The sequence below is a fragment of the Chiloscyllium punctatum genome, chromosome 39 (assembly GCF_047496795.1).
Source record: "Chiloscyllium punctatum isolate Juve2018m chromosome 39, sChiPun1.3, whole genome shotgun sequence".
Classification (NCBI taxonomy): Eukaryota; Metazoa; Chordata; class Chondrichthyes; order Orectolobiformes; family Hemiscylliidae; genus Chiloscyllium; species Chiloscyllium punctatum.
Window position 1 is genome coordinate 35,286,137 of NC_092777.1, and position 72,089 is coordinate 35,358,225.

At 41.7% G+C, this 72,089-nt stretch overlaps 3 protein-coding genes across 9 annotated transcripts in view; all 3 read left to right on the forward strand.

Annotated features, from left to right (window-relative positions):
* LOC140463950 (uncharacterized) overlaps positions 1-4,730 on the forward strand; it is a 17,127-nt gene extending 12,397 nt beyond the window's left edge. The window contains exons 5-7 of one of the 6 annotated variants that reach the window (XR_011954824.1): positions 820-971; positions 3,389-3,521; positions 4,105-4,730. Coding sequence is in view for 4 of the 6 variants with exons in the window: in XM_072558440.1 (XP_072414541.1) it covers positions 820-971; positions 4,102-4,173 (224 nt within the window). In the remaining 2 variants the exon portion in view is untranslated. Of the gene's footprint in view, positions 1-819; positions 972-3,388; positions 3,732-4,101 lie in introns of those variants that run through there. The other 5 variants (XR_011954825.1, XM_072558440.1, XM_072558441.1 and 2 more) reach the window with 5 other exon arrangements.
* An 8,925-nt stretch (positions 4,731-13,655) lies between these two features.
* Positions 13,656-25,569, forward strand: LOC140463951 (CD276 antigen homolog). 2 transcript variants are annotated; one of them, XM_072558444.1, is made up of 7 exons: positions 13,656-13,907; positions 15,365-15,453; positions 15,546-15,872; positions 18,945-19,241; positions 19,510-19,656; positions 24,472-24,500; positions 24,584-25,569. In XM_072558444.1, exons 2-7 carry the CDS (start codon positions 15,390-15,392, stop codon positions 24,596-24,598), a joined length of 879 nt encoding a protein of 292 aa, XP_072414545.1. In that variant the 5' UTR covers positions 13,656-13,907; positions 15,365-15,389; the 3' UTR covers positions 24,599-25,569. The 2 variants fall into 2 exon arrangements, with proteins under 2 accessions (XP_072414545.1, XP_072414546.1); XM_072558445.1 differs by having other exon boundaries at positions 24,475-24,500.
* A 29,815-nt stretch (positions 25,570-55,384) lies between these two features.
* On the forward strand, positions 55,385-67,051 carry LOC140463952 (programmed cell death 1 ligand 1-like). Its single transcript, XM_072558446.1, has 7 exons — positions 55,385-55,851; positions 57,385-57,471; positions 57,562-57,885; positions 59,121-59,408; positions 59,917-60,054; positions 65,659-65,687; positions 65,770-67,051. Exons 1-7 carry the CDS (start codon positions 55,845-55,847, stop codon positions 65,797-65,799), a joined length of 903 nt encoding a protein of 300 aa, XP_072414547.1. The 5' UTR covers positions 55,385-55,844; the 3' UTR covers positions 65,800-67,051.
* The last annotated feature ends 5,038 nt before the right edge of the window (positions 67,052-72,089 follow it).

A 72,089-nucleotide genomic window follows, 5' to 3' on the forward strand; every position in this document is an offset into this window, starting at 1 on the left:
TATAGAGCAGGCTGTTCAGAGTGGACATTAACGGCTAGTGATGTCAATGGAGAAAAGAATAGGGTCCCAGCTTGGAGCTAGAGCTATTTTAAAGAGGTGTCTATTACAATGCAGAGCTCTCAGCTGCCAAGATGGAGTTTGAGATCAGTTAACGTCATTATTAACTTAAAACTGCATGTGATTGCCACGTGACATGCAGGTTACAGCAAATTACACAGTCAGTTTTTAAAATTATATTTGCAATCTATCAGCAATAGTGAACCCAGCATCTAATGGGATACTAATCAGGGTCCCCTGACAAAGCACAACATGAATCAAACTGAACCAATACCAACATCAAAATGTCTTTATCCTCTGCTTATTAAAATATAGAGTATCTGTTGCATAAGTTAGACTACAAGAATTTTTCTATATTTAAGACCTTAGTAAATTAGTAAATAATTTCTGCTTCTTATTAGCAGATTCAGACAACAAGCTCTTGTCCTGACCCAGCATGTTTGCCTGCCAGATGGACATGCTGCTAACATTCAATAACTTCCTGTCATTTGTTTTCCTGTTTCCTGTGTCTGAATACTTCTTGTGGATTAAATGCCACTTATGACAATGTGGCCAACTGCAACATCTAGTCATATGACAGAAATTCCAAAATGGAATTAGTTGTAGTCAGCACATAATTCAATTAACTCAGGGCATTTAAACTCAGAATTTAATATAATTTGCTCCATTCTGATCTCAATGACTGGTGTTTGAATTAAAGCTTTAGGAGGGCATGATATAAATTGGAATCAAAAGATCTCAATCATGCATGTCTGATTTCAGGATTGGAGTGTCCCAGCAATGAAACATTCTCTCAGTCAAAGGAAGAAAAGATCAGAACAATTTTTGGCATTCATTTATCTCTGGGATTAATCATAGTCCTTTTAATACTTTTGGCACTTCTGGTGGCGTTTTCATCAAGCAAATTCTTCAAGGTATTATATCCATTTTGTTCATGGTAAAAGCAGAATGGTTGTTGCTTAAGATTCCATTTTCCTTCACCAATTTTAATTCAACATTTAAATACGTTACGCTAATGTTTGAAATCTGGGGTCGGAATAAGTTACTCTACTGGCCATTCCAAATTCCCACTTGCCCCCAATCAGCCGGTAATTTTTGGGTGGGTTGGGTGTCTCAGTGGGAGGGTGGTTGGTTTGGTGGCAGGCAAAACCTAGACCACATCAGGGTTGTTGCTAGCCTGACCATAGGGGAGGTTATGATTCGATTAGATTACTTACATTGTGGAAACAGACCCTTTGGCCTAACAAGTCCACACCAACCCTCCAAAAAGCAACCCACTCAGACCCATTCCTCTACATTTACCCCTTCACCTAACACTATGGGCAATTTAGCATGGCCAATTCACCTAACCTGCACATTTTTGGATTGTGGGAGGAAACCGGAGCACCCGGAGTAAACCCACGCAGACATGGGGAGAATGTGCAAACTCCACACAGACATTTGCCTGAGGTGGGAATTGAACCTGGGTCTCTGGCACTGTAAGGCAGCAGTGCTAACTACTGTGCCACCGTGCAACAGGTAAGCCAGCTTGGCTCTCAGTGGCAAAAATGGGGTGGAGGATGTAGTTTCCTCACTGGGTCTCATCTCACATTGAGCACCCACCATCTCCAACACCACTCAAATTCTGTCATACACATGTGCAGCTGGCCTAAGCAGGAAGGCTGTCTGTCTCTGGATGGTGTGGCTGGGGGGGAGGAATTGGGAAAGCCTACCATTACATTCTGCCAACTGTATAAAATTGCACTATCCTCCATACCTGTCAAAGTGGCCTCTCCTCAATGTACGGGTCAATACAGTAAGTCAGGTCAGCCAATATGAACATGAAGATGATCATTGCTGACTCCAGCAGACCCTTCTGTCAGTGACAACGTATTATTTCCTTTGCCCAGCACCAAAAGCAACTCGCATTTAATTTGTGCCTTCTGGTGTGAAATATCCCAAATCAATTGAAAGGAACATAATCAGATTAAACTCAATATCCAGCTAAAGAGGGAGAAAAGGTCAAGAAGAAATGAAGATTTAGGAGTGACATTCAAAGCTCAATGCTGAAGGCTCAACCATCATTGATAGTGAAAATTGGAAATGCACAAGAAACTAGAACTGGTGCATTGTAGCATTCCAGAGGCTTTAAGGATGGAAGGGATCACTTGGATATGAAGGCTTGAAGATAGGAAAGGATTTGAACATGAACTTAAAAATTTTAACTGAGAATTGTGAGCCAGTGTAAATCAAGGAACATATGGGTGATGGGTGGGCAGTATTTGATTTTAGTTGATTCACAGAGGCCGAAATGACTGGACATTTATGGAGGATGGAAGACATGTGGCCAGCTGAGAAAGCACTGGGATAGTCGAGATTGCAGAAAACTAAAGTGGGTATGAGAATTACTGCAGCAATTGGATTGAGGCAGGGACAGAGACAGGGAGCACTGCACAGTGAATGAAAAGGATATTCCAACTGAAGTCAATGGTAATAATCAACAAATGGAACCGTGTTTGAATTTCATTTACTTTAGCTGAAAAAGCACTACATTGTAACTGCAGTGTCCCCAGTAGCTGGCTGAGATTAATTGATCTAATTTTAACCATTACATTTGATCTTAACTCCTCTCTATTTGACATTGGAATTGTTCACCAGAGATGTTCACTCATCTTATTAAAGCTTTCAGGAGCTAAAGGGGACTAATTTTAATTGACAATGTGTTATTTTCCAAGCCATGTTTGGCACAGTGGTTAGCACTGCTGCCTCACAGCAGGTTTGATTCCAATGTTAGGTCATTGACTGTGTGGAGTTTGCACTCCCCTGTGCCTCTGTGGGGTTCTGTCGAGTGCTTCGGTTTTCTCCCACAGTCAAAAACTGTGCAGGTTAGGTGGATTGGCCATGCCAGAAGAATTGCCCCATAGGCTCCAGGGTTGTGCAGGTCAGGTGAATTAAGCCATGGGAGATGCACGGGGTAATGGGAACAGAGTGAGGGGATGGCTCTGGTTGGGATGCTGTCTGGAGGTTTGGTGAGGACTTGGTGAGCTGAATGGTCTTTTCCCGCACTGTAGATGATTCCACCACATAAAACTAAAAAAAGTTTTGATAAACGCTAATAGAACAGCTAGAGTTTATCTGTTGTAGGCTGTTATTTGATACATAATGTTGTACATGATTGCATAACTATTGCTAACATATGTTACTTGAATCCTTCATTTTCTTTAAATCATTCATACGAGAGCAAAAAGAATCAGCAGCACCTAATTTAGTAGATAAGCAACTCTTTCTGGATATCTAAGCTGAAAGAAGAAGGACGGCCTTACCTTTTACTATCAAACTTTATTTCCAACAGATAATGCAGACTGAAGATGGCCTGGAATGACATTGATCTTATTAATCAATTTTCTACTAAATGTAATTTCTGCGAAAACATTGTATCAAATGATGTTAAAAACACTTTGTAGGAATTTACCTGTTTCTAAAAGGTATGCAAGAATAATCATGAAAAATATGAAAATAATTTTCCATATGACCACTGAGAAAAATTGTTATAATCACAATACAGTTATAACTACATTGAATGAAAACCACTGTCCTTGGTATTTGCATGGTTAGATTTCTTGGAATTGTAGTTGACTTTTCATGACAAAAATAGTTGTGATGATTCATAAAATAAAACGTTTTGCAAAATCCGACACCATGTTCAGCAGTTTTTAGTTACAAATTCAGATTCAGTACTTTTCATTCCCAGCAAATTGGAGTGGAAGTTTTTCTGTTAGTGTTTCATTGCAAATGTCAGTTTCCAACGGATATTTTGGAATCTTGGAATTTAATGGTTCTAAACTTCTGATCTGTGTAGGAATCCCTATTTCTGACCCAGATCAGACAAAATGTTGCCTCATTATAAAAACTATATCTTTCTACTTTTCTGCATTTTTGATTGTGAACTGAAGTGATAAAATGGCTGTTTTAAAAACCAAGGATGTGGAAGGGATCATGGCAATTTTTGAAAGGAAGTTACTGAAACACATTCTCAGTGGTATTTACATTGCTGCTTTGTTTCAGCAGTGGAGGAGGCAGAGAGGCTGGCACCAGGGAATGTGTACACCTAAGATTCAGTCAGCAACAAGTAGCTGATTGGTTCGAGAAGTTCTGACCAGCTCTGGATGACAAAGGCCTTCTGCCAGCCAATGACTCTACTCGTTAAATCTCAAACCCCCTTATAAAAGTTATCATTGGCTTCTGGGTAGCTGAACAAGTTTTGGGTATGAACAATATTGCCAGAGATCTTCAGGTCATCTGGAAGAGGAGGTGGTTTGTCTGTCTGCAGGAGAACATATTTGAAACCTGAAGAAAGAGAGTTTATTTTCCCTCACCAGTTGCTGTAAACTGTTGCTTTTAACCAGTAAACTTTGTAATTTGTGAACAGGTCTCTCCATTCCGTTCACAAAGAAGTAAATAATATCTGATGAAGAAAAATTGAAGAACAGCAAATCCTGCCCAGCAATTGGATCATCTTAATACATCCTGTGGATGCAGGCCATTGAACACCCCACACCCATGACACCAATTTTTTTTGACTGTCTGTATGTGAATGTCGAGATACTTTTGTAAGGGGGTTCAAGTTTTAACTATTAGAGTTATATGTCAGCAGTTCATTGTTGCATACCTGTGTCTAGTCTTTTTTTTAATAAACAGTCATTCATATTAAATACAGAATCCTGGTCCATATTTTCTGTTTGCCTGGTTCCAGAGAGACAGATAAATGGGAATTTTGCATACTGACTTTGATGAATTTTTTAATTTTTGCAATATTTCTGGGAATAATGAGGCTGTATTTCCAGTGTGTTACCCCAGTATGTCATGACATACCAACATCCAGAAGAGTTTTCAGGACAGAATTTGAGACAAGAGCCTTCTCAGCTGAAGCGATGCAGACCAGTCCAGTTCAGCAAATCCACACAGGCAGCAGCACAGTGGATCAGCGCTGGATCAGCGCTGAATCAGCGCCTTTTTTTACAGCAGTAATTGCTATATTCTGTGGTTTGAAGTGCCTAAAGCCAGTTTGACTACTGAGGGAAGGTAAATATTTACAATAAGCAAGGGGTTTGGGTGTTGGTGTGTAACTGTGAGTGGTGCAGCTGGCATGTGGTTAGAGGAATAATATTATAGGTTGTGGGTACTACCAGTACCAGATGGGTAGGAGTAGGGTCTGAGATGGCTGAGGCATGCAGTGCAGTGGTGGGTGGTTTTATTTTAGATTAGATTCCCTACAGTATGGAAACAGGCCCTTTGGCCCAACAAGTCCCCACTGACCCTCCAAAGCGTAATGTACCCAGATCCATTCCCTTATATTTACCTCTGACTAATGCACCTAACACTATGGGCAATATAGCATGTCCAATTGACCTGACCTGCACATCTCTGGATTGTGGAAGGAAACCAGAGCATCCAGCGGAAACCCACGCAGACACGGGGAGAACATGCAAACTCCACACAACCAGTCACCCGAGGCAGGTATCGAATCCAGAGTCCCTGGCGTTATGAGGCAGCAGTGCTGACCACTGAGCCACCCTGCCACCCATGTTGGGTGGTTGTGATCTGAGACGTGGATGTTGGAGGGATCTATTGGGTTTTGGGGGGAAGTCAGGGTTCAAGTTAGGATTGGGGGTTTCAGTATCCATGTGAGTCATCAGGAATTGGAATTGTATTGAGGTGTCGAGTTCAGATCCAGGTGGTGTCAGGTGTTAGTTTGTGGGTGTTGATGGACCCAGGAGGATGGTTCAGGTATCTGGGGACAGTTGGTGGAGAGACAATCTGGCAGTGTCAGTGGTGAGCTAGATGTGTCAGTTTTAACATTAGCTGGGAGTGAGAGCCACACTTTTCCTGGCTAACAATTAGCCCTCCAAAGTCACTGATTCTAACTCTGATTCCAGAAGATGGGTAATTAATATCTGAAATTTCAACTCCTGGGTAATTTCCACAAATTCAACTACACCTATTGGAAGATTTGGGCCACAATGACAATTTTGGAGTGAGCAATGACTGAAATTTTATCCCGTCATCATGCATACAATTGGAAGCTTCACTGGAACAGGTTTGGCATTTTGTCCAGGTTATTGATATAAATATTGAGAAGCTGAAGCTTTGCTTCATATTCCTGAAGTAAATGACTAGTTATGTCTCACCAAACATAAAGTATCCTGCAACTATAGTTTATCAACAATCCCCTGACTATTATTAAAATGTTGCATCTAAGTTTTCACTCTTTCAACTTTGCTGATACTTCTGCAGAAGAGAAAGTGAGGACTGTAGTGAGATGCTGTAGATCTGAGTCGAGAGTGTGGTGCTGGAAAAGCACAGCAGGTCCAGCAGCATCTGAGGAGCAGGAGAATCGACATTTCGGGTATAAGTTCTTCATCAGGAATGAGGCTCATTCCCAATGAAGGGCTCATATCCAAAACATTGATTCTCCTGCTCCTTGGATGCTGCCTGACCTGCTGTGCTTTTCCAGCACCATACTCCCGGATCTGATACTTCTGCATGCAACCATCAACTATTTTCTGGAAGTCCATGTAGACAATATTAATAGAAACTTCTCTATCTGTCATGGCAATGACTTCCTTGAAATGTTTGACTAGATTAGTCAGATATAATCTATCCTCCATTATCCATAATGACTCAAGGGATACATCTTGAACTGTTCAGCCACTGTCACTATTGACAATGACAAGCTTGCAATGTTTCCTCTTAAACTGATAGCTTCCAAATTTTCTTTACTTGAACGTCAATTGCTTCTAAAACAATGGGATAAAACAACATCCTGAAACTCTTGAACATAGACAGCTTGGGAAAATTATAATGGAGACTTTTGATTTTCTTCCTTGCCCACTTAATTTACGTTATTCATAGGTAGGCTAGCCCAGATTTCTGTTTGGTCCCTATAAAACCGAAGGCACTCTCCAGACTTTATAATATGCAACTTGAACTAAACCATTGTGAGTTTACTTACCCCTCAGCCCTCCCCACTGCCATGGTGAGCTTGAATATAGTGCGATCAGTGGTAAGTTCCATGTCAAGAGCTTGCATGAGGGCAGCTCCTCAGCCTAATGGACATGGCCATGCCTGTGAGGTAGTGTGCAAGTTGGGGGTGGAGAGGTGCATGTATGTGTGCAGAATGATGCTAATGTGAAACGGCTTACTCGTGTGTTCAGGATGCAATGTGTGTATAGGGTGCAGATCAGTATGAGATGTGTGTGTGTGTGTATGTGTGTGTGTGTGTTCCATGTGTGTCTGTGTTATATATGTCTGTGTGTTGTGGATTTGTTTGGGTTGCACATAGTTGTGGGCCGAAGGACTGGGGTGTAGGTGCGATTCGAATGGGTGGGTGGGTGGATGTGAGGTGAAGGATAATTTTGCCTTGTTCACCTGTAACAGGGACATTACCCAATGCACTGACAGAATATCCCAGAGAAGGTAAAGATATCCAGGCTTTAAGCTTGCTGCAGAGGACAGAAGCATGTGAATAAGGGTTACCTGATTGAGAGCAGGTAACAGTGGAGCGATGCAGGGGCTATCAGAATGGACACAGTAGACAGTGGAGTGTGAGAATGGGCCAGCGGAGAGTAGGAAGCCCATGCATTTTCTCTGCATTTGTGTCAACCTTTCCTTTTAGCTGAACTTATGCTATTTTATTTATTAAATTAACACTGATATGGTTATTGCTTTGCATGACTGTACACAAGCTCAATCATAAATATACAAATGCTTTATTTATTGATGATTGTTGATTGACTCAAGCAGGGGAGCTTTTACTCACATGAAGGTCTTTTAGAGATGTTAAGTTGTCTGCAAGTTCAACTACAATACTTCAGGCATGGTTTCTCTGCTCAATTTGCTCTCTCTCCCCCTAAGTTTGCCTTCTTTCAATCTAGCTTGTGAACTGTACTTTTTCCCCTTGCAACTTAGATAAATTTTGACCTTGCTTTTATCTACAAGATGCATTCTTTCTGTCAAATTAGCAGTTAACTCTAGCTTGTTACTCATCATTAAACTTAGTATTTTGGTTTTGAAATGTATTAAACCTGAACTTCCGAACAGAGATTTGCATGCTGTGCAGCTCCTTAATTCTATCCATACTGTTTCACTGCTTTATCGTAATGGCTAAAATTTCTTCTTTCTATTTGCTGACTTTATCTTTTGGTAGTGTTGCTGAGGAATTTATTCACTTTGTTATCACAGTAAAATGTGACAGGGTCATTCAAGTTTATTGGCCTACTCATATTGCAGAGAAAGTGAGGACTGCAGATGCTGGAGATCAGAGCTGAAAATGTGTTGCTGGAAAAGCGCAGCAGGTCAGGCAGCATCCAAGGAGCAGGAGAATCGATGTTTCGGGCATGGCTCATGCCCGAAATGTCGATTCTCCTGCTCTTTGGATGCTGCCTGACCTGCTGCACTTTTCCAGCAACACATTTTCAGCTCATATTGCAGAGAACCAACTACTAAATTTATTTTATCCCTTTCTAACCAACTTGTTCAGGGATTTTGGTACACACATCTGGAACAGGTAGGATTTGAGCCTTATCTCCTAAAGGAAGGAACCATTGGTATTGGAACTCAGGATCTCCTGTTTACTAAACAGGTGCATTAACCTACTAAGTTATGACATCTAACAACTGAATATCCAGATTCATTGTACCAATGTGCATGTCAATGCTAGGTTTGCTGTCAGTCACTCAATATATAAATCCTTTGTAAGATAGCCCACCTTGATCCCCTCAAGACACAAAGTCATGTCAATGTATGAGTTGTGGATGGAAGGGGTCAATGTCTACCTATGAATAATGAACCGACTAAGCTGTGCAAAAAGACTACAGAGACACACTGCAATAAAGGTATCAGCTTTGTCTGTCTGCTCACTGACAAAGGAAGTTTTGAGAAGTTTTTTATTCATGATAATTCAAAATATCAATTCAGATAATGCACTTCCCTCAAAAGTCATAGTCATGGAGTCATAGAGATGTACAGCATGGTAACAAACCCTTCGGTCCAACTCGTCCATGCTGACCAGATATCTGAAATTAATCTAGTCCCATTTGCCAGTATCTGGCCCATTTATATAAACCGCTATAAAGTAGCCCCTCAGCCTCCGACGCTCCAGGGAAAACAGCCCCCGCCTATTCAGCCTCACCCTTTAGCTCAAACTCTCCAACCCTGGCATCATCTTTGTAAATCCTTTTTGAAGCCTTTCAAGTTTCACAACATTCTTCCTAAATGAAGGAGGGAGACCAGCATTGCACACAACATTCCAGTTGGAGATAGTGAGGACTGCAGATGCCGGAAAGTCAGCATTGACAAAACGTGGTGCTGGAAAAAGCACAGCAAGTCAAGCAGCATCAGAGGACAGGGAGAGTCAATGTTTCAGGCAGGACCCTTCATCAGGACAGAACGAAGGGTCCTACCTAAAACGCCAACTCCCCTACTCTTCTGATGCTGCTTGACTTGTTGTTCTTTTTCCAGCACCACATTTTATCAACTCCCTCAAAAGTGTTGTTTGTTGTAAAGTATTGTTTGTTGTAAAGTGTTGTTTGTTGTAAAGTGTTGTTTGTTGTGTGTACTCCAACTCTGTCAATCATCAAATTAAATAGCCTGAACAAGTGAAAGCAGTTCCTTAATTCCACAGCAGTTGGCCTGTTCCTGCTCAATGGCATGTTTCTATGATGAAAACCCGGAGCTTGGAAACTGACCTACTCACTCAAAAGATATTGAATGTTATGCTATTATTATAATACCAACTTTTATTACAGTTGTCATGCCCATAGGTTACAACATTGAAGTATTTTTCACATTTTTCACTTGTAATTCTGAAGTGTGTATTTTAAAAAAGGGCTGTTGGATGGAAAGTACCTTATTGGAGAGAGGAATCCATGGAATGTCACACCTATAGATGTGAAAGGAATTTCGAACAACAACCCTTCAAAGAAGTGGGGAGAGGCAAGTCAGGGCAGACAGGTCTGTGCTACAAAGATAATAAGGAGCTGACAATCCCCTGCTCAAACACAAGCCAGCCTCTGCAGTTTGTGTCCCAAACTGCGGACACATTTTGTGTTTCTCCTTCAAGGAATGCAGAAAGATAAGGTAAAACAGAAGGCTTAGTCATTGAGTCATAGAGATGTACAGCATGGAAACGGATCCTTTGGACAACTCGTCCATGCTGACCAGATATCCTAAATAAATCTAGCCCTATTTGCCAGTACTTGGCCCAGCTCCCTCTAAACCCTTCCTATACATAGACCCATCCAGATGTCTTTTAAATGTTGCAATTGTACTAGCCTCCAACACTTCCCCAATGGCTCATTCCATACATGAACCATGTTCTGAGTGAAAACGTCGCCCCTTATGTCCCTTTTATATCTTTTCCCTCTCACCCTAAACCTATGCCCTCTAGTTCTGGAGTCCCTAAACCCAAGGGAAAATACTTTGTCTATTTATTCTATCAATGTCCCTTGTGATTTTATAAACCTTTATAAGGTCACCCCTCAGCCTCTGACGTTCCAGCCTATTCAGCCTCTCTCTATAGCTCAAATCCTCCAACCCTGGAAACATCCTTGTAAATCTTTTCTGAACCCTTTCAAGTTTCACAACATCCTTCCGATAGGAAGGAGACCAGAATTGCATGCAATATTCCAAAAGTGGCTTAGTCAATGTCCTGTACAGCTGTAACATGACCTCCCAACTCCTATTCTCAATACTCTGACCATTAAAGGAAAGCTTACCAAATGCCTTCTTCACTATCCTATCTACCTGCAACTCTACTTTCAACAATGAACCTGCACTCTAAGGTCTCTTTGTTATCAACACTCCCCAGGATCTTACTATTAAGTGTATAAATCCTGCTCTGATTTGCTTTACCAAAATGCAGCACCTCGCATTTATCTGAATTAAACTCCATCTGCCACTTCTCAGCCCATTGGCCCATCTGGTCAAGATCCCGTTGTACTCTGAGGTAACCTTCTTCACTGTCCACCACACCTCCAATTTTGGTGCCATCTGCAAACTTACTAACTATTCCTTCTGTGCTCACATCCAAATTATTTATATAAGTGACGAAAAGCAGTGGACCCAGCACCGATCCTTGTGGTACTCCACCAGCCACAGGCCTCCAGTCTGAAAAGCAACCCTCCAACACCACCCTCTGTCTTCTACCTTTGCACCAGTTCTATATCCAAGTGGCTAGTTCTCCCTGAATTCCATGAGATATAACCTTGCTAACCAATCTCCCATGGGGAACCTTGTCATACGCCTTACTGAAGTCCATATAATCACATCTACCGCCCTGCCCATATCAATCCTCTTTGTTACTTCTTGAAAAAACTCAATCAAATTCATGAGGCATGATTTCCCACTCACAAACCCATGTTGACTCTCCCTAATTATTCCTTGCCTGTCCAAATACACGACAATCCTGTCCATTAGGATTCCCTCCAACAACTTGCCCATCACTGATGTCAGGCTCAGCAGTCTATAGTTCCCTGGCTTTTCCTTACCACGTTTCTTAAGTAGTGGCACCACGCCAACCTCCAGTCTTCTGGCACCTCACCTGTGACTATTGATGATACAAATATCTCAGCAAGAGGGCCAGCAATCACTTCCCCAGCTTCCTACAGAGTTCTATGGTACACCTGATCGAGTCCTGGGGAATTATCCACACTTACGCATTTCAAGACATCCAGCACACCTCCTCTGTAATCTGGACATTTTTCAAGATGTTGCCACCTATTTCCCCACATTCTATATCTTCCATGGCCTTTTCCACAGTAAACACTGATGCAAAATACTCACTTAGTATCTCTCCCATCTCCTGCAGCTCCATACATAGGCTGCCTTGCTGATCTTTGAGGGGCCCTATTCTCTCCCTAGTTACCCTTTTGCCTTTATTTATTCACAAAAAACCTTTTGGATTCTTATTAACCCTATTTGCCAAAACTGGTTTCAGCTCAACTGGAATGTGGTAGTCAAACTGAATGGTTTTGCATCTATAAGTCTGAGTTTGAGGGTTAACATATTCTGAAAGTCACAATCAGAGAATGATTAACTGGTTACCCCTGCATTGCAGGTGAAGATCTTTTCTGATTCCGAGTGCTGCAATCCAATTATAAAGGAAATGAGAACATCAAAAGGACTCATTCTCACTCGGAATGCTGAAATTCTATTATGATTAAAAGAAATCAGAACTACAGAATCTCAACGAATCGACAAATTAAAGATCACAAAACCAAACTTTACTACTCGTAACCTCTACTGCAACAGCTGCAATGTCTAACTACTTGCTCTTTATGCATAATTCAGAAACTGACCCTATTCTTAAACTTCTATCTTTTGAACCAACCTCTTATTTCTTGGCTGTATATATGCGTTGACTTACTATTTCTTCACAGACTATTCGATAATTAATAAACTCACTCCTTGCTAATTCAATAAAGCCTGGTTAAATTGGCTCATTTTAAAACATAAATGTATTTTAAGTCTAAAAGAAAGATATTCACAAGGGAAAGAATCCTTTTTAAATTAATCTTTGTGCAACAAGGTGGTGTGTGAAGAAAGAAGGGGGGAACAGTTGCTTCCTCCTTATTGGGAAGCTTACAGTTTAGGGTATTCCCTTCTGGAACTCTAGGTCATTGGGGAATTTCACCGAGGGTCTGGTTGGAACACAATGCAGAGGAAACCGGTCTGTGGTTCGACTTATTTTTCAATATAGAAAGTTGAATAATTTCATAAAAGCATGCTAATTTAAGGAATCTGAAACTAACAGAGAATGCTGGAGAAACTCAGCCGTCTGTGGAGAGAGAAACCGAGTTAATAGTTTTGAGTCCCGTGGCCCCTTCTTCAGAACTGAGAAGTTAAATTTTGAACAGTTTACCAACCACCTTATAAAATTCGGGTTTCTTAAATCCAAGGCCATCTAATCCAATGAAGACTGATGTTCCACTTTCACGCTGAAATTGTATTAAGCATTAAGCAATTCGCAGATTAGAATCAATGTTATAAATGAAACCATATACACCACAAGATTACTGAACGGCATTTTCAAGAAATCAGCTTTCATTTGTCTGGAAAATGTGAGGCGGGTGCTGTGGGTGCAACTGTGGATCTGCTGCTGACTTGAATCAGCAAAAGCACGGAGTTTAGGGTAGATCCCCAAAACGTAAGATCAACCCAGAAGATTCGTTTGTGGAAGAGTAAAAGAACAGGAGTGGTCCTTTAGCACATTTCGGAACTAATCTCTAGAGATGGGGAAAGCACGGATGGACAGAATACAGCACAAACTTCCCCAACAGGAACAAGTCGCCCGAAGTTAACACAGCCGGGTATTTCCCAGCGACAGTTGCTCCCAGTTTCGTCTCCTGGAATAGTTCAAGACTGGATCTTTCAATCCTGATATTTTGTGGAAAATTAAGGGCCAAAGAGTTTATCGATAGCCCGATGAACAATATTGCTGGCGGGAGCTTCAGCGATATTTTCTGTTCACCCGGAATACTTTTCTTTGGAGAGGGATTAGTCATTTCGAAACTAAAAGTTACAAAGAAAACAAGGAAGAGAAAACGGGGGGGGGGGGGGGGGGGAGAACCGGCTGCTTACAGAGTTCATTTTGAACGAAGCAGTGAACAGAAAAATGGTGAACAGAAATATGACCGTTGCTCCTTGTGTGCTGTAACACTGGACACCAGGAGCCGGGATCTTTCCCAGACTGGGCAGTGGACCGAGCTCTGAGCTGCACTCGCTCCCCACAGATCCCCAGGTTCGGCCCGGCCCGGGTTCAGCTGAGCTGCTTTTTGACCGAGATCCCTGTGACAATCTCAGCAGTTCTCCAGGTATCGGATTTTGAATGATGACTTGGATGAGTTTGAGCCTGGGTTTGATGCGTTTTTTATTTGGGACAAAGAACAGTTTGACTTTTAGAAACATCTTTAACATGTACGATGTGGAGGTGCCGGTGTTGGACTGGGGTGGACAAAGTTAAAAATCACACAACACCAGGTTATAGTCCACCAGATTTATTTGAAGGTACAAGTTTGCGGAGCACTGCTCCTTTGTCATGTAGCTAGTGGGGTAGGATTATAGGACACAGAAGTTATAGCAAAAGGTCACAGTGCCATACACCGATGTGACATAACGAACAAACTGCTGTTAAGTCTTTCATCTTTTAGAATGGGTTACAGGTTTCAATTCATTAATATGTAAATCCCTGAACTTCTGTCAAGTCACATTCTTGAGATCATTTAAGGTGACATCACAGCTGAGACAATGCATTAAAGGTGTACTGTTAGAGTCTGTCTATATTCCAATCTTGAGTCAAACTGGTTCTATTTCCAAAGTAGGAATTTATAAAATGTCACATGGACTGCCTATAGATTGTGTGCTTTTTGAACAAAATAGAATATCTCTGCAAATACAATTTTGCAAATGCAAATTCACCCCATATTCCTATATATGTATGTGCATGCATGTGGAGGAGTGAGGGAGTGTGTGTATGAGAGAGAGTGTATATGTGCATGCTTAATAGAGTGTGTACATTAGAAGGTACAGGAGGATGTATCTGCCTGTGAGATGGTGTGTGCATGGGTGTGTGTGTGTTTGAGAGAAAGCATGTGTATGTGATAGTCTGCGTGAGTGTGAGCATGTAAGAGTGTGTGTGTGTATATGTGTGAGAGAATGTATAGTGTAGTGGGATGTATAGTGTAATGGGATCACCTGTAGTGTGACATGAAACCATGCCATCCTCATGGGTACTGAACTAGGCTATCAGCCTCTGCTCGGCGATTCTGCGCTATTGCATATCCCAAAGTCCACCTTGGAGGATGGTCACCCAAAGATCAAAGATTGAATGTCCCCAACTGCTGATGTGTTCCCTGACTAGGAATGTGACTTGAAAGAAGTTTTGGGATTTACATATTAATGAATTCAAACCTGCAACCCATTCTAAAAGATTAAAGACTTAACTGCAATCTAAGTTTGTTGAACATATCACATCACTGTATGGCACTATGATCTTTTGCTATAAATTCTGTGTCCTATAATCCTGCCCCACTAGCTGACAGAGGAGCAGTGCTCTGTAAGCTTGTACTTCGAAATAAACCTGGTGGACTATAACCTGGTGTCGTGCGATTTTTAACTTCAGCATTTACATAAAGATCAAATGTTTAAGCAATACAAACATATCTGATGTGATTTTTAATTTTAACAATTTTGTATACCTAACTCTTTACACAAAGGATAGTAAAGCGTAGAGTGAATTAGAGTGTTACTGATTTGTTTGGATTGTCCTTAGGTTAACTGGAACTCAATCTGGGGAAATGGTTTTATACTCTACAATAAGACTCCTTCCTGTCATCTTATGCAACATACCATTTGCATTTGGTAAGGACCGAGATGCTTCTCAATATGTAGCTCCATTGAACATTGATTCTCACTGACGTATGATGAGTGAATAAAATTATTCTTTTTTTCAGATTTTGTGATATTAAATTGTCAGTCTTCAGTGACAGGAATATTTAATGAAGATACCAAACTACCATGCACATTGAGTTCAGATTCAAGTATCAATTCAGCACACATTGAACTTTGGAAAAAGGAAAAAGATGGAAAAGAAAAAATTGTGTTTAACTTCACAAAAAGTGTCAGTGGAGTTCAGGGTCGGATTAAATTACTTCACCCAGGATCTCAAGACATCTCACTGGTGATCCAGAACACACAGGTGTCAGATAATGGGACATATCAATATTTTTTGGAGACAGCTATTGGTCACAGATTCCATGAGATTAAATTGAATGTCAAAGGTAGGTGACTGCATTCATTGTAGAGTATTTGTTGCAAGTAATTAATAACAAATTCTAGTTTTATTCTCACCCTTAAAAGTTAGCGTGTGAGATGGACAAACAGCAAGTTATAGTGAGAATCAAGTTAAGACAGGAAAGCAAGGCCATGCATTTCTGTAGCATTGTTTCTATCCCAAGCAGTATCTTACAATGTATTTCTACATTAGAAGGTACAGGAGGATGTATTGATAACTTGATTATCCTAATAGGACATGGTAATAATGAGTAGAGGTGCAGACAATGTTTTTATGTAATGAACCTCAATAACCAACTCACAGTTAGAGTAGTTTGATGAAAGACAAATGTCTGGATTAATTCTCTTTTTGCTGGCGTCAGTTGAACAACAAATCCTAATGTGAAACTTTCTATTGATCTCTGAAAAGTGGCCAAAATATTTCTTATCCACCTGCGAAAGTAGTTTCTGGTTTCAATCTAATATTCCATATGATTATAAGGTGTAGAAGCAGAATTAGGCCATTTGGCCCATCAAATCTGCTCCATGAAATCCAGCATGGCTGATATGTTCCTCAACCCCATTCTCCTGCCTTCTTCCCATAATCTTTGATTCTGTTACTAACTAAAAATCTATCTTTATCTTAAATACATTTAGTGACTTGCCTCCTCAGCCTTCTGCAGCAGACGTTCACAGATTCACCACTCTCTGGCGAAAGATGTTTCTCCCTATCTCAGTTCATCCCTTCACTCTGAGGCTGTGCCCTCAGGTCCTAATCTCTCATTCAAGTCGAAACATCTTGTCCACATCCACTCTAAGTAGTCCTCTTCAGTAGTCGGTAGGTGTCACGGAATAAACGCAACACAGAACATACACAGAGTCCTCACCTGCTCCTCATATGACAAGCTCTTCATCCCCAAGATCATTCTTGTTAACCTCCTCTGGGCTACTACCAATGCCAGCACATCCTTCCTTAGATACAAGGTCCAACACCGCTGAGAATATTTCAAATGCAGTTTATTATGGACCAGACCAGAACCCCCAAAATGTTTCAAGAAGGTAACCTAGAGCCTAAATTTTTTTAATTTTAAAGGCAATTGTGAAGTGAGTGTTCCACGTGTGATGCAACTAGCCAAACCACTCAGCTTTAAGCAAAACAATTTATTTAAACACTACAGGTAAAACACGAACTTTCTCCTACAGTCCAAGGACATGCAGGCTCGGTAGATTGGCCATGGGAAATTCAGGGTTATAGGGATTGAGTTGTTGTGGACTTGTTGGGCTGAACGGCCTGTTTTCACATTTCAAATTCTTAAAAGAAATCCTAACAATTTTGTCAGGCATAATCTCTCTTGACAAAGCTGATCTGACTTAGCTTTATTTTACTGTGCATTTCCAAGATTACTCTGTAATCCCATCCTTCATAATGAACTCTTACTAACAATGGTGCTCAGACTATCTGGCATTTGGTTTTCCGTCTTCAGTCTCCTTCCCTTCCTAAACAGGGGTGTTACCATTTTCCAGTCCTCAGGGACACTCCCTGACTCCACTGATTCCTGAAAAATCTCTACCAATACCTCCACAATCTCTCCTAGTATCTCCATCAGTACTCTGGGGTGTAGTTCATCTGGTCTGAGTGATTTATCCACCTTCAGATCTTTTAGCTTCCCCAGCACCTTCTCCTTTGTCATGGCCTCATATCTGTCGCCTGGTGTGCTATAATGTCTTCCATCTCAAAGACAACATTTTTGATGCTGAACATTCCTGCACAGCAGCATTGAAATGCCAGCTGCATTGTCGAAGGAAGCAACTGCCTCCAGTTCAAAACTGACTCCTATTGAGACAAGCTAGTTGTCAGTTAGCAGAGTGACAACCAGTCTTTCAGTAAAATGATGTTGTAATACAGCGAAATAGTCACGTGGAAATTAATGCTTTTTACTCTAATAATTATGGCTTGAATGAATAATTGATTTGTCTCTTTTTAAAAATATTCCAAATTTTGTGCATGCATGCATTGCCCGTTAATTGATTGTAAATTTTCTGATTATTAAAAATCGTGTAAGTAAGCTACATTATCAGTGCAAATCTGTCATGATTTACAGCAATATAAGATTCAGATGTGCTGTAGCAAAATATGCAAATTATATAGACCAACTACATCTAAATCAGATGGAAATGATAAAAAGAAAAGGACAGCAGAACCTAAAGCTTCCTCAAAGGTTTCAATGAACTTAGTTAGAAATGAGTTCAAAACAGCAAATTGGCAACATTAACTATTTTCCTTAGTTCTACATATCTTAACCTAAGATAACCTAAATCTATCAAGATCTTTGTCTTAGGTGGCACAGTGGTTAGCACTATTTCCTCACAGTTCAAGGAACCTGGGTTTGTTTCCAGCCTCTGGCAATTGTGTGGAGTTTACACACTTTTCCTGTATCTCTGTGGATTTCCTCCGGGTTCTCCAGTTTCCTCCCAGAGTCCAAAGATGTGCAGGTTAGGTAGATTGGCTATGGAAAATACGGGGTTACAGGGACAGGGTAGCAGGGTAGGTCTGGATGGGTTGGTATGGACTTGATAGGCCAAATGGCCTGCTTCCACAGTGTAAGGATTCTATGGTTCTGTAATACCCCTAGAAGTGATCGTTTCTACCAAGTACAATTGAGTTTAGATTAGATTAGATTAGATTAGATTACTTACAGTGTGGAAACAGGCCCTTCAGCCCAACAAGTCCACACCGCCCCGCCGAAGCGTAACTCACCCATATCCCTACATCTACATCTACCCCTTACCTAACACTACGGGCAATTTAGCATGGCCAATTCACCTGACCTGCACATCTTTGGACTGTGGGAGGAAACCGGAGCACCCGGAGGAAACCCACGCAGACACGGGGGGAACGTGCAAACTCCACACAGTCAGTCGCCTGAGGCGGGAAATGAACCCGGGTCTCTGACGCTGTGAGGCAGCAGTGCTAACCACTGTGCCACCGAGTTTTTCTTGCTTAAAGGGGAAAGAGGAGCAAAATTGCTCATTATGCTACACCTCCCGATCGTTATATTAACAATTGTGTTTTTACTTAGCTCCATATAGTTTGCCAAAAATGGCCTTACTCCAAAATATCACAAGAAGAATAAGAAGTGCCGATCTTATTTGTGAAACAACTGGATATCCACTCGCTCAGATTCACTGGTTTGTTTATGAGAAAAGGAATCTCACAGCCAGAGCTAAAACTCAGAGTGTTCTGACTCCAGAAGGGCTGTTCAGTGTCACCAGTACACTTCACATCGAAGCCATGGAAAATGCCTTGGAAGGCAATTATACGTGTGTTGTGTTCAATTTGGAAAAAAATGATATTGAGGTGCGGAACCAATTTCCAAGTAAGTTAATAGCATTTACTTAAAACAATTATGAGTAAATGTATGTTCTAAAGCATTGATTTTGTCCCTCCCTTTCCTGAAAACATAGGCAATGCTACAGGATCATGTTTACTACACATGAACACTTATTTTAGTTTAAGACTGCTGCAATACCTTTCCTCAACACTGTTCACTCTTGAAACCTGTTGATAAAAAGTATGATTATTATGTGTTTAAGGACTGAGGCTGGAATTTAGAATTGAATTACAATTTTCCCCTAAATTTTCAGTTCCAATTATAGACATACCTACTACAAATCGGCAAAGTGAAAGGAAAAAATCTAAAATTCTCACAGCTGTCTTTGTCATTGTTGGAGCACTGGCAACTGGAATAATAATTTTGGCAATTCATCGATTCAGGAAGACCATCTATTCAGGTATGACGGTAATATAAATGTTTCCAGTATCTGCAGAAACTCTTCAGGCTTTACAAATGAACAGAAGAGGTTGATTATCAAGCCTCCTTTGTCATTCAATTAACTTGAGCCTTTACTCCATTTTCCAAACCACTGCCCACATCCAATGAAGAGACCAAAACTCCAACCCTCCCAGTCTTGAATACAGGAACATAAAACATAGAAAATTGGTGCAGGAGTAGGCCATTCAGCCCTGCAAGCCTGCTCGACCATTCAATATGAGCAGGGTTGATCATGCAATCTCAGTATCCTCTTCCCAATTTCTGACCATATTCCTTGGTCCTTTTAGCTGCAAGGGCCAAGTCCAGCTCCCTCTTGAATATATCGAAAGTATGGGCCCAACAGCTTCATGTGGGAATGAATTCAGCAGGCCCACAACTCCCTGAGTGAAGAAATTTTTCCTGATCTCAGTCCTGAATGGTTTATCCCTTATTTTTAGACTGTAACCCCTAGTTCTGGACTTCCCTGTAATGGAGAACTGTCTTCCCACATCTAGCATTTCCAGTCCCTTCAGGATTTTATATGTTCCGATGAGATCCCCCCTCATTCTGCTAAATTGCAACAATTACAAGCCCAGTCAATCTAGTCTTTCCTCATATGTCAGTCCTGCCATCCCAAGAATCAGTCTGGTAAACCGTAATCCACTATGGAACATTCAGAATACTCGGGGCTAAGAGCTCCTAATGTTTGCAACACTTTGGGTGAAGACATTTATCCTTCATCTCACTCCTAATCCCCTGTAACTGTAACTCCCTGTTCTAGACTCCCCAGCTATCAGAAGCAATCTTGTCAAGCCCCTTCTCAATCATGCTTTTATTAATGAGATCACCTCTCATTCTTCTACACTTCAGAGAATGTGAACACAATTTACTCAGCTTCTCACTCTTGGCAGCCATCTCATCCTAGGTACCAATCTAATAAGTCTTCATGATAATGCTAGCAATGTAAGTGTATCCTACAATAGATTTGGAGAACTAATTGCACATGGTATTCCAGTTGTGGTCGAACCTAAACCCACGTCGAATGGCGTCAAGTGCTGGGTGTCTTTCCAAATCCATTATATGACATGGATAAATTCTTAGTTAAATCACTGCTAGTGATGTCGTAGAGTCATAGAGATGTACAGCATGGAAACAAACCCTTCAGTCCAACCCGTCCATGTCGACCAGATATCCCAACCCAATCTAGTCCCACCGCCAGCACCCGGCCTATATCCCTCCAAACCCTTCCTATTCATATACACATCCAAATGCCTCTTAAATGTTGCAATTGTACCAGCCTCCACCTCATCCTCTGGCAGCTCATTCCATAAATGTACTACCCTCTGTGTGAAAAAGTTGCCCCTTAGGTCTCTTTTATATCTTTCCCCTCTCACCCTAAACCTATGCCCTCTAATTCTGGACTGTCCGACTCCAGGGAAAAGATTTTGTCTATTTATCCTATTCATGCCCCTCATAATTTTGTAAACCTCTATAAGGTCACCCCTCAGCCTCCGACGGTCCAGGGAAAACAGCCCCAGCCTGTTCAGCCTCTCCCTGTAGTTCAGATCCTCCAACCCTGGCAACATCCTTATAAATCTTTTCTGAACCCTTTCAAGTTTCACAACATCTTTCTGATAGGAAGGAGACAAGAATTGTATGCAATATTCCAACAGTGGCCTAACCAATGTCCTGTATAGCCGCAACATGACTTCCCAACTCCTGTACTCAATACTCTGACCAATAAAGGAAAGCATACCAAATGCCTTCTTCACTATCCTATCTACCTGTGACTCCACTTTCAAGGAGCTATGAACCTGCACTCCAAGGTCTCTTTGTTCAGCAACACTCCCCAGGACCTTACCATTTACAAGAATCCAGTGAAGATATATTCCTGTCAGGGTGAAAGGGAAGGCTGGTAGGTATAGAGAATGCTGGATTACTAAAGAAATTGAGGGTTTGGTTAAGAAAAAGAAGGAAGCATATGTCAGGAATAGACAGGATAGATCGAGTGAATCCTTAAAAGAGTATAAAGAAAGTAAGAGTATACTTAAGAGGGAAATAACGAGAGCAAAATGGGGACATGAGATAGCTTTGGCAAATAGAATTAAGGAGAATTCAAAGGGTTTTTACAAATATATTAAGGACAAAAGGGTAACTAGGGAGAGAATAGGGCCCCTCAAAGTTCAGCAAGGCGGCCTTTGTGTGGAGCTATAGAAAATGAGGGAGATACTAAATGAATATTTTGCATCAGTATTTACCGTGGAAAAGGATCTGGAAGGTATAGACTGTAGGAAAATAGATGGTGACATCTTGCAAAATGTCCAGATTACAGAGGAGGAAGTGCTGGATGTCTTGAAACTGTTAAAAGTGGATAAGTCCCCAGGACCTGATCAGGTGTACCTGAGAGTTCTGCGGGAAGCTAGTTAAGTGATTGCTGGGCCTCTTGCTGAGATATTTGTATCATCGATAGTCACAGGTGAGGTACCGAAAGACTGGAGGTTGGCAAACGTGGTGCCACTGTTTCAGAAGGGCGGTAAAGACAGGCCAGGGAACTATAGACCAGTGAGCCTGACCTTGGTGGTGGGCAAGTTGTTGGAGGGAATCCTGAGGGACAGAATATACATGTATTTGGAAAGTCAAGGACTGATTCAGGATAGTCAACATGGCTTTGTGCGTGGGAAATCATGTCTCACAAACTTGATTGAGTTTTTTGAAGAAGTAACAAAGAAGATTGATGAGGGCAGAGCAGTAGATGTGATCTATATGGACTTCAGTAAGGCGTTCGACAAGGTTCCCCATGGGAGACTGATTAGCAAGGTTAGATCTCATGGAATACAGGGAGAACTAGCCATTTGTATACAGAACTGGCTCAAAGGTAGAAGACAGAGGGTAGTGGTGGAGGGTTGCTTTTCAGACTGGAGGCCTGTGACCAGTGGAGTGCCAAAAGGATCAGTGCTGGGTCCTCTACTTTTTGTCATTTATATGAATGATTTGGACGTGAGCATAAGAGGTACAGTTAGTAAGTTTGCAGATGACATCAAAATTGGAGGTGTAGTGGACAGCAAAGAGGGTTACTTCAGGTTACAACAGGATCTTGACCAGATTTGCCAATGGGCTGAGAAGTGGCAGATGGAGTTTAATTCAGATAAATGCGAGGTGCTGCATTTTGGGAAAGCAAATCTTAACAGGACTTATACACTTAATGGTCATTCAGGTATGACAACAATAACATGACATTTGCACATGTGAAACAGATAGAAGACTGAAGCTGTGAATTTTACCAATTTTGTTACAAACTTCAAATGTGGTTGCGTTGTAGTAAAAGCAGAAGTTCAGAGAAAACCAGAAGATCTGACACAATTTGTGGAAGAGAAGCAGAGTTAATATTTTTAAATCCAAAATGACTTATTCAGAACAAAAACTAGCTGGAAAATGATAATTTTTATGCTGCTGACAGAGGGGAAGAAGGAGCTAATGGAACACATGGTCAGCTTGTCCAGAGCAAAAACAAAGCAACCTCTAATAGTCATAAAGAAGAGATAGAGATGTAAAATGGGTATAAATGGAGAAAATAGGTCTGCTGTGTTGAAAGATAAGTCAGTAAGAAGCAAGTAAGGTGTGCCTAGAGGAAAATGGAGGACAGAGAATATCAATATTGAGTTGGAGAAGCTGAAAAGTACCTCGGTGGAAAATAAGGGATATTCCCCCAGCTCCTTTGGAACATTGTAACAAAGACAGGCCAGAAATATTAGCATGGAATGATGGGAGAATATGAGCACCTGTCTCCAGAGATGCTGCCAGACCCACTGAGTTTCTCCAATATGTTCTGTTTGTTTTTTATTTCAGATTTACAGCATCTTGATACAGTATTTTGCTTTTATTACTTACACTGTAGATGGTTAAAGTTGCTAGGTGAAAATTGATTGCTAATGTGCCTGTATGAATCAATCTTCACTTGCCACCCTGTCCCACCCAGAAAGTACAGGAAAGCTCCAGGTAAATCAGATAGAACTTCTCTGAAAACATATGCAGCCAAATAAGCCTGAAAGTCAGCAGCGAAAATCCACACTACATTCTCTTAACTTGAATGTTTTGTTCAGGGGAAAGCAGATCAGGAAGGATGGAAACATTATTTATATAAAATCTGGAGCATTAAAGTAATTCATCCTCTTGCTCTGATTGCCACTGGCTAAATTGACACTTATTATCCACCCTTGGCTGCCCTGGGAAGATGTTGAAGGGCCCTCTTTGCATTCTGACATGACTGACTGGCCTACTGGACTAATTCAGAGTTCAGTTGAGAATCAGCCACATGTTGAGCAGGTAAGTTAAGGACTGTAGGTTGACCGTCCTAAAAGAGGATTGCTGAACTGATTAGGTTCCTTAGCTATGGCCTAAAATTGACCAAAACCCTTACTGATGCCAACCATTTTTAATGTTGAATTCAATCTCACGCTATTAAAGTGGGAATTGAACTCATGTCCTCAGGGTTACTATTTCAGCAATTTGAGTGAATAATTTATTATAATCGCTACCACATCATACACAGCTAGGTCAAGTTCCAGAACTAAAAATATATGTGGCAGATGGGTGAAAATACTTGTTTTGAATACCTTGGCTACCTTATTTTTAATTTTGAACAATGTATTAGGATTACATGTTCATTGTGGAAGGTATGTGCATCGATTATAACTGTCAATAATATCATGAATCAAGTGGAAATTTCCACACAATTCTTATCATATTTAGTATTACAGAAATAAAAAAATGACTTTGCTTTTTAATTTTGTTTCAGCAGTGAGAAGAGAATCTGAAATGCCAATGGTAGGTGTGATTTCAAACATTAGTTTAGGTTTGAAGGTTTTCTTTTACTGGTTTCATGATTTTCTTTTTCTTTCTTTTATCAGATACCACATAAATAAGGAATTGCTGCTTAGCACTTGGCTGCAGTGAATATTTCCTACTTCTACCTTTGACAACTGCACTGATATCATAGGCTCATTTAAAAAATATTTTTATAACATTATAATTTGAAATTAGATTATCTGAACAATAGAAGGCTGTTTACAAGCATTATTTAAAGCACTGTCACTTTCCAATGATTATGCTTACAAAGCAATTGTTCAGCATAGTAATTCTGATTTACCATTGTCACTGTTCTATGCTTTTTGCTTAATTTTCTGCTAACACTAGTAATCGTTGGGCCTTTAAAACAGCAAAGTGCTAGAAACTAGAGAATTTGACCCTCAATTCTGGCTGGTGTCCTCTGAAGGCGTTTCACTATTTTACAACTGTGACAGTTTATGGATCACTGCGTGACATCACAGTGTTGTGTCCGAGAAGAAGGAAATTCTTGGTCCTGTGTACTTTGAGAAATCACATCCTACTGATTAATGATTACAGAATTATTGTGAACGGTTTGTGCCCTGGACTCTACTTTTCACTTTATAAAAAGGGAAAGACGTGAATGTCGGAAACCTGAAACAAAGGAAAGATTTCCCTTCTTTACAAAGTTGGAAATGGATGATTATGTTAACACATGACTTGCTGTTAGTGACATAAACACATTTAGAGAGATAAGGGCCAAATACTGGCAAATGGGACTAGATTTATCTTGGATGGGTCAGCATGGACGATTTGGACTGAGGGGCCTTTTTGTGTGCTGTACATCTCTTTGACTCTAAATCAGATCGACATGTTGATTTGATATTCTGTTCTAATTGTTTTTGGGTATCGCAACAAGGGAGGTAAATGTAACTATACTTGTTAAGTCAGATACATGTAAAATTCTTGTCATTTTAGTACGTGTACTAAATGTAAATAAACTTAATATTTTGTAAATAAAGATTCATGAGTTACATAAATATCTTTTAGTTGGATATTAAACTACTCATATGGTGTTGCTTTACTTTTGTGAAGGAGTTTTAAAGTTAACTTGCTCAGTCTTTCAGCGACCCTGCGTTGAACCTTATCAGAAATAATCAAAGTGTTTTTTCTCTGAGACCCCAACAGGTTGCTCACGCAAATTTCTTGAACTCATGGGGAGGTGAGAGCCTAAAGGTATTATCACTACATTTTTAATCCATAAATGTAGCTAATATCTCATGGACTTGGATTTGAACCCAACTATGGCAGATGGTGGTGTTTGAAATCAATTATTTTAAAAAATCTGGAATCAAGAATCTGCTGATGACCATGAAATGATTCCCATCAGTCCCACTAATGCCCTTCATTGAAACATTGGAAACAGAGAACAGATTTCACATCTTTACAAGATTGTGCAAATGGATGATTAATACATTACTGACTGTTAATTACTTAAAAGTAAATCAGATTGAACAGTTAGTTCTTTGACATGTTGGTTTCCTCTCATGCCATCCTCACCTGGTCTGGCTTACATGTGACTCCAGACCCACAGTCATTGGGTTGACTTTTAATTCCCCTCAGAAGTGGCTGTGCAAGCTTCTCAGTTGTATCAATCGACACAAAGTCTCTACAAAGCAAAGAAACTGGACAGTCAACCTGGCATTGACCTAGGTATCAGAAAAGATAATGGCAGAAACAGCCCTATCAACCTTGCAAAGTCCTCCTCACGAACATCTTGGGCTAATGCCAAAATTGGGAGATCCATCTCAGAGACTAGTCAAACTGACATAGTCACACTTACGGAATCATACCTTACAGACAATGTCCAGACACCACCATTACCATCCCTGCATATGTTCTGTCCATCAGCAGGACAGACCCAGCAGAGGTGGTAACACAGTGTTGTACATTTGGAATGGATTTTCTGTGGGAGTCCTCAAATTGACTCTGGACCCCATGACGTCTCATGGCTTTAGGTTAAATATGGGTAAGGAAACCTTCTGATGATTACCAAGTACTGTCCTCCCTCAGCTGATGATGTTGAACTACACTTGGAGGAAGTACTGAGTGTGGGAAGGGGACAAAATGTACTCTGGGTGGGGGATTTCAATGTCCAACACCAAGAGTGGCTCGGCAGCAACATTACTGATTGAGCTGGTTGAGTCCTAAAGGACATGGCTGCTAGACTGGGTTGCAGCAGGTAGTGAGGGAACCAACAAGAGGAAAAAACCTTAGCCTTACCATCTGCCAGCTGCAGATGCATCTGTCCATGACAGTATCAATAAGAGCAACCACTGCACAGTCCTTGTGGAGACAAAGCCCTGACTTCACATTGAGAATACCCTCCATTGTGTTGTGTGGCACTATCACTGTGCAAAATGCTCAGACTTCAAACATATCTAGCAACTCATGACTGGGCATCCATGAGGCAGTGTGGATCATCAACAGCAGCAGAATTGTACTCCAGCACAATCTGCAACTTCTTGTCCCCCAATCAAGCCAGGAAATCAAACCTGGTTCAAAGGAGACTGCAGGAAGGTATGTCAGGAACAGCACCAGACATACTTAAAAGTGAGGTGACAGCCTGGTGAAGCTACCAATTAACATTGTGAGCCAAACAGCATAAGTAGCAAAATGATAGACAGAACTAAGTGATCCCACAACCAACAGGTCAGATCCAATTTCTGCTGTCCTACCACATCCACTGTTGAATGGTGGATAATTAAATAATTTACTGGTGGAGGAGGCTCTACAAAGGTGGAAGTAGCCATACGTTAAGGGTGAAGAATTTGTAACAATCTTCAATCAAATGGATGATGAATCTCAGTCTCCTCCAAGGGGTCCCCAGCATTACAAATACTAGTCGTCAGCTAGTTTGATTCAATTGATATGATATCAAGAAACAAATGGAAGCAATAGATATTGCAAAGGCTATGGATCCTGACAATATTTCAGCAATATATTGAAGACGTGTACTCCAGAACCTGCCCATCCCCTAACCAAGCTCTTTCAATACAGTTACAACATCTACCTGACAAAGTGGAAAATTGTCATGGTATGTCCTGTACACAAAAAGCAGGACAAAACCAGCTTGGCCAATTACAGCCCCATCAGTCTACTCTTGATCATCAGCGAAGTGATGGAAGGTGGCATCAAGAGTGGTATATCGAGCAGTTCTTGCTCAGCAATAACCTGCTCGTTGACACCCAGATAAGGTTTGCCATGGTCATTCAGCTCCTGTTCTCAGTACCACCATAGTTAAAATATAGAGTAATGGAATCATACATCATTATAACAGACCCTTCAGTCCAACCAGTCCATGTCAAACATAATCCCAAACTAAACTAGCTCTACTTGCCTGCCCCTGGCCCATATGCCTCCAAACCTTTCTTATATATGTACTTATCCAAATGTCTTTTAAATGTTGCAATCCACCACTTCCTCAGAAAGTTCATTCCACATGAGAACCATTCTCTGTGTAAAACAAATTGCCCCAATGTCTTTTATAAATCTCTGTTCTCTCACCTTAAAATTATGCACCCCATTCTTAACTTCAGAGATGAGGTGAGTGTGACAGTCCTTCACATCAAGTAGGAGGTTGGAAGAACACAGCAAGCCAGGCAGCATCAGGAGGTGGAGAAGTCAATGTTTTGGGTCTACCCCTGAAGAAGGGTTATACCTGAAATGTTGACTTCTCCACCTCCTGATGCTGCCTGGTTTGCTGGGTTCTTCTAGCCTCCTGCCTTTCTACCTTGGATTTCAGCATCTGCAGATTTTTTTTTTGTTTCTAGCCCTTGATATCAAAGCCTTGATACAATTTGATTGAGTGGGGCATCAAGGTGCCCTAGAAAAACAGGAATCATTGAGTATTGGGGGAAAAGTCTCCACTGGTTGGAGTGTACCTGACACATAGGAAGATGGTTATGATTGTTGGAGGTCAGTCATCACAGCTCTAGGGCATTTGCAGCTGTTCCTCAGTGGGGTGTCCCAGGCCTAACTATCTTCAACTGTTTCATCAATGACTTTGTGCCCATCATTAGGTTAGAAGTGAGGATATTCACCAATGATTGCACAATGTTCAGTACCATTCTTAACTCCTGAGATACTGTAGGAATTCATGTTTAAAGGCAACAAGATCTGGGCAATATCCAGTCTTGGGCTGACAAATGCCAAGTAACATTTATGCCACATAATCTCTTTTTTTACACAGACAATGGTCATCTCCAATAAGAGACAATCTAACCACTGCCCTTGACATTCAACATCCTTCAGATATCATTGACTGGAAACTCAACTGGAATTGCCACATAAAGGTCATGACAAGAGCAGGTCAGAGGCTGAGAATACTGTGGTGAATAATATACCTCCTTACTCCCCAAGCTCATCCACCACCTGCACAGCATGAGTCAGAAGTAATAAAATGCTTTTCACTTGCCTGGATAAGAGCAGCTTAAACATTGAAGAAGCTTGACACCATCTCAGTCAAAGCAGCCTGTTTGATTGGCACCACATCCACAAGTATCCCCTTCTCCTATCACTGACACTCAAAACAGCAACTTTTACTATCTACAAGATGCACTGCACAAATTGAACAAAGATCCTTCAATAGCACCTTCCAAATCAATGACAATTTCAATCTCGAAGTTCATGGGTGGCAGATACACGGGAGCACCATGTTCCCTCACTGTCGCTGGGTCAAGATCCTGGAAGTCTCTCCCTAAGGGCTTTGTGGGACAACATATAGCATATGGACTCCAATGGTTCAAGGAGGTAGCCCACCTCCTCAAGGGCAACGTGAGGTGGACAATAATTGTTGGCTAGCAGCAATTCCCAACTCCCATAAGGGAATAAATAAATGAAAAAATAAAAACACATCTCATTATATATGCATCACACCCCTATTGTGTCCCACTCATCGCCTTCTACCCCTCATCACAGGCAGAAATATGGCCCCTGCCAGGAACTCACAGGAGTTGGCACCTACTGTAAAACCCAATCTTACACATATCCAAACACTGTCAATCCAGAACCACCAGACACAGTTGATTTAATTGCCCTGGGCATGTTGGACACAGGGTAGGTAAGACAGCACTTTGCCAATGGGGACAGAGAGGGGGCATGCTGTTGCTACCCAAGGCGCAAGCTCTGAGTTGCTGCCAACTCCTGGAGGTGTGGAACAAAAATTGATGCCCTGGACTTACTTGGTAACTGCTTTGATTTTCATGTTGGGAATATTGTCTGCATTTCTATCCAGCGTGTGGAGAATATGAAACTGTGTATCGGTGAGATGATGTAACAACAAGTATGCATATAAACAAATTCTCGCTATTGACTGTTGAGAATCTCATTTCACCATTCAATATGTGGTTGGAAAATGGAACTTTTTCTGTCAATGACAGGTAACTCCGCACAGCCAATTTCATGCAATTTTCCCAGCTTTCTCAAGAATGCCACATCATTCAGTACTTGGGATGATCCCCAAGATTTTAAACCAATACATGTCCCCGGAATGTTAATATACTGAGGGGTTTATGACTGGAGAGAGAAAACATTAAGCCATAAGCTTAATAGTTAGATAGTATGAACAAGTTGTTTTTAAGTTTAGTTCAAACACTTAAGAATGAACTGATGGGTCAGATGTAAGCATAGTCCTTCCAAGGAAAGGAAATTGTTCTGAACATTTCTCAAAATACAGTGTCTCAGTGAAAGAATGAAGCTTGTGAAGTTTCTAAACCAAATGTGTTTGGTTAAAATGGTGCAAATCATTAAAAGACTGAGGAAGTTTAAGCTTTCAGTCATGTCAGAGGACAAGAATAAAGGTCTAACAGTTCACAGGGCTGGAACAGAGAAAAAACAGTTGCTTTAAACCTACAGGTTTGATCGGGAAGGAATTTCTCTACATGTTGAGGAAATGTAAGGTGATGGTGCTGGGGTATAAATGGAAGTTGTTTTGCTGTGTATTTTAAAATCTTTCAAATGGTGATATACGGAGATCTTTTGGATCATGTATTGTCAAAATTAAATCTGAAACCCGCATGCTTTGATTCAGTGAAAGTCCACTGTATTTAAAAAAAACAAAATATGATTTATCATGCCAAATTTCAATCTAGAATCTGATTTGTCCATCAGCAACATGATCTCTGATCTTAACAAGAACATTTTAATTAGTTCCATTTTGGAGAAATTTATTATGTGCAAAGATTAAGTTTAATGAATATGTTCTCTTGTTTTATCTGCATTTATACAATTACAGGCTTAAAAAAAAAGTCCAAAGCATTGGTGCCTTCCAGGTGTTCCTGAAGAGGCAATTTGCTATTCAAAACCTGTCAAATAATAATTGCATAAACTAAGTTCTTGGCCATCCAAATCAAAAAGAATGTAAATGCACTGGAGGCAGGTCAGAGAAGGTTAACCAGATTAACTCCAGAGGTGAAATGTTTGTCTTAAGAGGAGAGATAGAGGAATTTAGAAGAATTACATCTAATTGAGGCATGAAAGGTCCTGAAGGAGATGGATAACGTAGACACAGAGTGGATGTTTCCCTGTGGGGCAGCCTAGAACAAGAGGTCATAATTTTAGGATAAGAAGTGGCAGATTAAAATCAGAGATGAGGAGAAATTGTTTCTCTCAAAATTCCCTGAGTCTGCAGAATCCACTACCTCACAGTGTGATAGATACCAGGACACTGAATGCATATAAGGAGGAGACAGACAGAGTTTTAAATACAAATGGGTTAAAGGATTACAGGAAGAGGGCAAAAATGTGGAATTGAAACTGAGAAGAGATCAGTCATGGTTGTATTGAAAAGCAAAGCAGGTTCAAGGAGCTGAATTACCTACTCCTACTCAAACTTCTTACGTTCTTATGTTCAAATGGCACATTGTGACTTTAAACAGTGTGTCTTTTGAAGCTCATACTCTTAATAGGAACACTAATTTCATAAAGAATACCAAAGCCAATATTGGTTTTTACATTCCAACTTTCCCCTTCAGAAAGCTTGTTTCATGGGTGAAATAACTCCACAGAGGCCAATATCCCATCCCCAGGTCCCCCTTTATTTACACATGGAATGTCCTTCAGAGCTAGTCTCCTTCAGAGCTAGTTCTCAGACTGAACAGGTTGTCTGACACTCCTGTTTTTCTGTCAGCCAGGTTCACTGATGGGACCAGATTAACAAGTGAAAAATGCGTTGCTGGAAAAGCGCAGCAGGTCAGGCAGCATCCAAGGAGCAGGAGAATCGACGTTTCAGTGATAAGGTGAGGGGAGGGGAAATGAGGAAGCTGGAGAAATCTGCATTCATCCCTTGTGGTTGGAGGGTTCCTAGGTGGAAGATGAGGTGCTTTTCCTCCAGGCGTCATGTTGCCATGGTCTGGCGATGGAGGAGGCCAAGGACCTGCATGTCCTTGGCAGAGTGGGAGGGGGAGTTAAAGTGTTCAGCCATGGGGCGGTTGGGCTTGTTGGTGCAGATGGTGCAGATTTCTCCAGCTTCCTCATTTCCCCTCCCCCCACCTTATCTCAGTCTCAACCCTCAGACTCAGCACCACCTTCTTGACCTGCAATCTTCTTTACGACCTCTCCGCCCCCACCCCCTCTCCGGCCAATCACCCTCACCTTAACCTCCTTCTACCTATCGAATTCCCAACGCCCTTCCCCAAGTCCCTCCTCCCTATTTTTTATCTTAGCCTGCTTGGCACACCTTCTTCATTCCTGAAGAAGGGCTTATGCCCGAAACGTCGATTCCCCTGCTCCTTGGATGCTGCCTGATCTGCTGCGCTTTTCCAGCAACACATTTTTCAGCTCTCATCTCCAGCATCTGCAGTCCTCACTTTCTCCCTGATTAACAACCCTAATCAGGGTTGTGGGCGGCACGGTGGCACAGTGGCACAGTGGTTAGCACTGCTGCCTCACAGCGCCAGAGACCCGGGTTCATTTCCCGCCTCAGGCGACTCTCTGTGTGGAGTTTGCACATTCTCCCCGTGTCTGTGTGGGTTTCCTCCGGGTGCTCCGGTTTTCTCCCACACTCCAAAGATGTGCAGGTCAGGTGAATTGGCCATGCTAAATTGCCCGTAGTGTTAGGTAAGGGGTAGATGTAGGGGTATGGGTGGGTTGCGCTTCGGCGGGTCAGTGTGGACTTGTTGGGCCGAAGGGCCTGTTTCCACACTGTAAGTAATCTAATCTAATCTCATATTCTCTGAGGTCCACCTGGCTGAACTCATTGCAATCACTACATTGGGTCTCTGTCTATATCTGATAAGTTGTCAGCATGTTCTATAACTCATATCAGCTCTGACAATAAATATTAGCAAGTTATTAACATCGGGAGGTTTATGGATCTCTCAAGAGTTTGTTTCTGCTGATGATGTAGCCTCCCCCAGTCTTGTCAAGATCTAACACTGGGGGTTGTCAGTGTGCTTTACCATTTCAGACAGTAAATTAGAAGTTAATGATGTGTAAAGAATGTCAATCAACTTTGTTTTGAGTAGAACTGTTTGTGTACACCATCTGGATTTTATATTTTGTTGCCAATACAGCTGCAAAGGACTGAGAAATGTACATTTCCAATGATAGTTGTCCAGCAATGATGAACATGATTGTCCTAAGCTAGACAGGTAAAAACTGGGCTGTTGTCATATTGGATGCCTCATTTCAAACACCATCCCCCTCCCCATGAGTCCAACCAACCTTGCATTGGTTGTTCACCATTTTTCATGACATTAAACTGATTGAAATCCAATGGAGTATAGCCCATTCATATTGTTCCTAATTAAATGAGGGTTCAGACTTCAAATTGGCTGCATCTCCATACTGCTAGCTCAGGTTGCCAGTTCCCATGCGCTGCCTCTCTTACAATTTCAGCACGGTCCAGGACCATTTTCACCACAATAGTCAGTTATGGTCTGCTCACTCCATCACTAACTGAGACCAGTTAGCTCAGACCAAATTTCATCCCCTTCTCTGCACGATGCCTTACTAAAGTTAGTTCCAGCTGTGATCTACGCTCTTTTTATCGCTTACTCCATTCTCACGAAATATCTAACCCCAAATCTCTCTTACTGCCCTGTTTAGTTATCATTGTAAATTTGTATCTATTTTTAGGAATCCTACCTTTGAGCTTTTGGCATGTTAGGACAAGCCCCTCCAAATCCCCACACACAGTGCTACAACGCCAGCATCACCCTTTATCTTCAATCACTACTCACGCTCACTTTGCAAACTATTTAGGTGCTCCCAAAGCCAAACTCCCTATTTTCTCCAAGGGATTTGGAATACCTTATACCAAAAATGTGTGGTCATCTGCTTTGTAAATTTTGTTTGAATCACCCTACCCTCTGACAGCTTTAACACAACATTAACCAAAACCTGCACAATGACCTTCTCTGTGAGAGTGATTGCGGTTGTGGAACTCTACACATCCTTCACAATCTGGAACATTCCATACAACCAATCAAAACACTCTCCTTCTGCTCCTCCCCTCTGTTGTTCTACCCAGTGGGAGGGCCTTGACTTGTTTCAACTCAGCTCCTAATTCCAAAGTCAAATCTTGAAAATGCTTTCACAGTTTTTATTTTGGTAGACTAGCTTTCACATAATGCTGTGATTGTTTTGGGTTTGCACTCCATTTAAAGATCTTCATTAAAGGAATAGTTCCTTCAATAGTAGAGGAGGAGGCAGTGGCCTAATGATACTATGGCTAGACAATGACCTGATGAAGGAGCGTCGCTCTGAAATTAAACCTGTTGGATTATAACCTGGTGTTGTGTGATTCTTAACTTTGTACACCTCAGTCCAACACCGGCATCTCCAAATTATGACTAGACTAGTAATCCAAAGACCCAGGTAATGTTGTAGGAACCTGATACAAATCCTACTATAGCAGATGGTGGAATTTGAGTTGAAATAAAAATCTGGAATTACAGATCTAATGATGGTCATGAAACCATTGTAGGGAAAAACCCATCTGGTTAACTAATGTAACTTAGGGAAAGAAAATGTCACACTTACCTGGTCTGGTCTACATGTGACTTCAGACCCATAGCAATGTAGTTGACCCTTAACTAACCTCTAGGCGATTAGGAATAGGACACAAATGCTGGCCTAGCCAGTGACATTTGCATCCTGTGAATAAATAAAAACATTGAGAAAATAGCTTCACCTTGGGAAATAAAACTAGACACTTCTAATATTAGCAAGTTTTGAGAAGATTTGAGAAGACAACCTTCCAGCTCAGCAAGCAATCCTACATCTAGAACATTTCTAATGTGTTTGAAAAATATTTTATTGATAGATAACATCATTACATCCTTCTGTGTATTTTACAAGGAGTCGATTACTTTTGCACAACACTGATCATTGGGTAGCCAAATTTGCACATTAAGTATCACAGAAACAGTTTGGTTGATTACAATTCTGCAGCTGCTGACAGCACACAGTACCTCATGGATGCCCAGTATTAAGCTGCTAGATGTGTCCAAAATGTGTCCCATTCAGCATGGTGGGTGGTGGGGTGGTGGGGTGGGGGAGGGGGGGGAACAACATAATGGGCAGTATTTTCAAAGAGAAAATGGGATTGCTTTCCCACAAGGACTCTTACAGATACTGTCATGCTCCAATGTATCTACTTCTCGCTAGACTGGTGTGGAGCAGGCCAAGTAGATTTTTCTCTTCTTGGTTTTCTCACCACCTGGTGCAGTCCCATTGAGCAGATATGTTTCTAAAGATTTGGCTGTCTTGGTTGGTAGCTTGGTTGGTAGTGGTGTTTCTGAGCCATTCTTAACGATAGACATTGTAGTCTCCCATTCAGAGAAGAAACATTTTATATATTATCCATAACTGTTTTGAATCAACCTGTTCAGTGATATCATTACAAACATCAGGAGCAGGTGGGACTTGAATGCAGGCCTCATGGCTCAGAGACAGGTACACTACCACTCAGAGTACACAATGTGGTTTTGCCATCCTCAATGACTTTTCTAATTGGTGCTCAACATAGAGGAGGACTGATTCATTAACCAAGAGAGGAATGGTACATGTTAATTAGTAGGAGGTTTCCTAGCCCAAGTTTGACCAGACATGAGATTTAGTAGAGTCCAGAATCAATATTGAGACTTCTGTGACAGGACTTTCTCGATACATACCACTGTGCTTCCTACTAAGGTGTGCCTGTCCTGCCAGTAAAACAGGCTATACCAGGGATTTGATGGTAGTATCTGAGACATTAGGTGAAAGTGAGGACTGCAGATGCTGGAGATCAGAGTCAAGATTAGAGTGGTGCTGGTAAGGAGAATCAACGGTTCAGGCAGGAACCATTCATCAGATTCCTGATGAAGGGCTCCTGCCCGAAACATCGATTTTCCTGCTCGTTGAATGCTGCCTGACCTGCTGTGCTTTTCCAGCACCACTCTAATCTTGTATCTGAGACATTATCTGTAACATATGATTCCATGTCTATGACTATATTTTACTATTGCTCAACTTGCCTGTAAGCCTTTTATGTTTTTAAATAAGGCCCCCAATGTTGGCAATGAGGACTTTGCAGAAATGACAAGGCTGTGTACACTGTTGTTGTTTCCAATGCTGGGTTGTTCATCTAGTTGTGTTCCTTCTATCAGATGTTGTAGCAATTGGATGCATTTCAGTGGCTTGCAAAGCCATGTCAGAGGGCATTGTCAAACACATAGTATTGGTTTTATGGTCACCATTGGACTCGCTTATTTTTACAGATTGGTTAATTGCATTCAAATATCATCATCTGCCATGGTTGCATTCGAACCATGTCAGCTGAAAATTTGGCTGGGTCTCTGATTATTATCCCAGTGACAATACTGCCACATCAACTGCATCCTTGCCTAACCTAATTGCTCAGCTCCTGACTATCTACTATCCCAACTACTATCCACTATCTCCAAACATCTAGCCCTCTAAGTAGACTACTGAACATTCTCCCACCCACCTCCCCTGTCCACTGACTGCCCAACTGCTCGAGTACCCAGCTACACAACTTCAATACTGATAATCTGATTATTCACAACAGAATCACCATTGCCCAGAAGATCTGAGCTATCCTTTCAGCATCTATGAACCACCTCAGATTCTTATTTGTCACCATAATATTACATCTCATGTCTGTTAACACAACTGAAGCAGGGCAATACTTTTAGCACCCCCCACCCCCTCCACCAATTGTTTGCAACATTATCTTTATTTGTTTTAGCATAGAGTTATCACACTTCAAGTTATCAAACTTAGTTAACCTTTAAAAAAGGAGAACCAATTACAAATGTTTCATTGAGTGAGAGTGGAGTTTTATTACTAATTAAACCCTAGAACCATAAGAAACAGTGACATTAACCACACACAAACACAGTTTTGCAGAGAAGGTGGGGGGCGGGGGGAGGTTGGTAGAAGATACATTTTAAAAAGGAGAAATACAGATTGTTGCTGTGATTGTTGCTGTGATCACCTGTCTGGGAACCAAGATTACAAAGGCAGAAATAAACAAGGACCTGTCTGACTCAAAATTAATATTGTAAAAGGGAACTGAATTTATTGGCTCTTGTAGTACATGATTGAGGTGTATACGATTTGAGGGATATGGACAGGGTGAATAGAGAGCAGCTATTCCCCTTGGTTGTGGAGTCAATCAGGAGAGGGCATAGTTTTAGGGTAAGGGGCAGGAAAGTCAGAGGGGATTTAGGAAAAAAAATCTTTTCACTCAAAGTGTGGTGGGAATCTGAAATGGAGAGCCTGGGAAGGTAGTGGTGGCCAGAAACCTTGCAATCTTTAAAAAATATTTGGATGAGCATTTCAAATGTCATAACATTCAAGGATTTAGGGCAAATTCAGGAAATTGGGATTAGAGCATTTTTAAAGGTGCAGACTCAATGAGCCTGAGGGCCTTTTCTGCGCTGTATAAACCTATGAATCTATGGAAGGGAGTCTGGTTCATACAAGAAAGTAAAGACAATTGCAGCTTAAGGTTCTTCCAGTGCTGAAGTTGTAAGATTGAAATCTGTGTCTCAACTGTTTAGCTGTTATCCTGTTTCCTCAGCAGTGGTAGAGTTTATTACAATCTTGAGTTTTCGATGAAAAGTTTTTAAGTTGCATTTGAACAGGCATTGACATTTTAGGTACAGAGAATACCTTCCTCCTCTTGCTTACACATGTTTCTTTTCCCCCTTTTCTCTGTTATGCGGCAGAGATATAGCTGCTATTCCTGAGTCTGTTTCTGTTTTTTTTCAAACTGGTTATTCCACAGTCAATCTTTTATCTTAACGGTGTAACCTCTGGAAAGGCTATTATTTGTCCTTTATGAAATCATCTTTAGTTCATGAAAAACAAATTATTAAAGATATTGCAATCATAAAATTCAGTGAGAAAGGGCTTAATGTGTTAATGCTTTCTCTTCTTGTTACCACTCTGCTTGATTTGATGCACATGAGAGAACCCATGGTACTATTCCAAAGAAGAGTGGGGAATTAGCCTGAGGGTCCTGCCCTATAATTATCATCCACCAAAATCATGAGAAAAGGTTCTTTAGTTATCATCATTTTGGTCTTTGTGGGAATTTCCTGTCCATACTTTGGTTGCTTGCCTCCTACATTACAACAGTGGCCCTTAACAGAGGTATGTACAGTGAAGAAGAAGGATTCTATGAAAAAGATTAACCAATCATGGTTAACCAAGGAAGTTAAGGTTATTATCAAATTGAAAGAAAAACATACAGTGTGTCAAAGATTAGCAGTCAGTAAAAGGATTGTAAATATAAAGATAGTAAGGTAAGAGCTACTTTAAAGGTATAAGAAGGAAAAAAGAGGTCAAAGTGAACACAGGTCCCTGAGAGAATGAGGCAGAGGAAATAATAGGGAACCAAGAAATGGGTGAAGAATTGATACTTTGTATAAATATTCATGAGTAATTTCACAAATAGTGTTTCAAAAATATTAATAATCAAGGGGAAAAGATGAAAGGGAAATATATGCAATAACTATCACAGGAGAAAACGTACCTTGGGAAATAATTGGACCAAAGGGTGTTAAGTCCCCTGGACCTGATAGGTTGCATTCTAGGATCTAAAGGGAAGTAGCTGGAGATAGTGGATGCCCTAAAAGTATTCTTTAGATTATAGAAAAGTGACAAGGGATTGGAAAATTGCCAATGTACCACCTTTATTTAAAAAGGGAAGGAGATAAAAATGGATTAGTTTAACCCATGTTAAAGGAAAATGTTGAAGTTTATTGTAAAGGATGTAATAGCAGAGCATTTAGAAATACAGAAGACAATCAAGCAGAGTCAGCCTGAATTCATGAAAGGGGAAAACACGCCTGATAACTTTATTCACACTATTACAACCTTTTAGCCAATAAAATACTTTTTGAAATGGGTCTCAGAATTATTTTAAGTTTCTACCATGGTTCACCAACCTTCTTTTCAGCAGAAGGGAGAAAATGTGATCCATTGGCACAGGTCAAGCCAAACCAGGATTGCAAGCTCTGAAAATGGGCGAAAGCTCCTGCCATAAAACAGCAAAGGTAGGGGAGAGATAGAATAAAGAAAGGTGGGTAGGGGGATGCATGATGCAAGCAAGTATGTTAGTATTCCAAGATTAAAATGGTTCTGCTAAAACCTCCCGAAGGGCAGCTAACTATTGCGGGTAGAAATGTTCATTGAATTGTGTTATGCATTCCAGCCAGTGTGCCCAGTGTTCATGCTCCTGAAAGTTTTGTTGCAAGGAATGCCCTCTGATGTCACACAAGGTGGAGATTTCCAGGGGATGCAGTACACCAGCTGGACTGAGCAGGCCTGTGCAGCAAACCACAAGGAGAATTACAACTGTATACATCAAATTACTGTCTTTGAAGATCTGCTTAAACTGATAGCATCATGGCACTGATCATTCTTCTGGTCACCTTGCTGCTGGTGAGGAGCCACTGCAGTCATCCGGTCTATAGAGGCACAGCATCTAGTGCAACAGAGACAATGCTGATGATGGACATTAGCTAGCAACTGCAGTCAATCTGTAGACATCACAGTGGCTGTCTATTGCTGACAGAGTGACTGTGCCAAAGATGCGTCAGGGTGTCTTGGGACATTGCTTTCTACATCTGATGGGCAAGCATTTCATTAAAGATTGGAGGTAAATTCCACACCAGTTTCCCGGAAAGTAATGTTTACCTGTGGGGATGTTTCAGAGAGACAATAGGAATCTCTGTGGATTTTCACAGGTGGAGATGACTGCTCATCTTTTCACTAAAGGGTTCCAGTCTGTGCACTTACCCCACGATGAGGGAGTCAGGTGGCCAGGAGAGTTGGATTTGTTGCTGATAGTTGTACGTTTTTCACAGGTTGCAGGTGTAAGCAATGGCACCCATATCGTGATCAGGAGTGTGTAAACCAACAACCAACTGCATTTGCCAATTAGAAATGGTTCCATTCCCATAATACGCGAATCATCTGTGAGCACACCAACCAAATACAAGTCTGGTAATATCCAGGGAACTCCTGCCCATCAGTGAACTCAGGATTGGTGCTGGAGACAAGGGATATCCCCTCAAAACTTTGTTTATGATTCCTCCAGACTATCCAGACTAACACTAAGGTGATGTAAAATGTTGCAGATGCCTGAGGGAAATAACTTAACCAGAATCACTGCTGCAAACTCTGATCCTAACTTGATACCAGTTATTCTACCATGGTCAGTTTCAATATAAATCTGCTTAAGGAATCCTGTACTTAAGAAGGAAAATGGGGAAGAGGAAAGGTTCAGCAACTGAAATGAAAAGCAAAACATAAAAACATTATCTACCTCTGACCACTATTGGCAAATTCCTGAAGAAGGGCTGATGCCCGAAACATCGATTCTCCTGTTCCTTGGATGCTGCCTGCCCTGCTGCGCTTTTCCAGCAACACATTTTCAGCTCTGATCTCCAGCATCTGCAGTCCTCACTTTCTCCACTATTGGCAAAGCCAGTATTTATTGTTGATACTGATTTGCTGATGGTCCTTTTATTGCAGTTTAATACAATAGTGTGGTTTGGTAGACAAATTCAGAGAGCGCCTCATTGGAGTGAAGCTGGAGTCATATATAGATTAATACTAACTAATGGAACATTGTTTTCCTTACATAAAGGTCATCCATGAAGCAGTTTGGTTTTAATGATGATATTCTAAAAGGGAGCAAAGCTTTGCAGTCATTCTTACATTTTTAATTGAATTGAAACACACACTAATGGTAGACGTTCAACACATTGACTTCAGAATTACTTCAGCAGTTTGGTAATGGAAGCCTTTTAACACTGATTTCTCCTAGTCAAGTGAAAGGACCAAGTTCTTACATACAGAATACATAATTGCACTTATTTTGTTTATAAAATAATTCTTGCTTGGAACAAATAATTTGGATGAAGAAGTTGGAAAAAACACTTCAATGTTAATTTTAAAAAGATAACTATTGCTTACAATTCTCAAAATTATTAGAGAAAGATGACGGTTTTTCTTAAATATGGTTAGTAATTTTGAAATTATAGGAAGTCAGCAACTTCAAATTTTCACAGCTGGATATGTTAGTTCAAATCAAAGTTTAAGTACCAGAAAAAAATGTTTTTTTATTGTTATTGTTTGCAATTCAGGAGCTTCAGCTCCTGTCCAAAGTCATACTCCTGATTAACCTACAGTGTTGTGTTAAACTCTTCACTGTTTACTTCTATAATGAGCAAATCTCACTAATGAGTTGTCATAATATCATAGCATACATCAGACTCCCAAACAGAACCCTGAATACTGCTGAACTTGGTACCCTGTTTTACAATTGGAATGATAAGAGCGATATGGGATATCATTATACTCTTTAAAAGGAGATGAAAACCAGTTTCAATTGTGCTTTGAAAATCTGTTTCCTGCAGATTTATTACAAAAATATTTCACAAAAGATTTTTTTGTGTTGAAATGTACTTCTTGTTCCGTTAAAACAGGAAATGTGGTTGCAGCCAACTTCATGGGAAACCCGGGTTTAAGAAAGAATTTCCTGTATTTTCAAAAATGCTGTAATGGACAATTATATTTATATCTTTGTAGTGTTGATAAATTTACTGTAAAACAATTCCTTTCAGAAAGATGTTGTGAAGCTTGAAAGGGTTCAGAAAAGATTTACAATGGTGTTGCAAGGGTCGACGGATTTGAGCTATAGGGAGAGGCTGAACAGACTGGGGCTTTTTTCCCTGGAGCGTCAGACGCTGAGGGGTGACCTTATAGTGGTTTACAAAATTATGGGGGGCATGGATAGGATGTCTAGTTGGCATGGATGGGTTGGACCGAAGGGTCTGTTTCCATGCTGTACATCTTTATGACTCCATAATTTGTTGGTTCTGTTACAGGTTGCCTTCCTACTTTGTTCTAAGAGTTGAAGTCCATTTTTTACAACTGACTAAGTGCAGAATTTGGTTTTGTTACCTGCTTTGACTGAAATGCTGAGTTTTGCTTTTTGTTGGATAACATAAGTAAATCCATTTTTAAAATATATTTTTAACTTAATTTTGTTTGAATACCTAATGTACAAAGATGGTATAGGTTGGTGCATTACTTTTCAAATATTTATTTCATTTGATTATTGTCACATGTACCTAGAAACAGTGAAAAGTTTTGTTTTGCATGCAGTAGAGGCAGATTATACCATACAAAGTGCATGAGGATAATAGAACAAAACAAGTATTACAATGTTATAGTTGCAAAAAGGATGCACAAAGAGTGAGATCAATATTAAATTTAAAATTTGAGAGGTCCATTCACAAGTCTAATAACAGGGGGTAAAAGCTGTTCTTCAAGGTATTGGTATGTGTGTTTAAGCATTTGTATCTTCTGCTCAACAAAAGACTCTAAAAGATTCTAATCGGGGTGGGAGGGGTCTTTGATTATGTCGGCTGCCTTCCCGAGGCAGTGAGAAATATAGATGGAGTCAATGAGGTTGGCTTGTGTGATGGACTGGTCTGTGTTCACATCTCTTTATATTTTTCTTACAGGCAGAGCAGTTGTCATACCAAACTTTGAGATTAATTAGTCTGATCATATCAAGTAAAAGCTCTCTAACCATAACTCTTTTACGTGCACATTTGCACGACTCCATGCCTTTGGAGCGTTTTTCCTTAGCGCACACCCTTGGGTAGCTAATTTTGTAATAACATTGCTTGTATGCTGTTAATGACTTTCATGTGAACACGTGCCAAGTTTTCCACTTGAGAAAACAAAACATTTTATGCTGTGCTGATGTTTCTTTGATACAGTAAATTTCCAAGAACCTGTGAATATGAGTAGGTTATTTAGCACTGCAAATTTTTATAACTAAACCTGATGCTGCTGATGTTAGCAAGCCATCGCTAAGTCTGTAATTTCCTTAGTACAGCTTGTAGTCAGCATTTGATTAGCTTGCTCTTGAGGCTTCCACTATTTTCCACCCATGATTTGTCTAAATGCCTCCTATTTCAGGTAGCAGGCCTCCTTCTGTCATTTTATTGAAGCGGTTTGGACAAGTTATGACACACTTCTGAACAGATGGACCTTGAACTCAGACTTTCTGGCTTCACGGAGGTGGCATACTACCATAGAACCACAAGATCCTTGACCTTAAATAGATATCTTAGGGTCCAATGAAAGGCATAAAACGTCCAGTGCTATTTGAAGTTAGAACTATTTGAACATTGAATATAGAACATAACAGCGCAGTACAGGCCCTTCGGCTCTCGATATTGTGCCGACCTGTCATACCAATCTGAATCCCATCTAACCTACACTATTCCGTGTACGTCCATATGCTTGTCCAATGACAACTTAAGTGGACTTAAAGTTGGTAAATGTACTACCGTTGCAGGCAAAGCATTCCATGCCCTTGCCACTCTCTGAGTAAAGAAACTACCTCTGACATCTGTCCTATGTGTATCACCCCTCAATTTAAAGCTATGCCCCCTTGTGCTCACCGTCACCATACTTGGAAAAAGACTCTCCCTGTCCACCCTATCTAACCCTCTAATTATCTTATATGTCTATATTAAGTCACCTCTCAACCTTCTTCTCTCTAACGAAAACAGCCTCAAGTCCCTCAGCCTTTCCTCGTAAGACCTTCCCTCCATACCAGGCAACATCCCAGTAAATCTCCTCTGCACTCTTTCCAAAGCTTCCACATCCTCCTTAAAATGTGGTGACCAGAACTGTACACAATACTTCAAGTGCAGCCATACCAGAGTTTTGTACAGCTGCAGCATAACCTCATGGTTCCAGAGCTCGTCCTCTTTTAATAATAATCCCCTATTAATATTAGTATGCCTTCTAAACAACCCTGTCAACCTGGGTGGCAACTTTCAAGGATCTGTGTACATGGACACCGAGATCTCTCTGCTCATCTACACTATCAAGAATCTTACCATTAGCCCAGTACTTTGCATTCCGGTTAGTCCGACCAAAGTGAATCACTTGTCCGCATTAAACTCCATTTGCCACCTCTCAGCCCAGCTCTGCAGCTTATCTATGTCTCTCTGTAACCAGAACAACCTTAGTATCGTCAGCAAATTTACTAACCCACCCTTCTATGCCCTCATCCAGGTCGTTTATAAAAATGACGAACAGCACTTGACCCAAAACTGACTCTTGCAGTACACCACTAGTAACTGGACTCCAGGATGAACATTTCTCATCAACCACCACCCTCTGTCTTCTTGCAGCAAGCCAATTACTGATCCAAACTGCTACATCTCCCACAATCCCATTCCTCCGCATTTTGTACAATAGCCTACTGTGGGGAACCTTATCGAACGCCTTGCTGAAATCCACATACACTCATTATCAACCGGTTTACTCTCATCTACCTGTTTGGTCACCTTCTCAAAGAACTCAATAAGGTTTGTGAGGCATGACCTACCCTTCACAAAACTGTGCTGACTATCCCTAATCAAATTATTCTTTTCTAGATGATTATAATCCTATCTCTTAAAACCTTTTCCAACACTTTACCAACAACTGAAGTAAGGCTCACTGGTCTATAATTACCAGGGTCGTCTCTACTCCCCTTCTTGAACAAGGGAACCACATTTGCTAACCTCCAGTCTTCTGGCACTATTCCTGTAGACAATGACGATTTAAAGATCAATGCTATAGGCTTGGCAATCTCTTCCCTGGCTTCCCATAGGATCCTAGGATAAATCCCATCCGGCCCAGGGGACATATCTATTTTCACACTCTGCAGGATTTCTAATACCTCTTCCTTATGAACCTCAATCCCACTTAGTCTAGTAGTCTGTATCTCAGTATTCTCCTCAACAACATTGTCATTTTCTAGAGCGAATACTGTCAAAAAATATTCATTTAGTGCTTCCCCTATCTCCTCTGACTCCACACACAACTTCCCACTACTATCCTTGCTTGGCCCTAATCTTACTCTCGACATTCTTTTATTCCTTAAATACCTATAGAAAGCCTTAGGGTTTACCCTGATCCTATCCACCAACAACTTCTCATGTCTCCTCCTGGCTCTTCTGAGCTCTCTCTTTAGGTCTTTCCTGGCTACCTTGTAACCCTCAAGCGCCCTAACTGAGCCTTCATATCTCATCCTAACATAAGCCTTCTTCTTCCTCTTGACCAGAGTTTCCACTTCCTTCGTAACCATGGCTCCCGCGCTCTACAGCTTCCTGCCTGCCTGACAGGTATATACTTATCTAGGACACACAGGAGCTTTTCCTTGAATAAGCTCCACATTTCTAATGTGCCTATCCCCTGCAGTTTCCTTCCCCATCCTATGCCTCCTAAATTTTGCCTAATCACATCGTAATTGCCTTTCCCCCAGCTGTAACTCTTGCCCAGTGGTATATACCTATCCCTTTCTATCACTAAAGAAAACATAACAGAATTGTGATTGCTATCGCCAAAGTGCTCACCTACTTCCAAGTCTAACACCTGGCCGGGCTCATTACCCAGTACCAAATCTAATGTGGCTTCGCCCCTTGTTGGCCTGTCTACATACTGTGTCAGGAAGCCCTCCTGCACACACTGGACAAAAACTGACCCATCTATAGTACTCATACTATAGTGTTCCCAGTCAATATTTGGAAAGTTGAAGTCCCCCAATGACAACTACCCTGTCTCTCTAACTCCTATCGAGAATCATCTTTGCTATCCATTCCTCTACATCTCTGGAACTATTCGGAGGACTATAGAAAATTCCTAACAGGGTGACCTCTCCTTTCCTGTTTCTAATCTCAGCCCATACTACCTCAGTTGACGAGTCCCCAAACATCCTTTCTGCAACTGTAATACTGTCCTTGACCAACAATGCCACACCTCCCCCTCTTTTACCATCTTCTCTGTTCTTACTGAAACATCTAAATCCTGGAACCTGCAACAACCATTCCTGTCCCTGTTCTATCTATGTCTCGGAAATGGCCACAACATCGAAGTCCCAGGTACCAACCCATGCTGCAAGTTCACCCACCTTATTCCGGATGCTCCTGGCGTTGAAGTAGGCACACTTCAAACCAATTTCTTGCTTCCCGGTGCCATCTTGCATCCCTGAAACTTGATTTCGGACCTCCCAACTCTCAACCTTTGAACTACAGTTTTGGTTCTCACCCCCCTACTGGATTAGTTTAAACACACCCCAATAGCCTTAGCGAATATCACCGACCCCCCCCCCCAACCCCCGCCCAGGATATTGGTACCCCTCTGGTTCAGATGAAGACCATCCTGCTTGTAGAGGTCCCACCTAACCCAGAAAGAGCCCCAACAAATCCAAAACCCTCCCTCCTGCACCATCCCTGTAGCCATGTGTTCAACTCCTCTCTTCCTTGCCTCACTAGCACGTGGCATGAGCAACAAACCAGAGACAACAACTTTGTTCGTCCTAGCTCTAAGCTTCCAACCTAGCTCCCTGAATTTCTGCCTGAAATCCTCATCTCTCTTCCCACCTATGTCGTTGGTGCCTATGTGGACCACGACTTGGGGCTGCTCCCCCTCCCCCCTTAAGGATCCCAAAAACACGATCAGAGACATCACGAACTCTGTCACCTGGGAGGCAACACACCAACCGTGAGTCTCTCTCGTCCCCACAGAACATCCTATCTGTCCCCCTAATTATGGAGTCCAATGACTACTGCTCTGCTCCTCTTCCCCCTTCCCTTCTGAGCAGCAGGGACAGACTCTGTGCCAGAGCCCTCTGCCCCACTGCTTTCCCCTGGTAAGTCATCCCCCCCCAACAGTATCCAAAACAGTATATTTATTGTTGAAGGGAATGGCCACAGGGGATCCCTGCACTGCCTGCCAATTCCCTTTCTGTCCCCTGACTGTAGCCCGTCTGCCTTTTTCTTGTACCTGAGGAGTGACTACCTTCCTGTAACTCCTCTCAATAACCCCCTCTGCCTCCCAAACAATCTGAAGTTCATCCAGCTCTAGCTCCAGTTCCCTACCGTGGTTTTTGAGGAGCTGGAGTTGGGTGCACTTCCCGCAGATGTAGTCAGCAGGGACACTAGCGGTGACCCTTACCTCCCACATTCGGCAGGAGGAACATTCAACTGCCCGAACCTCCATTCCCACTATTCTAAATTCCCAAAGAGACTGTTGAAAAATAAGGAATAAAAAATAAACTCGTAACCTTACCAATGTGGCACACAGAACCATTTTTTTGGTTAGAGGAGGAGGATGGGTGGGAGACACTACCGAGTAGTGTTTTGGGTAACGCAACCACACAAATATATGACTTCCCAGAATTCCTTCACTCGTCCCTTGCACCTCTTGGCAAATGCAGGCCCCGACGCCTGAAGTAATGTTTTTAAACAGTTAGACTCACCTTCCCAGAAGTCCTTCGCTCCTCCCTCGCACCTCTCAGCAAATGAACTTACGCATGTATGTTTAATTGCTGAAAAGCCCTGAGAAAGACAAATTGTGAATGAACTTTTGCAAGATTGCTCCCTAGTATCCATGGTTCTTACACCTAGTTTTGATTTCTCACTCACCTCGGCTCACTTTGGCTGCTGGACAGGTCACATGATATTATACTTGTCCAAGTTCAGAACTAATTGTCTGAAGAGAAAAAAGAAATTCAATGATACAGTCAAAGTAATGGACTGGATTATTTTCTAAATTAATTCTGTGGAGAGTCAGCATGGACATGAGGGACAAGTGGCTTTTTTTTGGTGCTGTAACCATTCTTTGATTCCAGGAGCAGCCGACTCAACATTGTTCCTCTTTCAATGAGAGGTCTTGCCTCCTGTTAGCTCCAACCTCTTCATTGTCAGAGCAGATGCCCAGGTTGCCAGCTGAACTGTTTAATAGTTTAAGTCTATTCCTCCCAAAATATTCTCTGTAAAATTGGCAACGAAAGATAATTTTAGCCATGTGGAAAGCTTCAATAGTATGATCTGTTTTCTTTGGAGCAGTGAAGGATGAGGAGAGATTCAATTGATCTGTACAAAGTTGTGGGGGGGGAGTGGGGCAGGGTAAAGTGCATAGGAATCATCTATTTCACTTAGTAGTGATGCTAATAGTTAGAGGCATAGGTCTCATTTAATTTACAAAAGATTATGGGGAGTTGATGAGAATTTGTTTTACACAGGCAATGCTGAAGGTTTGCTGCCTGAAAAGATGATAGAGGCAGAAAACGTCAATCTCCCCTCCTGTCCCATGTTGATTATCAATGTAAATAAATACCTCTCGCTTAGCTCTCATTTATTTGAGTTTTAGTTTAGTCACTCACACTCACACTCAACCATCATCAACACTCAAATTCTCGAATTACTTATCCTTAGCCCACTCCATGCTTTGTAATTGTCCCTCAGCTCCATCTCCCTTATTTGACCAAGGTGGGTAAATGCCATCAAGGGCCCCAAGTCTGTGGCTAACTCCTTGTTTGATTTGTCACAAAGCTGGTTTCTTTTTTCTAAAAGCTATTTCTTTTCTTGAGTATACTATGTCCTTGGTTTTTGTCAGAGGGCTAATAAATAGCTCTCGGTTCCGATTAGTTTGGTTTGGTACAAAGATTAAAGTGTACTGAGAAGCCTTTTTGTTTATATGTAAACAGATGAGACGTCAGGCCAAAGTGGTCATGTTTTAGAAGTGACCTGTATAATGAAATGGGAGTGGTCAGCTCTCTAGCTAAGCAGTTCAGTTCAGTCCAGAACTGGTTGGGATTCAACAGTAAGCTGTGTAGAAACAAGTTTTCTCTCTTTCTATCCTTCTAGCTTCAACCTGTAAGCATCTGTTCCATTTTTTAACTGTGTTTCAAGAGGGATTGCTTATTGGGACTGTTGTGTATATTCAGAACTTGGATAGACTGAATTCTGTAGGGGTTCCTTATTCTGTTCTTTGTGTTTCATTGTGTAATTTTGTAAATAAATTTCTGCCTGTTTTAAAACCTAGTAGTCAATTTAGCTAGCTTACTCAGGGTAATTCTCACTTTTCGATTCATAGATTCATACAGAATGGAAACAGGCCCTTTGGTCCAACTCATCCATGCCAATGCTAAACCCTTCCTACTCATATACCTGTCTAGATGCCTTTTAACTGCTGCAATTGTCCCGGCCTCCTTTGGCAGCTCATTCCATACACATACTACCCTCTGCAATTGTGGCTGTCAATTATCAAAATCTGTGGCTCTATTTGCATAGTCATCAAGAATAACTGAAAATCTGCACCAACATTGATACACAAAGAGATCCAGGCAACCAATTCACCTGTGAGTAATATTTCAGTCTGTGTGGATGAAGAAGCACAGTTAGCTACAAACAGTGGCTGCAGAGGTTAGGGCATTGCATTTGAGTTGAGTTGCACAATGTGCAATATAATGAGGGATGTGATTAATGGTTGCAGCTACTGGTCAGTGAGAAAACTGTAAAAAGGAAAAGGGATGTTAAAAACAAAAATAATTATTGACAGACTGTGCATAAAATCTGTAATTCTCTGCTCCTAGTTCTTATTTTACAGTGTATTCATTGCTCAAACAAAGGATTGAGGACTCTATGTTGACAGAGATATTTTCATTGAGTTTCATGGATCTAATGGGTTTTCTCACACAATGGTCTTAAGCTCCTTTCATTAACTACTCACCACACCCCTATGGTGACCCTCTTGTCTGATACTAGCCCAACTCTCCCATTTACTGGAGCTGGAAGTATTCACCACTGCTGGAATGTCTTGAGTTCCCGCGAACCAGCACTTACTGCTGCACACCCAGACAAGTTCTGTCAGTCTGGAGCAGACCTGCACAGTTCCTGACATTGCAGACAGGGCAGCTAAGGGGTAAATGGTGGCCCTGCAATATGGACAAGGTGGATCACAGGAGTAAATTCCTCTTCCGACAGAACACATAGAGGGGGCCACAGAGCCAGGGGCTGCCAGCCTGCCCTGAGGTTTCCATCCAGGTCAGTGTGGTCTCAGCCATCTGCAGGAACACACAGCAGTGTGGGCAGATGGCCAATGAGCTGTACTGTTCTGCCAGGGTAAGTGCTACCATCATCTCCCAGCTACCTCACACTCACTCTACCTCTGCCACTGCACACAGCTCCCAGCTATGCTTCTGCTCTTTCACCCTCTCTGTTCCCTGCAACATTTTCCCTCACTCACTCTCACCCACACAATTCCTCCACACCACTGACCCTGCATGACCCCTGTGCCTCTAACTCACTCACTCAGGATACCTCACTACCTTTACTTACCTGCACCAGCATCAACAGCTGTGCTCCTACTTTCACCTCACTCAATCCCTCCCTTTCTCTAATTCCAGGTGAACATGTTTACATGACCATTTGCCTGAAGTACATGCATTTATTACATACAGTGCTAGCACATGGGAAAGATGCGAGACTGACATAGCAGCATGCCCACCTCTTTTCTCATAACTGCTGGGAACCATGACAAGCTGCCTGGCTTTGAATCCATGCTAAAAAGTAGGACATAGAGAACTACTGCATGCCTGCTAGCTCTGGGGTAAATCACTAAAAGGCAAGTCAGAAGCTGACAGCATCCAGGCAGATACTGATTTAGTGAGTACTTAAAGAGCAAGCGAGCAGCCTTGAGACGCAGCCTGATCCAATCTGTAAGCTGGGCAGCTGACCCACATTGCAATTAGAGTTGCTCATGTGCCCCTAAGTATAGCATGGCAGTGTATAAAGATATTGTACTTACCAAAACAAATTGCAAAGTTATGGTCTGGGTTGCCTGCTCAAGAATGTTTTGAGTTGTCTGGTCTAGTCTATAACAGAATCATTTTATCCTTACCCAGTTACAAAACAGACTTCCCAAAAGCTTGAAGAACATTCTTAGTCACTGTTAGTAACCGTGGCACATTTCCCTTCCATTTCTGTCTATGGGATGATCCTGGCTTCTTTAAGCTCAGCCACTTTTATTTGTAGCATCACAGAGATGATATAATTCAGAACAGCTTTTCTGCAGCTCTGAAGAAGGATCAGACCAGACTCAGAACATTAACTCTGCTTTTCTCACCCACAGGTATTGCCAGATCTGCTGAGTTTCTCCAACATTCTGTGTTTATTCTCCATAATCATCTCACGCAGTACAGTCCAGATCCTTCACTGCATGATTTAATTCCTCATGTTGCCATTGCTTCTGCAGTCAATACCTTGAATCTGTATCCTCTGGGTCTCAATCCTCCCACCACTGGAAACAGTTTCTTCCTGATCTGCTCTGTCCAGACTCTCATGGATTTGACCACTTCAATCAAATAACCCTCAGGCTTCTCTTCTCTAAAGAAAACACTTCCAATCTCTCCAATCTATCAGTACAACTGAATTCCTTAACCCAAGAACCATTCTTGTGAATCTTCTCTTAACCCTTTCTAACGCCTTCATGTATTTCCTAACATGTGGTGCCTAAAACTGGACAATTTTTCAACTGAGGTTGAATCAGTGTCTTACATAGGTTTATCATACATTCCGTACTTCTGTACTATACATTATTATTATAAAGGATAGAATTCAATATGCTATAAAGCTTTTTGAACTTGGACTGTCCCTTCAAGATGGGTCAGCAGCTTAGTGGTCATGTCACTGGACCAGTGATCTATAGGCCCAGGCTAATACTTTGGTGCAATGAGTTCAAATCTTACCATGGTTGATTTTCTTATTATTCATTTGTGGGACTTGGGCATCGCTTGCTGGCCAGCATTGATAGCCCATTCGTATTTGCTTTTGAGAAGGTGGTGGTGAGCTGAATCACTGCAGTCCACTTGTTGTGGATTGACCCACAATTCTGGGAGGGAGGGAATTCCAGAAGTTTGACCTAACAACTGTGAAGGAACAGCAGTATACTCCTGTATTTTGAAGTCAGGATGGTGAGTGGCTTGGAGGGGAACTTGCAGGTGATGGTGTTCCCAAGTACTCTCTGCCCTTGTCCTTCTAGATGGAAGTAGTCGTGGGTTTCAAAGGTGCTGTTTGATGAGTTTCTGCAGTGCATCTCGTAGATATGCTGCTACTCAGTGCCAGTATTGGAGGGATTGAATGTTTGTAGATGTGGTGCAAATCAAGCGGGTTGCTTTGTCCTGGATGGTGTCAAGGTTCTTGACTGTTGTTGGAGCTACATCCATCCAGGCAAGTGGGGAGTATTCCATCACACTTCTGATTTGTGCCTTGTAAATGGAGGATAGACTGTGGGGTGTCAGGAGGCGAATTCCTTGCCCCAGGACCCCAAGTCTCTGACCTGCTCTTGCAGCTACTGTGTTTATGTGGTGAGTCCAGTTGAGTCTCTGGTCAATGGTAACCACAAGGATATTGATAGTGGGGGATTCAGTGACGGTAATACTGTTGAATGTTAATGGGCGGTGGTTAGAGTCTCTCTTATTGGTGATGATCATTGTCTGGTATTTGTGTGGCGTGAATGTTACTTCCCATTTGTCAGCCCAAGCCTGGATATTGTCCTCATCTTGTTGTATTTGAGCACAGACAGCTTCAGTATCTGAAGAGTCACGAATGGTGCTGAACACTGTGCAATTATCAGCAAACATCCCAAGTTCTGACCTTATGACAGAGGGAAAATCATTGATGAAGCAGCTGAAGATTGTTGGGCCAAGGACACTACTCTGAGGGACTCCTGTACAGATGTCCTGAAGGTGAGATGACTGACTCTCCACAACCACAACCATCTTCCTTTGAGCCAGGTATGACTCTAACTCGTAGAGTGCTTGCCCTCTGATACCCATTGATTCCAGTTTTGCCAGGGCTCTTTGATGCCATACTCGGTAAAATGCGACCTTGATGTCAAGGGCTGTCACTCTCACCTTTGGAATTGAGCTCTTTTGTCCATGTTTGAACCAAGGCTGTAATCAGACCAGGAGTTGAGTGACCCTGGAGAAACCCAAATTGGGCATCACTGAGCAGGTTATTGCTGAGCAGGTCTAGATTAGAGTGGTGCTGGAAAAGCACAGCAGGTCAGGCAGCATCCGAGGAGCAGGAAAATCAATGTTTCGGGCATCAGGAATAGAGGCAGGGTGCCTGCAGAGTGGAGAGATAAATGAGAGGGGGTAGGGGTGGGGAGAAAGTAGCATAGAGTACAATAGGTGAATGGGGCTAGGGATGGAGATGATAAGTAGAGACTCACTGAGATTCTTGTAGAGAGAGGAGGAAAGCTTCTTCAAGGCAGGCATCCTTGCAAGAGGATTCGCAGTAGGGTTAAAATCAACTAGGTAAAAACAAGGACTGCAGATGCTGGAAACCTCGCCTCCATCCCCTGCCCCATTCACCTATTGTACTCTATGCTAATTTCTCCCCCCCCAACCCCCCCCCCCCCTCACTTATCTCTCCACTCTGCAGGCACTCTGCCTCTATTCCTGTTGAAGGGTTTTTGCCCAAAACGTTGATTTTCCTGCTCCTCAGATGCTGCCTGAACTGCTGTGCTTTTCTAGCTACTACCGAGCCGGTGCTGTTTGATCGCCCTGTTGATGACCCCTTCTGTCACTTTTCTGATCATTGAGAGTAAACTGACTGGATGGCAATTCGATGGCTTGGATTTGCCCTGTTTTTTTGTGTACAAGACATATCTGGGTGATTTTCCACGTTGTTGGGTAATGCCAGTGTTGTAACTGTATTAGGAGAGCTTGGCGAGAGGAGCAGCAAGCTCTGGAGCATACATCTCCTGTGTATTACCGGAATGTTATATCAGGGCCCATTGTTGTTGCAGCATCCAGTGCCTCCAGCCATTTCTTGATATCACATGGAGTGAATCGATTTGGCTAGAGACTGGTATCTGTAATGTTGGGGACTATTGGAGGGGTCCGAGATGAATCATCCACTCGGCACTTCTGCCTGAAGATTGTTGCGAATGCATCAGCCTTATCCTTTGCACTGATGTGCTGGGCTCCTCCATCACTGAAGATGGGGCTATTTGTGGAGTGTCTTAATTGTTCACCACTATTCACAACTGGATGTGGAAGGACTGCAGAGCTTAGATCTGATCTGTTGGTTGTGGGGTCACTTAGCTTTGTCGATCTCCGATGTTGGAATTTGAATATAATAAATGTTCACAAAAGCTGGCTTAATGGTCTTTACTGGTGATTGTTGTAAAACCCATCTGATTCATTAATGTATTTCAGGGACAGAAATCTATCATTAGTCTGCAGAGGACTACAGACCTACAACAATATGGTTGTTTCTTAATTGCTCTCTGGGCAACTAGGGGTGGACAATAAATGTGTGTTGAGACAGCAACATCCTCTCCCGTGAATGAATTCAAAATAAAAATCCATGCACAAGTATTCCCAGGTCCTTCGGATCCTGCATTCCCCATAGAATCATATCTTTATATTGTTTCTCCTCATTCTTCCAGCCAAATTAAACAACTTCACCCTCTTCTGCTCTAAATTTTAGTTGACTCTTATCTGCCTTTTCCACTAATGTGTCTATGTGCTTGTGAATTTCTACATAATCCTACTCACTGTTTGCAAGTTTCTTATTGTTCACAAATTTTGAAGTTTGCCCAAGACCCGAAGGACCATGTTTGTAACAAATAGCAGAAAGGGAAGGATCCTAACACCAACTTCCCTCAGATCAACAGCAACTGCTCATTACTACACTGGTTCCTGTCACTTGACATTTACTTTTTTAAGTTGATATTGAATTTGAGGCTTTTATTTCACAAGTCTACTTTGTTCACACGGTTGTTGTACAGCACTTTTCCAAATGTCTTTTGGAAGTTTTGTGCTTGTCAGCAGCATTGCCTACTCTCTGTGTTGGATATGTTGTTATCTCTGGCCAGAGGCTCAGGCTTTAAGCCCCGTACCGAAGAGGAATGGGAGAATTAAGGTCAGTGCCCCTTCAATCTCCAGCTTTAACTCCTTCAGTTCCTGAGTGCATATTGTCTATTCCCCATGTTTTGTCAATATGAATTTGCAACCGATCTTTCTAATGCCTTCTTCTGGTCAATTTTAAACTCGTGTTTAAACTACCTTCTGAATAGCAATGACCTGGGCTAATATCTACTCCTTTGCTAAAAACAGATGCATTTAGTCGAACAGAAATAATTTACAGCCTCCAATTCTGGCGTGAGCTCGAGGTGAAATTCCCTGAACATAACAAAATAGTCAGCTTTTTTTTCTTTAAGTAGCAATATCAAGAGAAAGAGAATAATAAATTAACTTCAGGGGAAAAGCTACAATTGCCGTTTAAAAATGTTAAACTCGTTCAGGGATGTTAGTGGACCTCTCTGGAGCAGGAGCGACAACAAATTTTAGATTGAGCTCTTCTCCCCTGCCTATGGATGAGCGTTATTTCATCTCATGGTTTGGAGAAATGGGGTTTATACTCCATCTAGTGTTCTGCAGGAAAGTTGACTCATCCTGAAATATTAAAACATTACTGTCTTTGAAAGACTTGAAAACTATAGTGCATAATTTAATACAGGAGATTATCTTATCAACACACACACACTGGAAGCAATGGTCTATCCTGTTCCTTCTTTTCCATCTCCATCCAAGTTGCAGGCTGGTCTGGTGTCGCTGGGGGAAAGTCCGGTCCCCGCTGATCGAAACTTGGCAAATGTCAACTCGCCTCCGGGGATCCAGTCAGTTCGAAACAGAAAGTGTTTTCACGAGCCAAACTAAAAGAGGGGACGGCATCTGTGTTCTTTCCCGATCTCAGACAGGCAGCAGGAGACTTCACACTCACACAAGACAACATGGAGGCCTGAACGTAGCTGTTTTTTGCGCCGATACCCCTGGATCATACAGAATTTGCCACACGTCCCATTATAAATGGTGATTTTCCTTGGATCAGTTCGAACTTCGGTATGGTGAGGCTGGTTGGATCTCCACAACAGCAAAGCTTGCAGTAAATGGACAGTAGGTTATTCAGAAACTATGGACTTTTCTTTTGTTGATGTGAAGTTGTGTGAAGTGTGTGAAATGTGGATGTAGTTGCAGAAACTGAGTAGAGATAGAAGGATTGGTTTAAAAGAAATAATTGAAACAAAACAGAAATAGAAACGGATTTCTTTTTGTAAGAATCCTAAATTCAATTGTCGCAATTCTTACGGAGTTTACGAAAAAAAAACGAATTTACGAAAAAAATAAAACAATTCGGAATTTCACTGCAGATCTCTGTATGGGAAAATGAGCAGCTACAAACAATGGGGACGCCCTTAAATGTAGTTTTTTTTTTGTCCTTTGGGTCCCCCCCAGTGAGGAATATGTAATCTGCAATGCCACTGATTGCTTCGTAGTGGAAAAAGTAATAGATTCCTGATGGATTTCATTCTCACTGTGAGCAGTGTGCACCAAACCTCCGAAACCAAACACAGAGAAGGCCAGAGAAACTCAGCGGGTTTGGCGGTATCTGGAGAGAGAGAGAGAGAGACACGGAGTTAATCCTTCCCGTCTGCTACAATTCTCTCATAATTCCAGAAACGGACTTTGTCCAGCAGGATTTGGTCATTTCATGCAGACATTTACAAAACCCAAACCATTGGCACATATCACCCAGACACCGGAGATGTCCCGGGTGAAAAACTATTAAGATCAGGCAGCAATATAACAACTTAGAAATATGGAAAGGTTGTTCAATTTAAGATTAAACTACAAATGCTTTAGGACGTCTCAACAAGTCCTTCCTGATTGCTCACGAATCTTTTGTCTATAGATGAACAGTAGAGAGCAGGGCAACTTCGAGATTAATCCCCGATTTCACCAGAATTGCATTATCAGTTCAGTTGTGATGGATTCAGGGTTTTCATTTATCTTTCACTGACACTACAGCAATAGCTGTGGGAATCACCAAATTTGGAGTCTACATGTCAGGGCTTGCACAATGATTGATAGTTATTTGGATTTGGACATTCCAGCACAGGATGTGGAGGCAGGATATCCAATCCAGGATCAGACCATCCTCAGGTCCAGAATAGAACAACCTCAGGCTCTGAGTCACTGCTGCAGCCTTGTCAAGTTCCTGCCCAATCTAAGGCCAAATCTGTCAAACAGGGGCTGCTAAAGGAGTGGGAGTGGGTCCTGGAAACAAGACACACACTGTGGACTTAAAATGTCACTCAGCAGATGTGGAGATCTGCAATCCAGTCAAATACAGCCCACCCTGTCAAGATTGCAGCCTTGGTATTTTTGCAGTGTCCTTTGCTATACTGTTTGCTTGGTCATACATCCCAGAATCCTCGCTGTGAGAGTGGTTAGCCATCCACCACAAAACGTGTGTATGTTTTACACTAATATATAATAATTAAAAACATTCAAAACATATCTAGCAAAGAAAATATACCTGATGGATTTGTTGTTAGTGCTGCATGTCATTGATGACAAAAGTCTGATGCATAAATAAAGTGAATTCAGATTAGATTAGAATAATGTGTGTTCTGATTTATCTTTAAGTAGGTGAACTGAGTCTGGAAATGATTTCATACCATACAATAAGACTCCTTCCTGTCATCTTCTGCATCATCCCATCATTTGCAGATAGTAAGTACAAAGATGATTTTCAACATATAGCTCTATTGAACACTTATTCTCACTGAAGGTATGTGAGTGAATCAAAATATTGTTTTTCAGGTTTCTTGGAATTAAGTTGTGAGTCTTCAGTGACAGGAACATTTAATGAAGACACTAAAATACAGTGCACAGCAACTTCAAAATGGGAGTCGACATTGAAAGAGATTGTACTTTTTAAAATGGAAAAAAATGGAAATGTAGAAGTTTTTAACTACAAAGAAAGTGTCAATGAAGTACAAGGTCGGATTAAATTACTTCATCCAGGATCTCAAAATATGTCACTGATGATCCAGAACACACAGGTGGCAGATAGTGGGAAATATCAATATTATTTGCAGACAACAATTGGTCACAGAATTTCTCAATTTGAATTGAAGGTAAAAGGTAGGTGACTGTATTCTTTTCCCAATAGTTCTCATTATAGAAAGTTGGTTGCAAGTGTTTTGTAACAAATTCCAGTTTTGATCTAATGTTAAAAGTGAATCAGGGCAGGAATAAATGATTTAGGCATTAAGCCTGCTCCACTATTCTGTACAATGGTGCTTGTTCCTGGGCTGCAGCTCCACTTCCCTGCTCGCTCCCCAAAAATCTGTCAGTCTTAAATGTATTCAACAATGAAGCAGCCACTACCCTTTGGGAAAGGGTTGAAGAAGCCTTACAAAGTTTACAACCCTGTGAATAAAGTAATTTCTCCTCGTGACAACCCTAAATTAGTTTCTCTGAGACTGTATCTCCATGTTTTAGGTCCCCTGATTAGCAGAAACAATCTCTCTACACCTATCTTGTGAAGTCCTTTCAGAATCTTCTATGTTTCAATGAGATCACCTCTCACTCTCCTAAACTCCATTAATGTAACGTTAGCTCAATTCAGGCAATTTCCCATCATAGGACAGGAAAGTGTATTTTACAGTGGGGCAGGAAACAAATGTTTGTGATGCCACAAAAGCAGGATACCTGTTGAATAAGATGAGTTTACTAAGATACTGCAAGAAAACCCGTTAGGTCTCATGGTGAGAAACACTTCAAAAAATTCAACATATCCCAAACCTAACCAAAACAAAATTCAACAGGGTCACCTCTCACTTTTCTAAACAGCAATGGGCTTAGGTTTATCCAGTTTGAACTTGCTTCATAAAATAAGCCCTTCAACCCAGGAATGAATGATAATCACCCTTTCAACAATATCATTTTGCTGCTAAACTGTGCCTGAAAATGGCTGGCTAAACCAATGGTGAGAGTGGCGTAATGGTCATGTTTATTGAACAAAGTTAAAAATCACACAACTCCAGGTTACAGTCGAACAGATTTGTTTGCATCCTATGATCCTGCCTCTGTAGCTACCTGATGAAGGACCAGCGCTCCAAAAGCTAGTACTTCCAAAGAAACATGTTGGACTATAACCTGATGTTGTGTGATTTTTAACTTTGTCCATCCCAGTCCAACACTGGCTCCTCTACATCATGCATATTGGGTGAGAATTCCAAGAGGCTCAGGCTAACCTCAGTAATTTCAGGTGAAGATCTCACTCTGACAACTGGTAAAACTCAAATTCAGTTTCTAAATCTGAAGTATGAAGCAAATCTCATTCCACTAATAATAATGCAATCATCATTTTTTAGCTCCATACCACATGACCATGGTCCCAAAAATGTTCTCATCAACGAGAAGAGGAAGTATTATTTGTGAAGCAACTGGATATCCACAGGCTGAGATGCACTGGTTCTTCAATGGAACAAAGAACCTCACATCCCAGGCTAATACTAGTAGTGAAGAAACACCACAGGGACTGTACAAAATCACCAGTACTCTTCAACTGAAAGCAGAAACAGAAGTGTCAGAATGCGTTTATACTTGTGCCATGTGGAATGTGGAAGACAGTCTATATGCGGACCAGGAAAAGGTTTCAAGTTAGTTCACCACATTTATTCTTGAAAGGAGATTGAAAAGTAGATGTTGAAAGAATTAATATGTTTCATTTATTCTCAAGAATCATATTTAATATACATAACTATTTTAAACTGAAAATTTTGTGGGAACATTATTTTTAAATGATCGCAGTCATTGTCATCAGTGTTGTTTAAAGGTCAACTTTGCCTTTGTTAATTAACAGAGTCATAATTGGGGGTACGGTTGTTCACAGACCACTCAGAATCTATGTGGCTGATCTGAGAATTAAGAGTGACCACTAGCTGTTTATGCTGCGTCTCCAGGGCAATTATGACCCTACCAATCAGCACTGGCTTTTCATTCTATATAAAACGTAGTCTCATTTTACAGTTTTTTTTATTGCATCCTAGTTCTAATGGGTACAAGATGAAAAGCTTCAACTTTTAGTCTCATTTTAGTAATTTTTAAGTTCTGAAGTATGGAGCATTTGATTAATTAGTTAATTCTTCCCCATGTTTTCTGTTGCAGTCTGTCGTGAAAACCTTACCTTTGCTGAGAGTATTGGAGAGGAAAGGAAAAATGTAGTTGTCTTTGTGATTATGGCACTACTTTTTGTTGCATTAGTAATCGTTGCTGTTCTGCAATTTAAGAGAAGATCAGATCCAAGTAAGATGGTTTTGGATTCTGGCGCCTTTAAAAACTCATGATTATTACATAACGTATGACATAATAATTTTCTTTACAAACTTCTAATCATCCCTTCTTTCAAATACGCTTATAATCAGGGAACCAATACACTTTGACCCCATTATGTACCAACTATTCATGTTTCAAGGTCTAAAAAAAAGTAATGGAACCTCTAACATTCTAAATAGTTTTAAATTCTGTCCATCATTCTAATTCTCTTGCAAATACTAAATGATTTACATAAGCACTTGGCTGAATTACTGGAAAGCAAATATCCTCACATCACTGATGAGGAAATGTTTTGCTGAATAATTTTACCAAATAGTTTGAAATGTAGAGGTAACTCCAGCTCTGAATGTTGCCTAATGAGTTACAATCTTTGATGAAGGAAAGAATAGGTAATATATAAATAATGAATAAGCCGCACATTGACTCCTCCTGAGCTCCCACAAAGAAGACTCTAAGATGCAAGCATGTTCAGGTGACTCAAACTAACCGCTATGGAAAACAACCTGTTGAGCTCTATCCATTGAAAATCACAGAAAAAGATGTGTGACTTGTATCTTGGAATATCGAAGATGACTAAATTTCAAACTTGAGATGTTTTCATTAGGGCAAGGAAAATATAGAAGGAAGTAAGCATTTTCAAACAAAAATGTCTTGTTTGTGCCACTGGAAAATCTGGCATTTATTCCCCAAAGTGAGTTGCTATGAGATGCTGTTGGGCCTTGCTAATTGCAGTTTAATACCTATGACTGGGTTGCTAAGCTGACTCAGAGGGCAAATCAGAGTGAACTACATCGATAGAACATAGAACATAGAAAAATACAGCGCAGTACAGGCCCTTCGGCCCTCAATGTTGCACCGACCGAAGCCTACCTAACCTACACTAGCCCAATAACCTCCATATGCTTGTCCAATGCCCGCTTAAATGACCATAAAGAGGGAGAGTCCACCACTGCTACTGGCAGGGCATTCCATGAACTCACAACCCGCTGAGTAAAAAATCTACCCCTAACATCTGTCCTATACCTACCACCCCTTAATTTAAAGCTGTGTCCCCTGGTAACAGCTGACTTCATTAGCAGAAAAAGGTTCTCACTGTCAACCCTATCTAAACCCCTAATCATCTTGTACACCTCAATCAAATCTCCCCTAAACCTTCTTTTCTCCAATGAGAAAAGCCCCAAGTGCCTCAGCCTTTCCTCATACGATCTTCCTACCATGCCAGGCAACATCCTGGTAAACCTCCTCTGCACTCGTTCCAATGCCTCCACATCCTTCCTATAATATGGCGACCAAAACTGCACACAATACTCCAGATGAGGCCGCACCAGAGTCTTATACAACTGCAACATGACCTCAGGACTCCGGAACTCAATTCCTCTACCAATAAAGCCCAGTACACCATATGCCTTCTTCACAGCACTATTTACCTGGGTGGCAACTTTCAAAGATCTGTGTACATGGACACCAAGATCCCTCTGCTCATCCACACTACCAAGTAGTCTACCATTAGCCCAGTAATCCATCTTCTTGATACTCCTACCAAAGTGAATGACTTCACACTTAGCTACATTGAATTCCATTTGCCACCTTACTGCCCAGCTCTGCAACTTATCTATATCCCACTGTAACCTGCCACATCCTTCTTCACTGTCCACAACTCCACTGACTTTCGTGTCATCCGCAAACTTGCTCACCCAGCCTTCAAGCCCCTCCTCCAGGTCATTTATAAAAATGACAAACAGCAATAGTCCCAAAACAGATCCTTGTGGAACACCGCTAGTAACTGCGCTCCAAGATGAACCTATACCATCAACTACTACCCTCTGTCTCCTTCCAGCCAGCCAATTCCTAATCCAAATCTCTAATGCACCCTCAATGCCATACCTCCGCAGTTTTTGTATTAGCCTGCCATGGGGTACCTTGTCGAACGCCTTGCTAAAATCCATATACACCACATCTACTGCTTTACCCTCGTCCACTTCCTTGGTCACCTTCTCAAAGAATTCAATAAGGTTTGTGAGGCACGACCTGCCCTTCACAAAACCATGCTGACTATCCTTGATCACATTATTCCTATCCAGATGTTCATAAATCCTATCCCTTACAATTCTCTCTAAGACTTTGCCCACAACAGAAGTGAGACTCACTGCCCTATAGTTACTCGGGCTATCCCTGCTCCCCTTCTTGAACAAGGGGACCACATTCGCTATCCTCCAGTCTTCTGGCACTATTCCCGTAGACAACGACAACATAAAAATCAAGGCCAATGGCTCCGCTATCTCCTCCCTAGCTTCCCAGAGGATCCTAGGATAAATGCCATCAGGCCCAGGGGACTTATCTATTTTCATCCTTTCTAGAATTTCCAACACCTCTTCCCTACATACCTCAAAGCCGTCCATTCAAATTAATTGTGACTCAGTATTCACATCGGCAACAATGTCCTGTTCCTGAGTGAATACTGATGAAAAGTATTGATTTAGTGTCTCACCGATCTGCTCCGCCTCCACACACAACCTCCCACTACTATCCTTGACTGGACCGATACCTACCCTAGTCATCCTTTTCTTCCTGACATACCTATAGAAAGCCTTTGGGTTTTCCCTAATCCTACCAACTAAGGACTTTTCATGTCCCCTTCTCGCTGCTCTTAGCTCTCTCTTTAGATCCTTCCTGGCTACCTTATAACTCTCAATCGCCCCAAATGAACCTTCATGCCTCATCTTTACATAGGCCGCCCTCTTCCCTTTCACAAGGTATTCCAATTCCTTGTTAAACCACGGCTCCCTCACAAGACCCTTTACTCCCTGCCTGACTGGTACATACTTATCAAGGACACCCATTAGCTGTTCCTTGAACAATCTCCACATATCATTTGTGTTCTTCCCTTGAAGCCTATTTTTCCAATCCACGCATCCTAAGTCATGCCTCACCGCATCATAATTTCCCTGCCCCCAGCTATAACTGTTGCCCTGCAGTGCACACTTATCCCTCTCCATCACTAGAGTAAAAGTCACCGAGTTGTGGTCACTGCCCCCAAAGTGCTCACCTACCTCCAATTCTAACACCTGGCCTGGTTCATTACCTAGAACCAAATCCAGTATAGCCTCACCTCTTGTTGGCCTGTCTACATATTGTGTCAGGAAACCCTCCTGCACGCATTGGACAAACACCGACCCATCTAACGAACTCGAGCTATAGCTTTCCCAGTCAATATCTGGGAAGTTAAAGTCCCCCCATAACAACCACCCTGCTACTTTCACTCTTCTCCTGAATCATCCTCGCAATACTTTCCTCTACTTCTCTCAGACTATTAGGAGGCCTGTAGAAAACTCCTAACAGGGTGACCTCACCTTTCCTATTTCTAACCTCCGCCCAAACTACCTCAGATGGCAAGTCTTTCTCCATCACCCTTTCTACTGCTGTAATATTATCCTTGACAAGCAATGCCACACCTCCCCCTCTTTTACCCCCATCTCTGACCCTACTAAAACATTTAAACCCTGGAACCTGCAACAGCCATTCCTGTCCCTGTTCTACCCACGTCTCTGTAATGGTCACAACATCGAAGTCCCAGGTACCAACCCATGCTGCAAGCTCACCTACTTTATTTCTTATACTTCTGGCATTGAAGTATACACACTTCAAGCCACCTTCCTGTTTACAGGCACCCTCCTTCGAGATCGATGCCATGTTCCTAACCTCCCTACACTCAAGGTCCTGTACCCTAAAGCTACACTCCAGGTTCCCATGCCCCTGCCAGAGTTAGTTTAAACCCTCCCAATGAGTACTAGCAAACCTCCCCCCAAGGATACTGGTGCCCCTCAGGTTCAGGTGTAGACCATTCTGTTTATAGAGGTCCCACCTTCCCCAGAAAGAACCCCAGTTATCCAAATACCGGAATCCCTCCCTCCTGCACCACCCCTGTATCCACGCATTTAACTGTTCTCTCTCCCTATTCCTCGACTCTCTATCATGTGGCACGGGTAACAAACCAGAGACAACAACTCTGTTCGTTCTAGCTCTGAGCTTCCAACCTAGCTCCCTGAAAGCCTGTCGAACATCCTCACCCCTCTTCCTACCTATGTCGTTGGTGCCAACGTGGACCACGATCTGGGGCTGCTCCCCCTCCCCCTTAAGGACCCGGAAAACACGATCAGGGACATCACGTACCTGTGCACCTGGGAGGCAACATACCAATCGTGAGTCTCTGTTGCCCCCGCCAAACCGCCTTTCTGTGCCCCTCACTATTGAGTCCCCAATAACTATCGCTCTACCTTTCTCCACCCTTCCCTTCTGAGCAACGGGGACAGGCTCCGTGCCAGAGGCCTGAACCTCTTTGCTTACCCCTGGTAACTCATCCCCCCCACAAGTATCCAAAACGGTATACTTGTTCTTGAGGGGAATGACCGCAGGGGGTCCCTGCACTGGCTGCTTCCTCCCACTCCCCCTCACTGTCACCCATCTCTCTATAACTTTCGGAGTAACTACTTCCCTAAAGCTCTGATCTATGGCCACCTCTGCCTCCCGAATGATTCGCAGTTCATCCAACTCCAGCTCCAGTTCCCTAACACGGTCTTGGAGGAGCTGGAGATGGGTGCACCTCTTGCAAGTGTAATCAGGAGGGACGCTAATGGCTTCTCTCACCTCATACATGTTGCAAGAGGAACATTGCACTGCCTTCGCTGCCATCCCTCTAAAAGGTAAACTTTAAAAACTAGATCTAAAGAAACAAACAAGCAAAATGCAGCACTTACCTGCTTATCACAATGGGTCGGATTATTAGGTTAGAGGAGGAGGGTGGGTGGGAGGCTCTACCCCTGTAGTGCCTCGGGTTCCTCACCTGCGTGCTTTTATAATAAAAAAAAACCTTCCCAAGTAAGCTAGCGTGACACCAGCTTCCGGGTCCGCTAGGCGCTTAAAAACAACTTTAAATTTTAGCCATTAAAAAAAAATAACTGGACTATACCGCGACTTTAAAAAAACACCATCAGACAGCCGTTACCTGCTCCGCTGAGAGAGTCCGATGTGCTACTTGGGTTGCATCTAGTTCTGTAACTTCCTTTCCCAGGAATCCATTAGTTTCCAAATTGGGCATTTAGAACAATAGAACAAAGAACATTCCAGTGCAGTACAGGCCCTTCAGACCTAAAAAATAACTGAAGCCTCTCAGTTACCTATACTGATACTAGTCTCTTTAAAGCAAAATCTAACATCAAATTCTCACATTGTGATAAAGAATGGATAACTGCCAAATTGCTGGGCAGTCATTATGGTACTGTAGCCTCCTAGTAAAGTTAGAGGACTGAAACTTTATACGTTGCAACTATTTTGGATCCATTTAGTTATAAAATTATTTTTATCATTAGACAAAGGAGCAGGGCAAATTAAACAAATATTAATTTGGTAAATTGTGAATTTTTTATACCAGACAATATTATCGGGATCATCCAGAGATTACTGCCTTTTCTATGATTGAGTTTGAAACCAAAAGAATTAATGAAATGCAAATGTTTGCAGCAGTTTATGTTATATGCCAGAAACAATGAATTAATTGTTGGATTACTTTACTTTCAGAAATTAGAAGAGAATCTCAAAAACCAATGGTAAGTGTGATTACAAATATCTCCACATTTTTGATAGTCTTCTATCGCAATTTTTATAAAAGATATTTTCTTCTTTTAACAGATTACAATTGATGAGATGACTGATGTTTAATAGGAGCGGTGGTGACTAATTCTTGTTTCTACTTGCAACAAGTCTACTGATGGTGACAACTTTAAGAAAATGTGATATGAAATATCAATCACATCGTATCATATGTGAATGATGGAAGATGAATGTAAACCTCATGAGTTATTTCACAAACTGTCCCTTCCTGTATTATGATCAGCTGGAAACTGCAGTTTTGAATGCAGTTCTCATCCAGGATAATACACCTGACTGAGCTGAACTCTTCACTAATTTTTTTCTCTGTAAAGAAACAATGCTTCACATTAGTTGTTTGTGAACACCATCGGTCTAACGCAGCATTGGTATCCAAAAGCTACATGCTAAAGAACTTGACTTTCAATCTGGGCTGCCTTTTATGAAGAAGATCCCTATTTTACAGCTGATGTAAATTTTGGATCAATTACAGTGTGCTGAAAGAAAATATCTTCAGCTCCTTTTTTTTAATACAGATGTATATATATTTATGGTTTGATCACAGAAATATATTAGTAAACATATATTTGTGATTTGATCATAGAAATACTATGAATGGCTTTGACTGTTGAATTGTATTTTTCAACTGGGTTAAGAGACATTGTAGCTGCAGGCAATTAATTTGGAAAACTGAGATTTCAGTATTTTCTGAATTGTAAACACTGATCATTATGTTTGTACACTAATTACTTTAAATCAATCTAATGTAGAACAGGTTGATGTATATTGTTCTCCAACATATTGCATTACCTTAACCCCATTATGTGCCAACTATTACTTGACAGAAGTGAATATATGTACAGCTTTCGTCTAAATCTGATTTAGCTGAATAACACATAAATATATTTTGTAAAGTATTAATTGATTTGTTTCATGCTAACTGAAAATATTTTAAAAATGTAGATCTCATGAAGTTTAATAATGAACAGGTGAAATCTTATCAGGCTGTAAACAATGTGGTGAATTGAGTGCTAGGATCAGGCAAGATAGTCATCTCTACATCAAGATCACCTTGCCACAACCATTTCCTTCAAGACAGACAAAGGCAGCAACCACATGGCCAGAGAAAGAACCCAATACTACTGTCAGACACAGCAGTGAATTTGCACAGTTACTGCCTTTGCTGTTTGAGTTCAAGTATCTCCGGACATCGGAGTGCATCTAGGAAACATTGACAAATCACAGAATTCACAGATGACCTTAGAGAAACCAGTGTGGGAGAGCTCACAGCACAGGAACAGATAAGTGCATAGTTTTTATGTGTAGCCTTGCTGTAAATCTACCACAGTGATTTTCTTGATTGTATGTTTTATTGAGCTCTGTCTCTTGATTAAATTTTAAAAATATAAGCCATAAGTATTAAGTTAGCCTGGAACAGTATGTCTTTTAGAGCAATGAGATGGTGGTATTTTCTGGATCTCTGGATTATTAGGGTGTAAAGATGGCCTTTAGTGGAGTAATGTGCTCTTCCGTTCGGTTGCGGGAGTTTAGTGAGAGTTTCCATGTTATTGATGATTATGTCTGCAGGAAGTGTCTTTGGTTGCGAATCCTATCATATTGCATGGATCAGATGGAGCAGCAGTTAGAGGCAATAAGGAACTTAAAGGAGCTGAGGGTATCATAGATGGCAGTTATAGGAAGGGAGAAAAAACATATACAGTCAGGTAGATGGGTTAACTCCAGGAAAGGTAGGGGGAATAGACAATTAGTGCAGGAGTTTCCTGTGGCTATCCCCATTTCAAACAAGTATTCTGTTTTAGAAAATGAAGGGGGTGAAAGACTCTCAGGGGAATGTACCACAAACAGTCAAGTTTCTGTTACCAAGACAGGCTCTAATGTAATGAGGGGTACATCGGGTTTCAAGTGATTGATTGTGATAGGGGACTCTCTAGTCAGAGGCATAGACAGTTATTTCTGCAGCCAACTGTGAAAATTAAGAATGGTATGTTGCCTCCCTGGTGCTCGGATCAAGGATACCTTGGAGAGGGTGCAGAATGTTCTCCAGGGGGAGAGGGCCCAGTAGGACGTCATTGGAACTAATGATATAGGAATGGAAAAGGATGAGATTCTGTTGGGAGAATATAGGAAGTTAGGCAGGAATTTAAAAAGGAGGTCATTGAGGGTAGTAATATCTGGATTACTCCCAGTGCTATGGGAGATAGTGAGGAAAGAGGTCAATCTGAGATTGGTACAGTTGGAAAAAGGATTAATCAAACAGTCAGGGCAGACAAGGACAAAGCAGAGAACAAGGTAGGACTGATAAATTAAACTGCATTTATTTCAATGCAAGACATATAACAGGGAAGGCAAATGAACTGAGGGCATGATTATGAACATGGGACTGGGTTCTCATAGTGATTATAGATATGGTTCAGGACTGGCAGCTTAATGTTCCAGCATACAAATGCTATAGGAAGGATAGAAAGGTGGGTCACGAGAGGAGAGGGAGTGGTGTTTTCAATAAGGGATTGCACTATGACTGTACTTTGGGAGGATCTTCCTGGGAATACATCCAGGGAGGTTATTTGGGTGGAAGTGAGAAATAAGAAAGGGATGGTCACCTTATTGGGATTGTATTCCAGATCCCCAAATAGTCAGCTGGAAATTGAGAAACAAAGTTATAAGGAGATCCTAGTTAGCTTTAAGAATAATAGGGTGGTTATGGTCGGGGATTTTAACTTTCCAAACATCGACTGGGACTGCAATAGTGATAAGGGTTTAGATGGAGAGGAATTTGTTACGTGTGTATAAGAAAATTTTCTGATTCAGTATGTGGATGTAATCACTAGAGAAGGTGCAAAACTTGACCTTCTCTTGGGAAATAAGGCAGAACAGGTGACTGAGGTGTCAGTGGGGGAGCACTTTGGATCAAATGGGCTGAAAATGTGTTGCTGGAAAAGCGGACCAGGTCAGGCAGCATCCATGGAACAGGAGAATCGACGTTTTGGGCAGCTGATGCCCGAAACGTCGACTTTCCTGTTCCTTGGATGCTGCCTGACCTGCTGCGCTTTTCCAGCAACACATTTTCAGCTCTGATCTCCAGCATCTGCAGTTCTCGCTTTCTCCTCTTGATCAAACGGGCCAATGGGCTGAGAAGTGGCAGATGGAGTTTAATTTAGATATATGTGAGGTGCTGCATTTTGAAAAGGCAAATCAGAGCAGGACTTATACACTTAATGGTCAGTTCCTAGGGAGTCTTGCTAACAAAGAGACCATAGAGTGGTTCCTTGGAAATGGAGTTGCAGGTAGATAGGATGGTGAAGAAAGGGTTTGGTATGCTTTCTTTTATTAGTCAGAGCACTGAGCATATGTTTTGTGAGGTCATGTTGCGCATGTACAGGACATTGGTTAGACCATTTTTGGAATATTGCGTGAAATTTTGGTCTCCTCCTATTGGAAAGAAACTTGAAAAGGTTCAGAAAAGATTTACAAGGATGTTGCCAGGTTGGAGGATTTGAGATACAGAGAGAGGATGAATAGGCTGAGGTTGTTTTCCTTGGAGAGTCAGAGGCTGAGGGGTGACCTTATAGAGGTTTTTAAAATCTGAGGGGCATGGATAGGGTGAAAACCAAGGTCTTTTTCCCTGGGTGGGGGAGTACAGAACTAGAGGGCATGGGTTTAGGGTGAGAGAGGGAAGTTATAAAAGGGACCTAAAGGGCAACTTTTTCACACAGAGAGTGATGTGTGTATGGAATGAGCTACAAGAGGAAGTGGAGGAGGCTGGTACAATTACAACATTTAAAAGGCAACTGGATGGGTATATGAATAGGTACGGGCCAAGTGCTGGCAAATGGGATTGGATTAAGTTAGGATATCTGGTCGGCATGGATGAGTTGGACCAGAGCGTCTGTTTCCGTGCTGTACATCTCTATGAATCTTTGACTATAAGCAGCATAGCAAGATCCTTGCCTGGGGGCAACATGTTTCTGACTGGCATTTTCCATGGCTTGCTAACAGCCCAGACACAATGAGGTGTTTTCTTAATAAACTCACCACACAGACTGGCCATCAGGAAAACTTGCCATGGAAACTAGAGTTGGGTCTTGGTGGGTTTGGCTGACTATTTGCTCCAGGAGAGCCATGTAAGCAATGGATGGCCCCTCTAAAGCTTCCCTTATGATTGTAGAGGTTGAGGAGTTCTCCTCTGTAGAGGACGGGTTTGGGCACTGGGGAGTGATGGATTCATCCATAAAACATGAGTGGCAGAAGGTATTACAGTCACTGATTTGTTTTTTATGGAATGCATCGTGAATGTGACCCTTGCACTGGGATGGGAAGTTTGACTTCCTTCTGGACTTGTTAAGTTCACAGAGCAGTCCCTATTTTCTCCTGCTAGATCAAGAATTCTTTCCTTGTAGCAGGTGAGGACATGGGTGTCCAGCATTCTCCCCCATGTGTGCGGCATTGCTCAGCCCTGTTATGGGATGTCTTCTCCTGTCATGACATAAAGGGAGCAAATATCTAAGAATCAAGTGGGTGGCATGGCTCTTAGGGCTGGTGCATGTAGGGAAAGTGAAGTGTTCCAAGGGAGTGTGGCATTTGTGCGGTGTGAGAATGGGTGGGTAATGAGAGCTTGTGAGGGTATGTGTTGTATGCAACACAATGTGAGTCAGAGCATAAGAGTTCATGAGAGGTGGGGTCTTGTTCCGGTTACGTGTGAGGCAGCAGAATATTACACTTAGCCTGGAGGAATGGAGAAGATCATTGGCTTTCATCTTGCACTATTGCCCAGTTCTCATCAACCTGGAGAAGGCACTGATCCAGGTGCTGAACTTCGACCAGCTGGGACAGTGCGGTGTCTTAACTTCATCTGCAGTCTTTGAGAAGACGACACCTTCATTCTTCATCACCCCATCCACGAGGACCTCCAGGTCCCTGTCTGACACGTATGGTACCAGTTAACCCTTCTCTGCCCTCTCTAATGCCTTCTCATACACAATCAGGACAAGTTCTAGATGGCAGCATTCCTGCAGGTGTGTAGCAGGCTTTGAAAGATGGCATTGCCCAAAGGAAGACTTCCACTGAATGGCAAGTTCTTTTGATGAACAGTGCATGGTAAGATGGCGCAAGATCAAGCGTGATTGTCATTACAAAGGCTTAGATGACAATATTCAATATAATCCTTACCTGTCTCCAAGTCACTGAATCCCTCAACATTGAATTCACCAGCTTTAAAATCCCCCAACCTCATCCCATGTCCATCCCTCCCCCTCCTAACTGCCTCCCTGACCTATCCTGTCCATTTTCCTACTCACCTATCAGCTCTGCTCTTCCCACTGATAATCACAATAACCCTCCACCTGCATCCACCTAACACCATCCCACCAACTCTTTCCCCAGCCCAACTCTCATTCTTCTATTTACTGTTGGACTCCACTCCCCCTCTCCCTCCCCGTCCCCAGTCCTGATGAAGGGTTTCTGCCTGAAACATTGACTTTTCTGCTCCTCGGATACTGTCTAACCTGCTGTGAATTCTTAGCTCCACATCTATTGACTCTGACTTCCAGCATCTGTACTCCTTACTATCTCGATGGGCCTGAAATCATGCCTTTTTAAAGATCTTTCATGGAATTGGGGTGCTGATGATAAGACCAACATTTATTAACCATTCCCCACCACCCCCACCCTCCTCTAGCTTATCTCTCCATGCTTCAGGCTCACTGCCTTTATTCCTGATGAAGGGCTTTTGCCCGAAACGTTGATTTCGCTGCTCGTTGGATGCTGCCTGAACTGCTGTGCTCTTCCAGCACCACTAATCCAGTATTTGGTTTTCAGCATCTGCAGTCATTGTATTTACCTCATTGATAAGATGGTTCTTATCTGCCTTGCAGAATTGCTGCAGTATTTGGGCTGTTGGGACACAAATAACGCTGTTAACAAGGGTGGTTCCAGGTCTTTGACCCAGAGAGTGAACAAACAGTGATAGAATTCCAAATCAGGATGATGTGTAGCTTGGAAAGAATCATGCAAATTGTAGTACAGTCTTATTGAGAAGGGGACCAACATTCCACCTGTCTTCCATATTACCCAATGAACTTGGATGCTAGCTTTTTGTGATTCATGCACTAGGAATCCCAAATCCCTCTGTGCTGCAGCTTTCTGTAATCTTGCTCCATTTACATAACATTCAGCTCTAAGCTTGCTGCCATAGTATGTAACCAACATTTTACCACACTAACTCACTGAATTCTTGTTGCATTATTGTTGCTTGACTTTTAATCCATCTCAGATTTCTTATCAGTAAATTCTTTGTGCAATTATGTCAGCCCTAACAGTGGATGTGGGTGAGGTATTTAACATTT

Bases quoted from the DNA above. Each gene is read 5' to 3' on its own strand.
- LOC140463951 (XM_072558444.1), top strand. From the start codon at position 15,390: ATGGTTTTATACTCTACAATAAGACTCCTTCCTGTCATCTTATGCAAC. The intron at 19,242-19,509 runs GTAAGTTAATAG...CTAAATTTTCAG, and splicing joins GGTGCGGAACCAATTTCCAA to TTCCAATTATAGACATACCT. The intron at 19,657-24,471 runs GTATGACGGTAA...ATTTTGTTTCAG, and splicing joins CAGGAAGACCATCTATTCAG to CAGTGAGAAGAGAATCTGAA.
- LOC140463952 (XM_072558446.1), top strand. The intron at 57,886-59,120 runs GTAGGTGACTGT...ATCATTTTTTAG, and splicing joins ATTTGAATTGAAGGTAAAAG to CTCCATACCACATGACCATG. The intron at 60,055-65,658 runs GTAAGATGGTTT...CTTTACTTTCAG, and splicing joins TAAGAGAAGATCAGATCCAA to AAATTAGAAGAGAATCTCAA.